At 33.1% G+C, this 72,089-nt stretch overlaps 6 protein-coding genes across 15 annotated transcripts; 3 read left to right on the top strand and 3 right to left on the bottom strand.

Annotated features, from left to right (window-relative positions):
- Window positions 1-1,730: 1,730 nt before the first annotated feature.
- Window positions 1,731-20,022, top strand: LOC116341429 (guanine nucleotide exchange factor subunit Rich). Its single transcript, XM_031768524.1, has 21 exons — window positions 1,731-2,534; window positions 2,621-2,728; window positions 2,787-2,939; window positions 3,013-3,193; window positions 3,283-3,416; window positions 3,490-3,581; window positions 3,658-3,931; window positions 4,072-4,359; window positions 4,439-4,667; window positions 4,737-4,867; window positions 4,945-5,428; window positions 5,538-5,632; window positions 16,747-17,073; window positions 17,147-17,374; window positions 17,507-17,650; window positions 17,749-17,863; window positions 18,006-18,306; window positions 18,368-18,709; window positions 18,779-19,432; window positions 19,515-19,683; window positions 19,749-20,022. Exons 1-21 carry the CDS (start codon window positions 2,394-2,396, stop codon window positions 19,983-19,985), a joined length of 4,827 nt encoding a protein of 1,608 aa, XP_031624384.1. The 5' UTR covers window positions 1,731-2,393; the 3' UTR covers window positions 19,986-20,022.
- Window positions 11,587-13,076, bottom strand: LOC116341436 (larval cuticle protein A2B-like). The gene is made up of 3 exons (XM_031768537.1): window positions 12,930-13,076; window positions 12,509-12,652; window positions 11,587-12,279 (listed from the first exon to the last, which is right to left on the bottom strand). Exons 1-3 carry the CDS (start codon window positions 12,948-12,950, stop codon window positions 12,022-12,024), a joined length of 423 nt encoding a protein of 140 aa, XP_031624397.1. The 5' UTR covers window positions 12,951-13,076; the 3' UTR covers window positions 11,587-12,021.
- A 6,751-nt stretch (window positions 20,023-26,773) lies between the features above and the next one.
- Window positions 26,774-31,592, bottom strand: LOC116348117. Of its 4 annotated transcripts, none has more exons than XM_031778994.1 (6): window positions 31,537-31,592; window positions 27,776-27,913; window positions 27,672-27,705; window positions 27,463-27,593; window positions 27,033-27,369; window positions 26,774-26,931 (listed from the first exon to the last, which is right to left on the bottom strand). In XM_031778994.1, the coding sequence occupies exons 2-5, from the start codon at window positions 27,837-27,839 to the stop codon at window positions 27,155-27,157; spliced, it is 444 nt and encodes a 147-aa protein (XP_031634854.1). In that variant the 5' UTR covers window positions 27,840-27,913; window positions 31,537-31,592; the 3' UTR covers window positions 26,774-26,931; window positions 27,033-27,154. The 4 variants fall into 4 exon arrangements, with proteins under 4 accessions (XP_031634854.1, XP_031634867.1, XP_031634848.1 ...); XM_031779007.1 differs by having other exon boundaries at window positions 26,774-26,961; window positions 31,208-31,583; XM_031778988.1 differs by having other exon boundaries at window positions 31,208-31,583.
- Window positions 31,593-33,922: 2,330 nt separating this feature from the next.
- LOC116348096 lies at window positions 33,923-35,539 on the top strand. The gene is made up of 3 exons (XM_031778966.1): window positions 33,923-34,177; window positions 34,245-34,422; window positions 34,535-35,539. The coding sequence occupies exons 1-3, from the start codon at window positions 34,130-34,132 to the stop codon at window positions 35,374-35,376; spliced, it is 1,068 nt and encodes a 355-aa protein (XP_031634826.1). The 5' UTR covers window positions 33,923-34,129; the 3' UTR covers window positions 35,377-35,539.
- A 997-nt stretch (window positions 35,540-36,536) lies between these two features.
- LOC116348106 (fibrillin-1-like) lies at window positions 36,537-37,547 on the top strand. The gene is made up of 3 exons (XM_031778977.1): window positions 36,537-36,666; window positions 36,838-37,046; window positions 37,111-37,547. Exons 1-3 carry the CDS (start codon window positions 36,617-36,619, stop codon window positions 37,416-37,418), a joined length of 567 nt encoding a protein of 188 aa, XP_031634837.1. The 5' UTR covers window positions 36,537-36,616; the 3' UTR covers window positions 37,419-37,547.
- A 1,688-nt stretch (window positions 37,548-39,235) lies between these two features.
- LOC116346021 (transcription factor AP-2-epsilon) lies at window positions 39,236-70,713 on the bottom strand. 7 transcript variants are annotated; one of them, XM_031775923.1, is made up of 13 exons: window positions 68,874-70,712; window positions 58,880-59,049; window positions 47,051-47,216; window positions 46,665-46,813; window positions 46,480-46,575; window positions 44,417-44,618; window positions 42,910-42,960; window positions 42,265-42,454; window positions 42,079-42,197; window positions 41,862-42,007; window positions 41,605-41,772; window positions 41,455-41,512; window positions 39,236-41,375 (listed from the first exon to the last, which is right to left on the bottom strand). In XM_031775923.1, exons 2-13 carry the CDS (start codon window positions 58,922-58,924, stop codon window positions 41,281-41,283), a joined length of 1,485 nt encoding a protein of 494 aa, XP_031631783.1. In that variant the 5' UTR covers window positions 58,925-59,049; window positions 68,874-70,712; the 3' UTR covers window positions 39,236-41,280. The 7 variants fall into 7 exon arrangements, with proteins under 7 accessions (XP_031631783.1, XP_031631795.1, XP_031631801.1 ...); XM_031775935.1 differs by having other exon boundaries at window positions 42,919-42,960; XM_031775941.1 differs by having other exon boundaries at window positions 39,236-41,512; window positions 68,874-70,713.
- Window positions 70,714-72,089: the final 1,376 nt, after the last annotated feature.

Below are 72,089 nucleotides of genomic sequence, written 5' to 3'. Positions count from 1 at the left end.
GTTTTGTATTGTTTCGATCGATGTGAAAACGAAGATTTTCAACACGTCATTGAAAATTTACCGTTATCCGCACACACATATATAGATACACCAAATAAATTGCGATACAGTTGTAGGAGCACAACATTTATTGTGACTACAACGAGACGCAATTTAAAATTGTAACGCTGACACATGTAATCTGAGTAGACAGATAGTTGCTAATTCTGCACATATTTGCACTGGAATATGTCACCAAAATCAGAACAAAAAACAAACAAACAAACAATTAGAATTATTTGTTTATCCAAAACACCCGGAATCCATAGATAGACCGCGTCAAGAGTTGAATATATCCAAAGCTAACTTTTTTTTAAGAAAAAAAGAAGAAGAAAATCAAAATATCAGTAAAATCACGCGTTTGCCGAAGGCAATTTATTCAATAACTTTTAAGTAGAAATAAAATATTTGAAAATTGAAATGGACATTTCGCAATCCAGCCCACAATTTGAATAAATCGATGATGGATGCGTAATTGACTTGAAAATTAATTTAACTTAGATGTATTTATCGTATTCTAAATGAAATATGACTGGCTTTTGATGTATCAATTGAAGCCACTGCATATATATTTTCAAGGAAGAAACAAAAAAGAAGCTATCCCCGAAACGATACGAACAATGTTCGCTACTGAACAAGAGATACAGAATCAATTCAATTTCAATTTAATTTTTCAGTCGGGAACTGCGCAAATTCGTTGCACTTGTCATAAAACACGAAAACAAAATCGACAAAATGGTAGAAAATATTACAAAAAAAAATAAATAAATAAAAATTATTGCAGGTTTCTAGTTTTCTCTTCCATAGCGATTTTGTGTTTCTTTTGTGATAAGTGATAACCCATTAAACATTGCAATCTTCTATTTCTCTTGTAACAAATATATTTAATTTATATTTTTAAAAAATTTTGATGTTTTTGTACATAAAAAAATGAAAAAATTAAATAAATCGAAAAATGAAGTAAATTAATAAGAAAAATTAATGTTTAATAAAAAAAGAACAAAACAATTAGAAAAAAAACTCTGTTAATTAATTGATTTATTATTTCATTACATTTAATTGATCAAAAGATATATATATGATGATGGATTGTAAAATTTATCGATAATATCTAAGTAAATCATAAAGATTCTAATAAAATCAACCAGTGAAAAATATACAAAAATGCATGTAGTCTATTTTATTTCGAGAAAAAAAATGAGTTGAAAATTCATTCTTTAGACAATAGACATTTTTTTCCTTATCTGTACACGTCGAAAGTTATGATGCTTTACAACTTTTGTTTTGTGCTACTTTCTATGTTTCTAAAGTGTGGCTAATGTGATAAATTAGAAAAAAAGAGAATTCAACTTTATGCGATGAATTGAAAGGAAAACCTTATACATTGAAGCGAAAACCTTACAACATAACGCCCTAACAACAATTCAATCTACTACGTTTTTCCGTGTTCGAATCACAAGCTATAAATGGTGCATTTTACGTTTTAAATATGAATTTAAACATAATTGTATCCTATAAATTTGATGAAAAAACAATAAAACGTAGAAAAAATCACGTCAATTTGTCATTTTCATTGAACATCCCAATCCGCTATTGCTGCTACATTAGAATGTGAATTGAATGAATTGCTGTGTTGAACTACGTTTGCGAGACTGACATTTGAAACGTCACCAAAAAGAAATACAATTTTTTTTAGAAAAACATACACAAGACACAGTGGCTTCGATGGCAAAGCATTGATTCACCAAATAAATAATATAATGTAATTAGAGGATTTGTCGTCGTTGGAATTTCTCTCTGGCGTGTATCATTCTAACACAAAAATACATATACACACACGCTTTCCTGACATTTTAGTTTCTTTTCGCTTCTTTTTAATTTAATATTATTGTTTGTGTTTTCGTGTTAAATATTTAAATTGTGTTTTGGTTCTATTTGAATCCCACACTCGTGTCGTACAAAACTTTTTTTTTATAGAGAACACTACTCCGAAAGAGTAACAAAAAGAGATTCTGCATGTGTACAAATGTGATCATCATGTGTTATTGTATCTATATATGACCAAGTGAGAAAGAAAGAAAAGCATCCCGTTAATTGGAGTCAACGAAACGACGACGACAAATAACAAAACCAACAACAACAACATAATAGAGAATAAAACAAGGAAATTGCGTTCAGATAAGATTTATAGTTGATGCCACGAATCGTTTGAGTACAAAAGCAAATCGGTGTACATTGTTTATTAAATGAACACATTACGCGCACTAGACACCATTTCAAAGTATTTGGAGTGTGATTGTAGTTACAACGGCGACGTAAACAGTATTCACTGAAAACGACGTCCGAAATTCAACATGTATTATCCAATTGGATGGCCTATACAAGTCGATCTAATTGGATTGCATCAGCAAACAATTCGACGAATATGCTGTGATCGCGTCAAAATTTTATTTGCCATCCTAACCGATGACTCCTTAGCAATATACTACACAAACGTAAGTGCTGGCCACTCATTTCGAATGACATGGAATTGAAAGCACATTGACATTACTCTCTATATATATCATTCTCATCAAATTAGCCTTGTGTGCCGATTGTGATATCAAAACGAACACCCGAATCAATAGCCAAACATGGAACAAATTGTATCGTTGAATGGAAACCCGATTCAAATATGCTGGTGGTGGCTGTAAGTTAAATTCATTACGTTTGTTTGATTGTTTTTGAATTGAATGTTTCTTTTCTAGACCACCGATGGAACTCTTTTATTGTATGTTTTATCAGTGGTTGACACACCAAGGGGCATATATAATCAGATCGATCCTCCGTCCAAAAATTTATGCCGTGATAGCGCTGAATTATTCCTTAAAGAGACTATCCCTTCACTTACACTGACATTGGTATGTGACAATGTGACAAAACATAAGCGTCAACTTAATTCAAATTGAATTTTTAATTTTTCATCATCAATAGCATTGTGAATACCCTTTACACGTTCCAATAACATGCATCTGCTGTGTAAATATAAATCAAATCATGGTAGCAACGAAAAGTGAACGAATTTTGCGTATCCGATGGGATGGCGTTGAAGAACGAGATTTTTCATTAGATTTAAAACGTATTCCATTTAGTATAAATCAACAAGTTAGCTACGGTAAATACAAGCACACACAATTTTGTGTATGACCCACAAAATTCACACACCACCTTAAATACACCAAATTGCATATATTGTTTTTTCAGCTGTTCCGATTTTGGAGAGCAACACATATGTATCGTCAATGGAGTATTCGCCATTGATCGGTGGCTTTGCAATTACGCTAAACGATGGACGAGCGGCTTATTTAACGGCGAATTCATTGAAATTTGATCCGAATGTAAGGAAATCACTTTTTTTATTTAAATGCATTCGTTTAAATTCACACATATATTTATTTTCAAAATTTACAGCAAGTTCAAGGTATTTGGGCTCAAGGTTTGGACGATGCAACGTGCGCCAGTATCAATCATAAATATCGGCTTATTGCATTCGGTAGAAAAAAGTACGTTTCATATGACTATGACGAAACATAGAACATTTAAAAAAAATATAAATATTTTTCTTTATTGAACATTTAGTTCACAAGCGGCTGTGTACATAATTGATGATGTGACCGGTGGTTTGGAGTTGTCACACACCATTGAATTGAGTGCCAAAGATTTTCCAGGTTCACCTGGTTCGGTGCGCGAAATGAGATGGACCCCCGATGGCTGTGCAGTTATGTTGTCATGGAGTAAAGGTGGCATTTCATTGTGGAGTACATTTGGTGCGTTGCTCATGTGCTCACTCGGCTGGGATTATGGTTTAAATGTTGATTTGGCACTCAAAAATCCATTGGACATCACAGGCATGGTAAATAAATGTGACCAAAAAAAATGGATATTCAAATATGGGAGCTACCTTGAAATTTCGTTCAAACTCGATCTGCAATAAATTTGGGTAGCTCCAATGTTTGCGATATATAGGATTAATTTTTCTTTTGTGTATAAAAGGATTGGTCAACGGAAGGCTACCAACTGTTTATGCTAAGACAGCAAAAAACCTATGACGAAGATACACCAAATGCAGACATAAACAGTTCGAATGTATCGGATGACACAAGTTTTGTCGATGGAAAATCGGTGTCGTCATCTTCAGTACCTAATAAACCAACACTTATGCATACATATTCGAATTTATCGGATAAAAGTTTTGTTGCTACCGAACCACCGTACACATTGATAACAACACTAGTTCAATTGAATTTTGTAAAAAGTAGCTTTACTGTGAATCCGGTAATGGTAAGTTCACAAGTTCACATGAAATATTACAAAATAATTGCATTTCGTTTCAAATTTAATTTGTTAATCGCTGTTTCAGAGTACGCACGCGCATTTATTTTTGCAAGGCGATGACAGACTGTATATAAATCAAGGTGAAAGTTTACAAAAAGTTTATCACAATGGCAAATCATTGCCATTGGATCCGAATTTGATCGATCCAAATCAGCATTCATCGTCGAGCAAGCAAAGCAATTTATTTTCACATTCGTATAACATTTGTATGGATAGTTATATGAGTGGCGAATTCATTTCGGTGCCGAACGAAGGTAAAACATACGATCTATGTCTTTGAAATTGAACGAAAATAAATAGATGTTTCCATTATTGACATTCAGACTTATCGACAACTTTGGATGACTATGAGGTCGGAAAATCATTACAAGTGACAAGTATTCTATCGGAAAGTAAGCACTGGATTGTGGTTCAATTACCAGTCGCTTACATGGCTACGAATTGGCCGATTCGTGTAAGTCAATCAATTTGTGACATATTTACAACGGTGAAATAATTTTTTCGACATTTGTCTTTTCATCCAATTTACAGTTCAGTGCAATAAGCAATAATGGCGCTAATATAGCTGTGGCTGGTCGTACCGGCGTCGCCATGTATTCAATGATAACACGAAAATGGAAATTGTTTGGCAATGAGACGCAGGAAAAGGATTTCATTGTAACCGGTGGACTGCTTTGGTGGGACGAATTCATAATAATGGGTTGCTACAGTTTGGTGCAAAAAAGCGACGAAATTCGCATCTATCCAAAAGATTCAAAATTGGATAATCGTTTTGCGAAAATAATACCGATGGCGGCGCCGGTAATGCTAATCAACCTATTCAAAGATCAATTGGTAACATTCACTGCCGATGGTTTTGTTACAGTATTTGCAATTACGAAATATGATGCACAAAACATAGATCTATTGCGCATTGATACATACGACATTCGCGGTGTATGCATTCATCCGGCTTGTATCATTTCAGTGACAATGACCAATCTGAAAAATGACAGCGCAAGTCGTGCCAATCAAGGTAATCAAATCAAACGCAACAATTGCACAACCAACTCAAGCCACACACACACTCGATTTGTTGCTAATTTTATGCTCTTATTTTCTATCTTAACACATCGATTTTCTAGGAAATTTAACGCAAAATGAAACGTTAGTGCTGAATGTGTCTGGCCGCATACTCATGGTGAATAAGGAAAATAACGGAAATGCATCGGAAAATTTGGTGAGTAAATTTTCTGGCTCAACATTCCAAATAATGGTGAAAAATTTAGAGAGAAGATGCAAGAGAAACAGAGAAAAACATTTAAAATGTTTATATAAGTGTCGATGCGGTGAAATTGAGTTCAGCTTATTGTTGCATTTAAAATAAATGGTAACTGCTACTGATTATTACTTCCTCTCCTTCACATTGATAGTTTTCATTTTTCAACACATGAACGCGCGCGCGCACAAACACACAGTGACCATTTTTGGTTTGAGTGACTTGCGCCCGCATCACTCTTCTTGCATTGATTTTGATTTGAAGTAAATACACGCCTGAATCGGCAAAACTGAGTCGATGCATCAGAAACTCAGTATCATTTTCTTCTTCTTCGTTTTTTTCGTTTCGTTTGGTTGTTATTATATGGCCATCTACGGCACTAAACTAGGTCGATGTGTATGTGCAGTTGTGCACAATATGTTTTAGTTGTATTCGATTTGAAGAAAATATGAGATGTCTTTGTGGCACGGAAGAAATCAAGATTATTTTGCACTTACTCTTGTTTCGGTTGTTGCACATCGTATCGCGCATCCAACCATCTCATTTGCGACGATGACCGTTTATCATTGATCTTGTTTCAAATAAATTAGTTCGTTGTATTTGATCGGTTACCGTGATGATGTGCGATTATATAAAACGTATATGACTGCACTTAATCCAATTGCTAGATACATACGGACAACAAACGAGCTCTATTTGCATATACACACACACAAATATATATATATATATTATAATCGCAATCATCCAATTATCTAATTAATGTTACAAACCAGAAAGTACAAGTAAAAAAAAAATAAATACCAAGCGCGCGTTTACACACAAATGCAAGCAAATGTGCGTTGATTCGATTTTAAATGCTCTACATTAGCACTTGCGTCTATGATTTAATAAAATAAATGCACAAAACGAGAAAAAATCGAAACTGAATCTCAAGTTAAATTGAAGTTTGAATGAGATAGGCTGAAGGAAGAAGACAGCACGATGTAAAACAATCGAACATTAAGCATCTATTGTGAATTGAGTATTTCTAACAAGATAATGAGAAGTAATGAAAAAACCATCAACGATTATCAAACATTAAGCGCCTGATAATACAATTGATCGATATGATCGCAACCATCATTCAGTGCAGAATGTGTTTCGTTGCAATTTAGTGAATAGAATCGATAACATAAAAATCTCATTAGGAAAAAAAGTACAATATATAAAAGCAAAAAAAAAAAACTCGTTTGTATGCGCACGGGTGTGCTACAGTTTTGTTTTCTCTCTTTCAACATTCATCTGCTTCTTTTCTTTTTTGCTGATGCAGCAGCTTTTTTTCGTTGATGATCACATTTACCCATCATATCAAATCAGAAGGTGTGTGTGTTTTATACATGCAAGCGCTGCACATGACAGCACTTTGAGATTTTATACCAGAAGTTGTTGGAAATGGAAAAACGAGGAAAAGTTGTTTGAAGAGACGGCAAAAAAAGGTTCAATGAAAAACATCAAACATACTCTTACCAAATAGTATGCAAAATGCATTCGATCGGGATACGAGCACAAGAAAATGATAAGAAAAACAAAAAGTAATTTGGATTAAAATAAGGCAATAATACCATAATAAATGATGTATGCAATGAACGTAGATTAATATATTTATAAAAAAAAAAAGAGCAGCGCACCAAACCAATTGTAAATTAAAGTAGGTGAACCAAGTAAAAAGGTCTAACTATTGAAACGGCACATACTTAACGCGAGCAGACATAGTGTCAGCAAAAGCGGTCATTTTAAATATTTTTATGTATGATTTTTGATCATATACGTCGATTGCGTGCATTCATTCATTATTGTTTACACACATATTTAACAAACGATAAATGACCATGTATTTATGCAATCAAACAATATACACATGCACACATATTATGCTGTGGATGTTTTAAAAGAATGTTTGTTTTGGCGCCAAAAACGAATGAGCGGCACTGTAACGTTATTCCATTCGGAACGGCACGCACATCGTTGCACACATTCCGTGACCGTTCTATTCCAAATTCAATTTCGCATATTATTAATAACAAAATGTTGTGTCTATGATTCGCCAGAATTTTGAATCGAAATTCGGTCGCTTTTAAAATGTACTACGTTGCCTCTTTTCCATCAGGAAGACTTTTTGCATTCGTAATGTTTTGTTTTTCTCTCAGTTATACGATTCAATTATTTATTTTGTTTTTAAATTAATAGTTTTACGGATTACGCTTTTATGTAATCATTGTTTCAATTTGATTTTATTTGGTGTTGCACTGTTGCCGTGGATGCAGATGGAGAGAAACGACGATACCGACGACATGCATTAGAATCGAATCAAACGATGTGAATGAAACCATTTTTTTTTCACCGAGAATTTACGATCAAATCGCATCGCAAACGATTTACATAACTAACGATATACAATTACCATCGATAAATCATATTTTAAGTAGGCTATATGAAATGCACAACAGGAATGGAAACAAATTTTATATTATAATCAAAGTGAATGTGTTGTTTTGTGCGAATGCGCGCGCGCGACCGCATACCTGCATCCATATAAAATGTATAAGCATAAAGAGATTTACACATTATTCTGCACAGAAAGAAATTGAAAGCGTAATTACAAACTTTCCGATGAGAAATTTTCCGCTGCCGCAAACAGTGCCAAACCCTTCTCGCTTGCATGTTATCAATGGATTACAAGACTCTTTCGTTAATTTATTTTGCTTGGTAACTGTGATTTTCTTTTGTTTTCTTTAAAGTTGGTTTGCTTGCACTTGACAAAGTGAACGAGAAAAAAAAATCCCAGTCAAGTTATACAAACCGAAAAAAGAGGCCGCACATACTGTGATTAACACACCACAGAGAAAATATAATCGCACCAAATTCAAAGAATGATGAAGAAGAAGAATGAAATACAAAAGTTCATAATGAAAATGAAACAAATACACACGAAGAAAGAGAGAGAGAGAGAGAGAGAGAGAGAGAGAATTTTGAAGAAATAATTCATTTCCTACTTTTCATCATCAGTGCGCGTCACTTCAAATCGCGAATCCCGCGCGCATAACTATATTTTTTTTCTTTTCACTAATCAGCTTCATTCCATAATTCAGTCTCATTTGCTGAATTTAAGATTTTTGATGCTCTTAACACGATAACTGTTGATTTTAGCGCGTGCACGAAATCGCATTGCGCTGAAAACAAAGCAAAACAGAGAGAGAGAGAGAGAGAGAGAGAGAGAGAGAGAGAGAGAGAGAGGGAGAGAGAGAGAAAACGCGCAATTCTTCTATTTATGCACGCATTCCGTAAATTTTTTAATTAAATTTTTGCGAATCAAAAAATGACATTGTAAAAACGACATATGAATAAAAGTGAAAATGGCATTTAACATTTGTATCAGATAATAAAAGCGAAAAACAACATTTCCATTTGATTGCAATTCGATTCTTTCATTCGCTTCTCTAGCCTGCGAATAAGAAAGATAAATTGCATCGACGAAAATTACATGAACATATTTCCGTTGATTTATTTTCCGAAGTTATTCTGGGGTGCTGTTATAATATAATATAACAATAAGTTGCTGGTTTTTTGTTTTCGTTGAATAAAATACCATCGGCCAATTTGGTCGAAAAGTCGAAAGCACAAGTGATTTGCAAATTGAAGACCCATTGTACGTGTCGAGACGTGTCCAAAAATGGATCGGTCGAGGAAAACTCATTTTCACATGCGCTCTTTTTATCGCCAACGATCAACTGAAAATTGATACAACGATAAATTACAATGTAGAAAAAAAGAGAGCAGTAAACAAAAATTCCACTTTAATGATATGGTTCAGTTTTGGCGTCGTATGTTTTTTTTGGCTCTTTGTATGGCTTCGGTGGTATTTTGGACGTATTCGATCTAAGCGCTCAACAATCTATCTCAAAATGGGTAAAACAACGAAAATCAACGCACACTCGCGCCATCGGTTCGTTGCCGCTTCAATTTGCATTTTAAAAAATCAACACTAATTCATTGTGTTTCGGCTACTACCGTTATATACACACACTAGATAACAAAACTTTTGACACATGCTTGATGTGAAAATGCTAATTTTTTTTTGCACTGCACTATTTCAATTTTGTTTTGTGGGGCCCTTCTATATTTTCTCTTATCTTGTTCTGTCTGTATGCGATGTGTTGCTCGTTTTTTTGTGTGCGGAGAAAAAGTCGAATTGTAAATTACTCTCGTACACATGTGTGCATCCTTCATATATTTCATTGATATTTGGCGCCTTTGAAAGCATGGAAAAAGCAACCGAAAATCTCTTATTTAGATTATCCAATCGAATTTGATTATGTTTCGTGTGAATTCGACACGCTGCAATCTCAATGCGCTCAGTCGAAAAGTACAAGTGTATATTTTTCGTAAGTGTGTTTCATTCGCACATATTTTTCGTTTGTTTCTTCTACTTATTTTTTGTTGTTGTTCACATTTTTTGTAGCTTTTCTTGGTTTGCATCGTAATACCTTGCTTATGTGATGGGTCTGTATTTTTTTTTTGATCAATTCATTCTGCACATCGGAGAATATCGATGGAGAAAAAAAAGCGCTTCTACATTCGAATGCGTCTATGTTATGTTAATTGTGCATTGATTATGTGTTGGCGATGTTTGAGCTCGCATAAATTGTCATAATCGAACACTCATCATACATCGTGTTTGTTGGTAATAATTTAAAATGGGACAATGTAAACGATAAACGCGTCGCGATTTGTTTGCAAAATGATAGGAACAAAACACCAAAAAAAAAAAAAAAAAAAAAAAATAATTCGAAAAAGAAAACTATCCGGTATGCACGGATCTAACAATTCACCACAGTGAATTGCCATAAATTTGCCCGATTACATTGTACGATACATATGCATATATTTGTTGGTCGACGACTTCTTTTTACCATTTGCAAATCACACATATGCGTATTTTTACCCATGTGATACGCCTTATTGTTAATTTTTCTCTTTGGCAACAACAACAACATCGTTTACGTTTTAAATGAATGTTATTTTCTCCATCAATTGCTTTATAAATATATTTCGAGTGTTTAACTGTTTTGCATTTGATGCCTATTTGTTTTGATTTTTAATTCATTTGTATCGCTTTTGTTTCTTTCTTTCACTTGAATTCGGATCTACAGTAGCATTTGTGGGAAAAAGCAACGCAAACACAAAGTAATAACACAGAGATACAGAAAAACTAGACGTATTAATGTAAATATGGGCAATAAAATAAAAAATGCGGTATCAACCGTTTTAAATCGAATGCAATCAATCGACACGATGCCATGTGCTTGCACACACACACACACATACACACATGTAGACAAAGTTGTCGGCACAACCGCGGGGGAAACTGGAAACAAAATTATCTTGTTTTAAAATGATGCGCTTTCAATGATCGGATGTTATGCTTTCAATGAGATGCAATGTTATGTATATGAGACATACGTGAGAGAAAGAGAGAGACTCTTTCTCAAATGCATTGATCTGTTTATGTAATCCATGGTTTGTTATTGGCCTCGAGAGTTGTTGCAATGGCTTTTGTTTTAAAAAAAATACACCAAAACATATTAAGGAAGTGCTTGCCGATGTGCATGTAGTTGCTTTTCTCTAGGTGTATTTACGCGCTCATTTTTTCTGACTCTCTCACACTTCATTTGAAATGAGCGCGCGCGCACGCTTATTTCCGCCTTTGAATTTTATGGTATTGGCATGGACATGTTTTCTTTTCTTATGTCTATTTTCTTTATTGGACCATGGACAAGACTATCATTAACACTTTGTTTGTTTTCTGTTTTTGGTTTCGTTGTGGCTGAAACAAGAAAAAAAAATCACACTGGAATCGAAAAGTAAAGTCAGAATATTTTTATCTTTCCATTTCACTGGAAACATTTATTTCACTCAAATTTTCGTTTTTTTCGATTAAAATTAACATTATCCTTTGATCGTCTGACAATTTATCTTTCAAAACAGAATTACAGTGATTTAATTGAATTTCGATAAATATTAGAGTTGTGAAATTATAAATATGTAAGTAAATTTCATTTTAATCGATGAAAAAAAACATTCGATTTTGAAATCTATACAAGAACTTGATACAAGAATTTGAATCAGTGTTTGTCACGAACGATGTAGATATGTTCCCCTATCGTCACTTTGCACCAAAGTGTACACAAATACAAAAGTACAATTAGAAAATGGTAATAATTTAAGATACACGTGAGAGAAAAAAATACTATTAACAGCGAATCGAAATCAATTCCGATTGCCAAAACTCGATGAACATATATGAATGTTTAATAGTAACCAAAACCACCGGCCAATGGACCATGGTGTTCAACGATTGGATGATGAGCATGGCCGATTTTTTTAACAACAGCATTGAAACCGTGAATTTTGTCCGATGTATAATCAACAATACGTTTTGTACCATCAGGTTCAACTAATGAATATGATCCTTTCACTTGATCGCCATGACGTGATTCCCATGCTTGTTTATCGTCACCAGTATGCAAATCTTTGACAGCATATCCGAATTTATAATTGGCTGGAGCCTATTTGGGAAACGAAATAAATTTTTTAAAGGGGTGAATATGGGTCTTCGCAACAATGGAAGTAATTTACATTTATAAAATCCAAATACGGATGTAATTTAATTTTCGAATGAATCTTCATCTCCGAATCGATCAATGTATCCAATGCTCATTCTCATTTGATGAGAAAAGACGAGTTCAGAGCTCTGAATTTTTTTTTAGGTGTAAAGAATGGATGGTCAATACTTACATGGTAATCATGGTCATCATAGTGATCATAGCCGCCATCATAGCTTCCTAAACCATGTGACAAATGATCAATGTGCACGTAACTGCTTGAATGGCCGTAACTGGCAAATGCACCACATGCCATGACAATCATACATAATGCAATCTATTCGAAAATCAACACAAAAATTATTTTACGATTTGGTTATTATCGTTTCATTAGATTTTATCTCAAAATAGTATTTCAAATCTGGAATTTCACTCTTTGAACTTGAAATTTATTGATAATGAGACACTTTTTCTGCGTCTTTTTCTTTTGCACACTTAGAACTTAAATCATCAAAATCAAGTAAACAATTTTATTTCGCTTGGAAAATCAATTTTCTTTTTCGCTCAAAGTAAAACACTAATCACTTGTGGTTCGATTCGTTTCTCATACATACCTGAATGGCTTTGAATTCCATTGTCGCTTGTTTTTTTTTTAATTAGGAAGAACGATATCTTGAATGAAAAAAAAATATTTCTATGTTTTAAATATATGTGTTTGGTGACGAGCTCAACGAAGGAGTTGAATCCAATTTGATTGAATATCAATGGAAAACTGACGAATTACTATGAATTGTTGATCATTTTTATACGAAAAATTATTTATCGGTGCATTTGCAATCAACGACCTACCACATTGCGACGGATTTCCCACCCGAAAACAAAAACCTGCGATTTGTTTACCGCTATACATTTTGTGTTTTCGTTTGATTCGTAGTATCTTCATCCGATAGTCGGTGCAATTGCTGTATGGCGCGTGCGCGTACACATTTCGTTACCATTTGTATTTCTCACATACATACGAATTTTGTAGCGGTCGTAAGTGTTTTTGCTTTTTATTTTTCGAGCCGCCTTTTTTCGATTGTCTTTTGTATGCCACATTTTTTTTTCGTCGGCTCTCTAGTGTATCCATAAATAGCTGACGATTTATTTCGATGCATTTTGGGTATATATGGTACACAGTCAATGGTTGTTTGGCCATTGTTTTTGTGTTAAACGATCATGTGGAAAAGCGGTCATTTTGATTGAAATGTTTTTCAAAATTGGTGAAATAAATTTTTGATAGATATTACTTTTTATGTTTTAAAAGTTGACATTAAAATCGGATTTTAAGCAATACAATGTTTACACCATGACGATATTGCTTTGTTGCAATACATTGATCTCGTTTTTTTAAACTGTAATTATGCAGTTGGGATTTATTTTTGTTTTGACAAGATCGCTGTCTTGGCTTTCGAATTATTTCAAGGTTGTTGCTGGTCATAAGATTTGTTTCAATTTTGTAATTGAACATTGCCCTTTTTTCGCTGGTCCCAAATTATGTGGTGCAAGCGACGTCAAGCAATTTACGGTGTTGTATTTGAGAAAGAAAATGTTAGAAACAACAATCTTTTTTGCTTTCGTTCAAACAACGGAAAATGTCGATCGATCGATTTAGATTCTTCAACAAATGAGAAAAAAAACAAACAACATTTGCTCTTGGCTCTCTTGATAGAAAATCCCATTGAAACGTGAAATAATATAATGTCGAAATTGGTACGCGTAACACTAACATTGTAATATGGAAAGCGCTCGCACATTTGTCCCATGATGAAAATAATAATAAGCCATGTCATGACGATGATACAGACAAAAATCAAGTGTACGGCTTCCTCCATTTGGATACTCTTATCTCTGTCAACACATGAATGTCCAAATGTCGATTGCGTATTTGGGCATAGATACTTTTCAATCATAATTGCGGTAGTATCTGCAGAAAAAGTAATAGATAATAGAAAAAGTAGTAATTCAAAGCGGATTAGATGAAATTTCATAACTTTATCTCTGTTATCGATGCTGCATGCTGCGACTGCCGTTGTCTATTGATACCAATGAAAATGAAAACATTGTTCACTTTCGACTGTATCATCAACTGTCGATGATATAAACTCGATTAAGCGTACAGAAGAAAATGAAGAATAAGAAGAAGAAGAAGAAGAAGAAGAAAAGCATACAAAACATAATAAGACTCTTTGATCTTTCAATTAATTGAGCGCCGCGAAGAGAATGGACGGCGAACGCAATAGAATCTAAAATACACTCTTTTTTATAAAAACATATAATCTATCGCACGCCCATCGTACTGTGTGCACATTTTGCAATTTGTTTATTGCAATAAATTATTATAATATTTATCGAAGAAAAATCAAAACAAAATCGTTGGCATGCAGAAGGATTTGGGCCAGATCTTTTTGTTGCCTTTACACTGGCTTATGTAATATCACACAAAAGTCTTAATATGGTATGCGCCTGAAATTGATAGGCGTGATCTACATATATATATTCATTGATGTTGCGAAAATAAAATGTTTGTGATGTTCATTTTCTTTTTGATTATTATTTCAAATAGCATCAGATGTGAATGAAAGCCATCAAATACAGTTGTTCATTTCATTTGTCTGCCGCATTTTGACATATCTTCCTTAATCTTTTCATGTGTGTCTGTTCATGTACAATTTCATTATATGCCAAATTCAGTGGTAAATGCGTGTTCGCAATTACTGCACATGAGCATGTAAATTAATCCAATCGATTGCAAGCCGCGTCTCAAATGATTATTGTAATTTGCACGGATGGCCAACGTTAGATGGTTTTCTTGCCATAAAATTTATATGGAAACCAGCTTGCATCACATTGAACATTGTATGTTGATCTTGTTCACTTTTGCTACCGCTCGATTAGTTCGACAAATGGGTGGCACAGTGAAATTCATGACACGATCACGACAAGCGCGTTTGAATCGCATTCGATTGATGCTCAGCCAAATCATGCTTCTTGTCTGTCTCATGATTGCTTCTTAATCACATTTTCACATACGATCATCTTGTCTCTACACAATTTGCCACTATTTTGTTCGAATTAAATAAATATATTATCATGTGTGTGTTCGTACGCTACACAATCTATGCAGTCATCGAAAAATTAATTTTTCCTAGCAAAATTCAAATTGACTTTAGCTTTGCACATTGCATTTTGAAAAGCAAATGCAAACCATAACAAATATTATTCACGCAATTCAACGATGTTGTGAACAAAATTGGAGTTGAATTTCAATCACAATTTTCAAGAGATGCACACACATTTTATGGATTTTATGTTTGCAATTCGTATCGAAACTGCACGGGAAGCGCATTTTCATTTCAACTTTGCAACATATTGAATTCGTTTTAATTGTCATCTTATTCATTTAATACCATTATTTTACACTGAAAATTTGATTTTCTAATTAATTGAAAATTATTTCCTTGACATTTAAAAAAGTAGATCGACAAAGACACTGTCTAAGATTACCTTAAAAATTGCATAATCATTGGATCAGAGTTTGATTCGGCCCTGATTACTACTAATTTAATGCTATTTCTTCGTTTCAACCGAAGAGCTTGTGTTAAATGTCGAGAATTATTGTGAACAGTAGCAATACTTATTTTGTAAAAGTTTTGAGAGTTTTAATATTACATGCAGATTTCACGGTAATTTGGTAAAATCAATAAAACGGCAATTATAAACAGCTGAAATTTCCAATAAATCGAGGTTTTTTTTGCAATGAATACACCTTTCAGCCATAAATTTACACCGCATGCATTCTTTAATTTTGTATTCTACTTAAATGGTAAATTTGGCCTGTCTATATTATATATTGCTTGATTTCAATTAGTCGCCATTCTAAAATTATAAAAATTTACACAAAAAAATGTGAAAAACAAAATGATTGGCAGAGAGAGAAAAAATGATGCAAATATTCATGCTCCACATTTTCCGGTCATTAAGTTCAGCAGCCGTAGTGGCGGCGACGGTCATTCGTCCATGGTGTGCATGTGAGAAACACGGATGACCATCGACGCTACGTAAAAGTAATACATAAAAACCGTTTGTTGCTACAGACACTTTCGCATTTTTGTCTGTTTTGATTAAATGGTCTGAGAATCAATGCGGCGATGGACTCAATGCTATCTTTCTGTGAATTACAACGGAGACCGAATTTCACGATATAATTATTATTGTACATTTCATTAAAAACGTTCGTCTATTGGACGATACAGTGAATGATTTCATTACTGTAACTCTTGCAAACTCTTGATTTCTAGGCTCGACATACTTTCACAATATTTGCAATCTTTCAATATATCGTTTGGATTGAATGGCATTTCGTAAAATTATGAATTTCATATATTTCAGACATCAACGTGTTTGGCATCGTGCGTGGAATGCTTGTGGGTGTCAAATTCACAGAAAACTCATCTCAAGGAATCGTTGTGGCTGTATTGTGGTGGTTATGGAATGAGAGTCTGGTTACCAGTGTTTCCTCGCGATGCGGACAGTGGCTACGGTAGCCGGCACACTTTTATGTCAAAACGTATTATGCTGTCGTTTGCATTGAAAGTATATCCATTGGCAATTCTCTTTGAGGACGCCATCATTTTGGGCGTTGAAAATGATACGGTTATGTATACAAGCGATTCTAGTTCACATTTTTCGCTACCATTTTGCATTCTTGAACGAACAGTAAGTTGATTGCAATACGATATATTTCATTCTGATTGATTTTTAAATCGCAAAACATTTGTGTCATTCACAGAGTCAAGTTTATCTTCATCAAATATTGCGTCAATTAATCCGAAGGAATCTTGGATATAATGCATGGGAAATTGCACGCAGTTGTTCAAATCTACCATATTTTCCACATTCATTGGAACTTCTTCTGCATGAAGTTCTTGAAGAAGAAGCAACCAGCAAAGAACCGATTGCCGATGCGCTACTTCCCAGTGTGCTTGAATTTATACAAGAATTTCCAGTTTATTTGCAGGTTTGTTGGTTGAAAATTTATTCCATAAATTACCAAAGAACGATTAATCATTTCACCAAGCACTCGTATTTACTGTTACATTTGTTTTTTTTTTTTTTGTTCTTCTTTTATCTGCATTTTGATTGTGTGTAGACTGTTGTGCAATGTGCAAGAAAAACGGAAATAGCTTTATGGCCCTATTTATTTGCAACGGCTGGCAAACCAAAAGATCTATTTCAACAATGTTTAACGCAACATCAACTAGAAACGGCTGGCAGTTATTTGATTATATTACAGGTGAGCGTTTGACAGTGTTTATATACATCGTGATTAAATTCGATTCTATTTCGTTTATTAAATTTTATTTTTCTTTTAAATCATTGTTACAAATACAGAATCTGGAGCCATCGTCAGTGAGTAGGCAATTCGCAACGATTTTATTGGAAACGTCATTAGAAGAGGAAAAATGGGATTTGGCCAAAGAGCTCGTTCGATTTTTACGTGCAATCGGTAATATTTAATTTTAGAAAATAACCAATGACGAATATTCTTCCGAAAATATTTTGTCCAGATTGAATGTTTTTCGACATTCAAAATAAAAACACACAACATGAAACATTATTTTATTTGAAAAAAAAAAAAAATGTTTTAGATCCGAATGACGTTGAATCACCACGAAACTCATTTGTAATGGGAAATAAATTGCATCTGAGTCAACAGCCGGCACCGGTAAGTCCGAATGCTGAAGACTTAAGTTTGATTCTTGGTTCAATGGCACGGGGGAGAAGTTTTTCAACAACAGTCAATCCAAAAATGAACGAAATTGTTAGTCCGCCTTCAAATCAAACGCAATCGAGCTCAAATACGACGGGAAAAGCAGCGTCGGTGGGTAGCATAGATGCATCATCAGTTGTACGCCGCAAAAAAAGTGCACCACACACAGCAAGAGAAAAGTACATACAATTTTACCATATGGCCAACCAACAAATTAACATTTAAATTTCATCATTTCAGAGATTCAACGACAGCCGAAGAATTCTTCATTGAAATAATAATTCAACGGCATGCTCGACGTCTTTTGCAAGATAAAAAACTAGAAGCCTTAGGTTACTTGAGTGCCGCTTTGGATTTTCATTTGGTCGGTTGGTTGGCACGAGAAAAGGATCGGGCAGCTCGTATTGAAGATTTTGTTGCAACGTTAAAGCAACTTCATGAGGATTTCGATTGGCCTAAACCCAGTTTGGATATTAAATTGAGTCGAAAATCTTCGGAGAAAGCGCAGCAACAACAAGAATCACCGAGTTATTCATTGCAATCGTTGCGTGTCGACACACATATGGGCACCGGTGATTCAGGGTAAGGATTTTGATTCTCTTTGAAAAAGAGTTTAAAAAAATATTTAAAAAAAAAAATTTCGCTTTTTAGATACACAAGTTTGCCTACAAATTTGGATTTTATGCATGCCGATCCGAGTGCATTTATGAACAGTGCTATGTCATCAATGGATTCAAATATTGATCCGTTATACATGTACAATGCTGAAATTTCTAATTTGGCTCTGCAACAATTATCTGGCCGTTTCAATGAACTTGGCCGAATTAATGAAGAAGATGTTGATGGTCGTTCGAATCAACCATCAAATAGCGGAAAATTAACAGCACCGAGATTTGATGCGTTCAGACGTGAACCAAGCAATTCCGTGCTCGGCGAAACCGAGGCTAAACTCATGCCGGTCGATACAATGAGCTGTGTGTCGGAGCAAGTATCGGTTTGGGGTGACGACAATACGTGTACATTTAATGCGGAACTTGATGGACATTTTGATCGGAATATGGAATCATTGGTAATGCAAAACAGTCGACAAGTTTGCCATAAGCTTGAAGTTAAAACTCGTTATTTACTGCAAATATTTACGGAAGCATGTTGTTTTGATTTTGCATTGCTTTTGTCAATTATCTTGATGGATGCAGCATCAATCAGTCGCATCACAAGTTCGGCCATTCGATCTGGCTCTTTGGCTATTTGCCGTCAACTACGAAATGGACTTAAAGACATAACACGATGGAGTTTCCAAGAGTGGTAAGTTCACTTCCATATTTCGATTTATTATTTTATTTTTTTCTTATAAATTCAAAATTCAAAACTTTCATTTTTACTTTAGTTTGGGATACCGACCATTCATGATGATGCTTCAGCCGCAAGTAAATCTTTTGGATCGATTTGTAATTCAACAAGAATCGATACCAAATTTTATGCCACCGCTTGGTGCGAGACAACCACAGATGCAATTCAATCGCGGTGCTGATGGGATGGCCAATTTAGTAAAAAATGTTCGTAACTAGAAACGAATGTGTTTTGGAATTTCGAAAGTTCAACTTTTCTCTTTAAATTTCAGACTCAAAACATGTCACTCACGAAAACATCGATTGAACCACAGACAACAATTGAACATATGAGCAGTGGAAATCGTCAGCGATTGAATAAATCCATGTCCGAACCGCATATCGACACCAGCCGAATAAGGCAGAAGTATTCACGACAAGCCAGCATTTTGGAGCATTCCACGAACAATGAGACGATTGAACAAATTGAACACGATGAAGAAGCTAAAAATGGTTGTTCGATAATGTAATTTAATAAAAAAAATGTGAAGATGAACAACAAACAAACTCATTTCTATAGCAATTAATTAATTTGTGTAAATAACAATGAGAATGAACAAAATGGAAAATGCAGCCAGAGCTCACTCAATTAAAACACAATTTCGCTATTTGATGCGAAATTATTCAGATAAAATAAAGAACGGTAAAATAGTGTTCACGCTCAATACTCAATGATGATTGTGACAGTAATGAATTTGACACGATCAATTTACTCGTTCTTTCTATTTTGTTACATATTTGCTTCGATCCATGCGCTTAATTCATTCACATTAAATAATATGATTCGAATTTTAAATAAACTCTTAGAGAAGAATCGTTTTAATTTAAAAAAAACTCATATTTGACCTCTATTGTCGATATGGAAATGAGATTTCTCAAACGAACCCATAAAAGCAAATGGTGCACACGTATTCAAATGAGAAAAGTAGCATAGAACACGAATTGGTTTCTTAGTTTATCCGTATTCCGTATGGCGTTTATATATAGATATATATAATTTATTTGTTTTCTATTTTGTTTATTATGAATAAATAAAATTAGAAAGAGATTTTTTTTCTTCTATCAAACGTTAAATAAGATCCTCTTATTATGCACCGAAAAAACTTTGTCAATTTTTGCAATTCGAGATACAAAATACTTTATTCACTTTACAATATTTATGAAAAGAAAAAAATATTTTTATTGTTTTTTAATTTAAAAAAAATGTCCTAATCGAAATGTAGAAATTATTTAATATTGCTGAAAATATCGGCATTACATTGTATAGTGATAGAAAGTTTGAAAAAAAAAATGAAAAGTAAAACTAATGGAATGGAACACTTGAAATATGAATAGATTTTGTTAGATAACGAAAATGACTCTTGAAGAAAGTGCCAAAATCAATTCAAACAAAAATTCTTTACTCTTTTTCCTACTTTGCTAACCGGTGATCAAACTTATGTTTTCATCAAACGATTAATTTAACAAAGCATTTAATTTCAAGCAATTTTTACATCACGATTTCTTTTTGTTTCCGATAGTTAAAACGAATGAATTTTCTTGTGGAATTTTAACCAATTACACACAGAAAAATATACAATGGAAACAAGTTGACATGGTATCAAAAATTCGAAATTGGCTAGTAATCTCTTTAAAATTGTATTTGTCCACATAATTATCATCACAGCTCTGCTTCTCAGTACTCCTACAGTACCTCAAGCGCTTGTCCGCTTTAATTTATTGCTCTGAGAAACAGTATCTGGTGGATCTTCTTCAAAACATAAACGAAGAAGAACCATTCAAAAGAAAAAAACACAAAAACGATATTTTCTATGAAAATTATACACAAAAAATTCAATTTCAAGCAAATTACCAACGAATTCTGAATTTTAGATGATATGTCGTCTATTCCATCGGATGTTTTTCGTGATATTTTGCGACCTGAAAAAATTTCGATCAAGTCGCAGAATTCAGACGAACGTAAGACAATTCGTAAGATTTGCATCCTTTGTTTTTATCAAATTGTGACAACTTATTTCGAATTGTTGCGACTTTTTTATTGAAGTAGCTGATTATTTTACAAATTAAAAAAACTTTGTCCTTTCGCAAATAGACTATTTCCCCTAGCCCTCTTTTTCTTCGTCATGAATTAATATCTTCGAATAACTTTTACAACGTGACTAGATGTGTTTGCACATGAATGCAATATTTTATAATGAAAAACAGTCTTTAGATATGAAAATGATATATTTCTGTTTTAAATTATTAACACTAACGATATGCAAATTCCAATTTCATTTCAATTTTTAACGTAAATAAACGTATACTTAAGTATTTGAACGATATGTAATTTATAGTTGGGACGATTCCAAAAATACCGAGCCAAAAAAAAAACACACTGCTCGAATGTAACTAAATTGATTTTAAATAAACAAAATGAATTCCGATTATATTTAAAACCAAAATGGTGAAGGATGTGTTGTTTTAATTTTCTCGAAAGTTTCATATTTTAATTTGAAGAAATGATATTTGGTAAGGTCACCGATTTGATTGAATGTCCGAGACTTCTACTCGCAACATATTGAATTGAAACGTCACCACACGAGTGATGAAACAGTAAGTTGAGAAGAATGCATACTTTCGAAGAAAAATATTTACATTCAAGCTCCATTAAATTGAGGATCTACAGTCCAGAAGGCTATCAAATAATTGAGTATCTATCTCGTCGTATGTTCATCTGGTTGAATCATCCTATTACGAAACTGAAGGTACCATAATCAATAAAGAAACAAGTAATAAAAAAGTTATAAGATTTGAGTGGGATATTACATGGAGTGGAAAGGATCGCTTTACACAATCTTTTTCAAAAAGAGATTTCAAAGTTGCTTGCTCTTTGTGTTCTTCATTTTCACGAATCATGAATGTGAATTAACTAGATTCACGAAGAAAACGCACTAACATACAAAACGCATACTAGATGAGTTAGCTTTTTTGTAACTTATGCACTTCAATTTAAATATATACTAAAGTTAAAATTCACTCAAAATTATATTACCCATAACCTGAAATTAATGTACTCATCATGATTTTGAAATTTTCTTTTTCTTTTCTTTCCATGCATAGGTGATGACGAGGGTTCCTAGGGTTGGGATTACCCCCTCTAAAATATTTTTGGGAACCCTCAACAATTTTGGAAATGAGGACCTTTTTTTTGCTCTTCACTTTTTTTGGCCGAGAAAATTCTTTCGATTTGCTAGGGATTTTCGCCAAAAATGTGAAGAGCAAAAAAAAACGATTTTATCCTCATGTCCTACAAATTGTTGACATCGTCATGGATTTTTCCAGGGACCCCCTGGAATTTCCTACATCATCTATGAATAGAATAATAAAACAAAAATTGTTGAGAGTAATATCGAGAAAAACAGTTTGTGCAATTATAGAGAGATATCAATTTAATTCTTGCATTTTTTCTGAACTTGTGAATATCAATGGCAATATCCGCTATGTAAAGACACCGCAATATGAAATTTATGTGAATAATAATTGAAACAAATGAATGTAAAATCAAGAATATATTTTATTTCTCATTCGCTCTCCATCACAATCATTTCCAATGCATAACTAATTTATGTTTTTTTGGTAACAGTTTTTCTTTTAAAAATATCGTTATTTATCTATATATGATTTAGTAAATTTTTATGTTTTGGAGCGTTTTCTTGGTTTGGTGAAACTACGAAATACAATAATTTAAATAAATTTATCTAATTTGTTTAATTTATCGTACTTTCTTGCCATTATTCAAAAGGAACGAAGGAACAATCGAATATAAATCTTTAAATAATTTCAATGCCAAAATGTTTGAATTGAATAAAATTTAAAAGCGCTTCCGCCTCCGAATCCGAATAAAAATAACATCGAATAGCTTGTTGCGATTAAGGATTAAAAACAAATCATATATTCAAATAATCTTATATTAATGGTAAATCGACGGACGATTCAATGCATTCCATTAATTATCCACAATTCAGCATATGCCGTTTTATTCACGCTTACACATCACGGATTCAAATGTTTCTCTCTTAATACTCATTACAAGGCACATAAAATGAAATCAAAATCAGCATTCCCGTCCGAACAAAAAAATGGTGTAAAAATTCCACATTTTGTGAATTTTCGTTGTACACATTTTTTGGCTTTCAAATGAACAAAAAAAAATACATTTCGGTCGATTTAATTTGGAGTGCGGGTGGATGTACTCATTTATTTGTATTTATAATCTATAAATGTTTTTTTTTAAGATTCGTGCCATTTTTCATAAACAAAATTCCATCGTACTATTTATAAGGCGCATTTAATAAAAACGTATAATTCGATGTATAGTCTGCTATGAAAAATTGATCGAAGCTGCAATAAAATCAAACCAAAATTCGGAACATTCGGTGTATTTATATTGGGGCTGAATGAATTTTGATTTGCTCGATATTTCCTTTGGGGTGTTTCTTTGTTTGTGTTCATGTTTTTTTTATATTTTCTTCGATGGTGCACAATTTTTAGCACTTTTTAACATCACACCATTTCAAAACTAATATTATGGCTAGTTATATTTTAAGAATTACATTTATCACTACAACTAGTTAATGTTCAATGCTTAAATTTTCTTTTCATTTTGCACAGCTCAATGGTGAAAAATAAACCTATTCGTAAGCTGATAATATAAAATGTCCATGGTTTATTCAAAAGCTGTATTCGATTACATCATATGTGAGTGGTTAGTCGGTATTAGTTTGTGGAATAAAAAGAAATGCAGGAAGAATAAGGGTGCAATTCCAATTGAAAAAAAAATAACTTCGTTTGACATAACTGTTGCGATTTTAATTCACGGCGATTAAACTTTAAAAAAAAGTGATGCATAAGACAGTTAGTTCGTGTTTGTGTGGACGAGTTCTGATTCTGGTTGCTGTTGCAAGTCGTATATCTATGCTTTACACGATGGATGTACGATACCATGCCTAATTTGTACTACAATTAAAAGCTTATTTTATTTGCCGGTGCATTGAAATAAATTCGCTTTATATGAACTATATTCGTTTAATTTTTTTTAAATTTTGTGTAAGATTTGCAGATGAGAAAGTAAAGCGATACAATATGCGGTGTGCTATTATTGATAACGTATTATTTTATAACCAAAAATAGCTATGAGTGACACAGTTTTGAATTGAAAAACAATCGTTTTGTCCTGAAAGTTGATAAATGACAGAAACGCAACGAAGGAAATCCCGTACGGTACGTTCGCTCATACTTTGGATTTTTTTTAACTTCTCGTAATTTTTGGTTCAGTAATTGTCATACTAAGCAAAAAAGGGAACCAATTATGTTAAATTGCGCCTTTTATGGTTATAAATTCGCAATTAAAACAAACATATACGAAATAAGATGTGTGAGTAAGCATCATATTGTTGTTACTAATCATTAAATGATCTCAAATGGAGTCAGATTGGGTTATTTGATTTGACGATATTTTTCATTTTTAATTATTCTAATAATAAAATGTGTAATGCAATGCCATTGACATATGTCTAGTTTGTCTTCATTGACTGACTTATTTCATTTAAATTTAATTTAAATTAATTTAAATGTACTTAACAAAATATTGGGCCGGTTGTTGTTGTTGTTGTTGTTTTTTTTAAATACTATCTACCTATGCATAATTTTTGTTTCGAAATAATTCTCATGAAATCAATTATCTGGCAAAGTTCATTTCAATGAACATATTAAAACTTTGTTATTGTTTGCTGCAGCATATTTTGACTTGACTCAAACATTGTGGATAAGTCTTACATAACCCCTTGTGTGTGTGTTATTTTATTTACTTTCATTTTCTAATCTATTCAATATTTATTCGTTGAATTATCTGTTTCTGTGTGTTGTTGCCGTTGTTGCTCGATGTTTAAAATATCTACGTTACGTAGGTTGCTCCATAATTTTTTTTAAAATGGTACTTATAGTGTTGCCCGATGTAAACCATTGTCATATTCGTAAAGTTTGATGTTTTGGTATGTATTCGTGCCCTGAACCTTTTGTCGTACGAACGCTATTTGTATTGTTTACAGTGACTGGTAAACTGCGACTCAACAAAAAAATGAATTTTACACGTGAAGATTTTCGTAAAATGATTTACTACGATTTTCGAAGTAAATTATCTCAACAACAGTGTTTCGATCGACTTCATTTGGCCTTTGGCAATGAAGCACCAACCCTTCAGACAATTTATAACTGGTACCGAGAATTCCGTTGCGGTCGTAGTTCGCTCAAAGACGAGTTTCATACAGGTCGTCCAAAATCGGCTGTTGTGCCACAAAACATCGATGCTGTCAGAAAACTGATTATGGAAGATCGTCATGTGACCTACCGTGAGATTGAGGCATCTTTGGGCATTTCATCCCACAGCATACATACAATTTTGCATGAACATTTAGCCGTAAAAAAGATTTGCTCTCGTTGGATCCCACATAAATTGACCGACGAACAAAAAATGGCTCGTGTGAGTTGGTGTAAAGAAATGCTCAAGAAATTCAATCGTGGTGCTTCAAAAGACGTTAATAAAATCGTCACTGGTGACGAATCGTGGATATATGCCTATGAGCCCGAAACGAAACAGCAGTCGACTGTATGGGTCTTCCAAAATGAAGATAACCCAACGAAAGTTGTTCGAGCAAGAAGCACTTCGAAGCGAATGGTCGCCTGTTTTTTCGGGAGAAGTGGTCATGTGGCAACCGTTCCACTAGAGGATCGTAAGACCGTCAATTCTGATTGGTATACCACCATTTGTTTGCCCGAAGTGTTTGGTGAAATAAGAAAAAACAACCACCGTCGCAAAATAATTCTTCATCACGATAATGCGAGCTCTCACACATCTTTTCAAACTACTCGATTTTTGACCGGTCAAAACATCGAACTGATGGGTCATCCACCGTACAGTCCTGACCTGGCACCCAATGACTTTTTTTTGTTCCCAAGCGTGAAGAAAAAACTACGTGGTCAACGATTTTCGACACCAGAAGAAGCAGTTGAAGCGTTCAAAACACACGTTTTGGAGATATCAGTTTCGGAGTGGCACGAATGCTATGACAAATGGTTTCATCGAATGCAAAAGTGTATCGATCATCTCGGGGAATATTTTGAAAAACAATAAAACCATTTTCGACAAAAAACAACTGTGTTATATATGTTTTTAAAAAAAATTATGGAGCAACCCTCGTATATCCATGCTTTTCGCTTCTTTTCTTTTTCATTCAGAAAAAAATAAAACTATTTGATTAAAGCTATGTGATACCTATGTTTATTTGTTTGGTTTGTTGATTTTCATGATTAAGATTAATCGTCCAAATTGAAGCGTCCACTCGTGCGTCCCTTGTGATTTTGATGGTTGCGATTGACCTAAAAGTACAAAAGTAAATGTGTTTTGCACTTAAAGGTGTTTGCAACGTTTTTATATAGTTTTCTATATAAAAAAATAAACAAATCCATCAAATACATACATGGATAACTCATGTATTGAGTTGGCACTTCTGAGTTGGATGGTTAAGCGAAGAAATTATACTTGTAGAAAATGTATTCTCAACGAATTTACGGCGATCAATTATAGCTGAAAAAAGAGAATCTAATGCAATCGGAATATTGCAGTTACTAACACTGCCGAAAGCGCAAACAAGGAAAATTGTTGAGTTTTTATTGAAGCCGTGTTACATAAGTCGTTCGTGCAAGAGCAAAAATAGTTTTGAACTTCAAACGTGCCCGACTTTTTTAAGCATCCCTTATTATCATTGTCCGAAACCAAATATCCACAATCCCGTACTACGCGTATTTTTCCGAAAACTATTAAATACAGGAGAAAGAAAAATGATAGCCAACACATAAAACTCGCTGGTCTTTTTTTTATCAATTTGATTTTGGATCGGTTAAATTTACTTTTTTGAGTAGTCTTTCTGCAAAGAACTGGTTCTACATTTGGCAGATGTTCCAGGCGAGTTTTTAAGCTACAATTTACTTTTCCCAATGAATACGGATCAAAGGGATCACCACATCTTGGATCAAATTCACTTGAATTATAAAGAAAATAGTATTGAATACCAAATGATGATGAAAACAAGCTTATAAGCTTGGAAATGATAACAAACCTGTTACATTGATAACATTCGATTGCAGTTGTGGCTGTAATTTGAAAATATTTCCAAATTAAGCATTTTTTCTGTATAATATAAATTGTGAATAAAAGAAATACCTCCAAATAAACACACTAATGAAATAAGGAAAAAACATATTTTCATCGCTTCCAGAGATCGCATTTTTATAACTCGAAATTTCGATAAATTTTTAGAATTTGTTACAATATCCGTTTGTAAAGCAGTCAATATTTAATCTGAAAAAAGATAAAAAAAACAATTATAATGAAATCAACTTCACGTTGGCTTCGATATATGTCTCTGATGTCAGAAGTTAACTAAAATTTAAAGCAATTGACCAATCTCACCACAAATGATAAAAATTCAATGTTAAAACGAAATTGTGAAGCAGAGAAATTAAATCTAAGTGTTTATTTATTTAGTTGGTGACATCAGCACCCAAGGAAACTCTGAGCTCGACAAATATTCGAATCATCATCAAAAGTATTAAAAAATTCTGAAATATTTGATGAGTTGAAAATAAATCGAAACGACAAAAAAAATTGGACAAACATTTCTTGATTGTTTGACCATATAAAACAGTTCATATTGTTTCATTCAACTCAGTGCCATTGCACTCATAACTACTTCAATACTATTAAGTTGTAGAAAGCGATAAAGTGGCTGAGACTTTGGAGATGGGAACTGAAGAAGACCTATTATTTTTTTCATCAAGCTATTGACACAAATCAGTAATATCTAGGATATTATTTATAAATTTTTTATATTTACATCAAAGCTCATCGGCAAATGTTAAGTTTGAAAAAAATATTACCCATCGTAATATTTCGTATTAATTTAACTATTAATTAATTTTTAATAGTAATTTTAACTTTTGGCCATGGGGGGCGTAGTGACCGCTGCGAATTCGGCGACCCCATTCGGTCTATTTACCTTTACCGTGCAGCCTGGGATGGTGACTGAGTGTCATTCGGTCTACTGACCTGGTGGACCGTGTGGGTGACCGTTAGAATATCGTATGTGGTCGTAAGATTATTATTAAAAAGATGTGGTTTTTAACGGTTATCAGATGTTTACCATAGTATATCACTGATTCATACCTTTTTCCCACCAACAAATGTAGAAAAAATTGTATAAACTCAAAAGATTCAGCCAGTTTTGGCGCTGAATAAAGATTATTATTATTATTATTATTATTAATGAACAATTTTTATCAAAAGAAGGTGCGACATACATTTTAACACCAAGTTGCTAGGGGACATTCGTAGCAATTCTAGTAAGCTAGTTTTATTTACGTATTCGCTAATCGCTTACTAGTATTACTAGTGAGTACACTAGTGCTGCTAGTAGCTGCTAGTTTTTCTAGTGTTTTGAAATTACCTAGACGTATCGTATGATACATAAAAGAAACAACAGTAATGCTTAAGTCGCTTGTAAACGAACCAAGTGAATAGCGGAGACGCACGATAACGAAGTGAGTGTATTGCGGCAATGGATAATAACGTTCGTTGTCGCTATTCACTCACTTCGTTTTCGTGCGTCTCCGCTATTCACTTGGTTCGTTTGCAAGCGACTTACGCATGCTACAATATATTTTACATGCCTCAATTCATTTGCTTTGGACTATAATACGCTAGTGCTTGCTAGTCGCTGCTAGTTGCTGCTAGTTTCACTAGTTTTTCTAGTATGAATGTCCCCTAGCCAAGTTGCATGGAAGAATGGGAATATGAAATTAGAATTGATGAATATAAGGACGACCGTTGATTAATATGACATGAATAGTTGACGTCTCAATTAGACTTGTATGTACAATTGTACATGGCATGCGTATTGATTATTAAGCTTCTTGAAATTTTTGGTTATTTTACTTCCAATTGTAAATTAGCTTTATACAATACAAATATCTCAACACATAGATAAAAAATAGTTAGGCATGTGTTTGCATGAAAAAGAAGAAGAAAGAATTTTGATGTTAGATTGGTTGTTTGGTTATTGTTGTGTTGTTGAATAGCGAATGTGTATGACAGTAGCGCGGAAAAGCGTGCCGAGTGTGGTAAAATGAAGACATCGAGTGCATTTCAAATCGATTCAACCAAATGCATGCCACTTACCACAACAATGCCATTGTATATGTGTTCGTGTTTGATTGCAAAAATGTCGATGAAAATGGGTCACACATAAACAAAATAGCTGGCGAATCGTTGGAAACGACGAAAAAAAAGAACATGGAAAATCAAAAATATGCACGTCAAACAGTTTTTTTTTCTTTTGTGTATTGCAACCACCACGTGTTACATAAAGAAATCGATATATATGATCGATAAGCCCACTTTATGTTACATGTATTATGTCAATGAACAAAGATTATCTTACATTGACAAACATTGTTGGAAGTTTTTAAATAGAAAATGTATATGTCTAAATAGAATATGCAGCAATGTGTAAATTTGGTGGAGAAGTAAAACGCTCGGCCTTTTACTGTCTTCAATATAAGGAGAACAGTTTTTTTTTGTACAAAACCAAGGAATTTTCGAGTTACATGTTGATGATATTTGTATGACGTCAAAACATTACTGAAAATAAAAACTTTCCTCATGATGAAACAATGTTATGAACTGATTTTTTTTAGCAAGAGAAAGTGATACCATAGTGTCGTTTTTCTTGTTAGAAACCCTACTGTTCTCGACACCGAAAATATACTAATGGCAAAAAATCACGTGTGAATGAGAACGGCACATTCACAAAGCAAAGCTTCTTAATTTAATTTTCTAAATGGAACTTATGTTCAGTAAACAAAGGTGGCTTTCTATGCAATAATAAATGTATCGATGTCAATTGAATTAACCAAATTGTCTTCACATAGACGTCCCTACTATTTTAAATGCATTTTCCTCTATATCGGGGAAACTAATGTAACCGAAATGTTATACCTCAATGTCCTAATTTTCATTTTATGCAACGCTTGCAAAGATGTATTCAATTATGCTGCATATTTGGCCACGAAACAGGAAATTCAAACATGAAAGAATCTATATACCGCAGTGAAAAACGTTTACCTGCGACAGTGAAACAAAAACAAACGAACCTTTTCCACCTGAACACATTTGAAAGTAAATGTTGATTTAATTTCGTGAAAGTAACTAATTTCGTGGTTAGTAAAACATATGTTTGCAATGAACAGTTTCGACCATTGTTCAACAAACTGTCGAAAATGTGCACACTTCTCACGAAACGAGGATTACTTAATCGTAATTATTCAGTTTGTGTCCTGATAACACAAATTAATATATGCATGTACACCAAAAACAAAAAAACTATTTCAACAACGAAAATGTTCAATTAAATGTTTAGTTTCAAAATGTTTTTACTTAAATAATCAGGTAAAGTTATGCAACGAATGAAAATATCTGTGATATGAATTTAAAAAGCTTAAACAGGAAAGTTATTTCAATATTTCAACACTGGTGCAAGATCAATGACATCACTTTTTATTTTTCAAATAAATGCCAAAAAAACAACAATGCACTTACGAAAGAATTCAAAAAATGTGTATTTCATATGGTTCTTATTAGTAATGTCACTATTGAATATTCGAACGTATATGCAAGAGCATTACATAATAATTTAAAATAGACTATTCACTTAGCTATCTTCGTACTTCGTTCTCAATTCGCCGAGAGCGGAGTTTTCAGTTTAAACGTGTCTATTTCCGTTTCTTTTACCAATTCGGTATGATTAAATATCAAGCGATTCGTATTATTCGGATGTGCGTGTGTGTTTAGCATTGATTTATTTTAGAATTTAAAAAAATGGAAAACGATATGCGTGCAGCAAATTTTATTAAATTTAAAAAAGTAACCCTTAATTTTCTGTCCACCGTATGTATCTAAAAGCGAACTTACACATCAAAGGAGGAAAACAGAACTAATTTGAAGTAAAAAAGTGACTTGCATAGTTGGAATGCATGTACAATGTACATGCAGACATGGATAATATGAATGAAGGACAATTTTTCGTGTGTAACAATGTGCGCGTGTGGGTGTGTATGTGTGAGGGGGAGAATAAAAACAATTCGAAACATTACAAGTGAAAATGCGAGTGTATGTCAAAGTCGATATGCAAGTGGATAGAAAAGTGCTCTCACTGTATATTCAATACAAATGTAAAGGTACTTGCAAAAGCACGAGCTAATAATACAACAGGATTGATGCAGTTCGAAAGCGCCAAATGCGCTTCTCTGTATTTACTATCAAAATATATGTTGGATTGTGTGATTCACATACAAATGCAATGCAAATTGCGATTGTAGTTTTCATTTCATTGGTGCTTTAAATACATTCCCCTTCATTTTCAATCCCGACTATTTTAACGTTGCATTTTAGCGTTTAGCCTTTGCTATCACCATATCAGTGATATTTATCAATTCCATTGTTTTTTGCTGGCAATGAATGAATGAAACGACGAAAAATGCCAATTATCTTAAGTGATGTTGACAAGCAATCTATTTTACTACTGTGTCATGAAATTCCACATGCCCTAATTTTAAATCCAATTTCAGTGGGGTTTCGTTTTAGTAAACCATATTGATTGACTCTTCTGGGATTCGATGGTTATTCAACCTTGAGTCACGTGCATTCCATACTATCGCGCGCGATACATTGTTGCAATGCAGTAGTTTAAGTTTTAAGCACGTGTGTCTCGCGGGAAGCTTAATAGTTAGAAAAAGTTCTTGGTAAAAGCAATTTACTGTGCTTTATGGTCACTCGTTATCTAATATTCCTTATTTCTTAATGCGAAATGCTCGTTTCTTCGTACAACGTGAATACGATAATGTACAATAGCGGTGTGCCACACAGTCAAATAGAGTTACCTTTTGCTTACGTTTCACTTTTATAATCTATGACCGTATGAAATCAAGCACATTTCAAAATATACAGTATAAAATGTTCCAGTTTTTAGCTTTTGCTTTTTTTTCTTGAATTCATGGACACAATAATAGTAAGAGAGTATGATATTGTGGCACCAAAAAATGTCGGAAAAAAAACATTTTTTTTTTTCAAGATACAATTATATAAAATACTTTATTTTTTCTCTACTCATTGTGATAACGAGAAAAAAAATCAGTAAAATCTTCATTTTGGTGCAAAACATACTGAAAGCACCACGGAAATCCATTCGAACTTCAAAGATGCCAGACATTTTAAGTCAGTAATGTGCGAGCTACATTTTACAGGGGGGGGTGATTTTTCAAAAACTAAAAATTCTCTCATCTGAACAAAAATTTTTTTTTTTTTTTTTTTTTTTCTCTTCACTTTTTTTGCGGGAAAAAACCTCAGGAAATTGCGATTGTTTTGCGATGTTTTGGAAGTCACTTTTTGAGGCGAAAATCCCTAGCAAATCGGAAGAATTTTCTCACCCAAACAAAGTGAAGAGCTAAAAAAAAAAAAAAAAGGTCTTCACTTTTTTCGTGAAAAACCCTAGCAAATTCGAATAATTTTCGCGAAAAAATTTTTCTCATCCAAATCACAGGGGGGGGTAAACCCCCCCCTTCGCACATTACTGTTTTAAGTCATTTGGTCACTTGGAAACATATTCCGTCTCATATTATCTTACCTTTTTATGAAATAAAAGTTAATAATTTTTTAAATAAAAATTCATATGACATCAATCCAAGAATAAAGGATAAATGTTTGTCATTTGAATATCATTATAATGTGAAAATCTAGGGGGTAAACACATCTTCAAAATGTAGAATCCACTTAGTTTTGAAGAATATACTTCATTTCTTGAATACATTTTAATTCGGTGAATCTTCAAGCCAAAACCACGATTTCCGTGATAACGTGAATCCAAGATGGCGGCATACAAACGTATTGAACTACACAAAGTCGAAGAAATTCCGCACAAAAGAGAATAATAAATCTATACAAAGCGTGGCCTGCTAGTCGATTTTTGGCATAATATTTAAAAATTAGTGCTGTGTGCACTTGTGCACAGCGCACATGTATACATGTTATTTTGGATGTACATTGCGTATGTATTTTTGAAAATAGTAAAACGAAGAATATTTCAATATCGGCGATTCCATCACTATTCGGATATTATGAATACATGTGTCTACCCCCTAGGTGAAAATAGAATGCACATAAGACTGTTCTAAAATTCAAATGAATAAGAAAACATCTGCCATATTTGCATAAAAAGCGCGTGATAACCATCTTTTCTCGGAAATTTCATTGAATATCGTCATAAATTTCTGCCAAAATGATTTTTAAGATAAAGTGATAATATAACGTAATATAAATAGTGTAAAATGAGTAGAGCTGTTAATATATAAAATAACTGTAAACATCGATCGATCAGTGATTTTTATTGGGATAAATTTTTACAATTCGAAACAAAATAATAAGAGGGAACTGTTTCAATAAAAAAAAAGTAGAAATTAGTGAATAATGCTACGTATGTTTCTTGGAGCAATCTTCCTAACCGCAACTTTCGGGGTGAATAGATCGTCAAATTTTATCGTTACAAAAATATAAACAACAATTAACAGTTATCTCTTGCTAGATCAATCAATGTGTCATCAACAATGTAGGTCTAACTAAGGAAAGATTTCCTTCAGTTGTATATTCAAACAATATAGTAGGTGGTCCACTCGGTCATCACCTATGGAGATTCTGGTCAGACCAGGCCAATGCAATTGAAGGAGTCTTGACTAAAACTTTTAACTGCACGAAAATCAATGGTATTATCACATTAGTTGTATTATATGCAGCTTATGTGCATTTTCCAGTAAATTTGCGTTAAAAAAAGATTTTTTTTTATAAAATCTATTCTTATCTATATATTTGATCTAGTTGACGATCGCTTTCTCAAAACGGAGCCCCCCAAGTGTGGAAAAGCTGAATGGTTGCAAGATTTGTGGGCAATTGTAAGAAGCAACGATCTTATTGCAATGGATTTAGACATGATAAGAACCGTCAAATACATGGATGAACAAATTAATTATATGGTCAAACCAGAGAGGAACGTAAACGATAAAACAATCAAAAATATGGTCAAATCAAATAAGAATTTGGGCGATAAGGCATTGAATTGTTTGGTGAAATTAAATCAGAACTTGAATGATGAAACAGTCAAAAATTTACGTCAAATTTTATCTTACGGCACACAATTCAATTTACCTTTGGCGAAATCAGTTTTTAACGTGTATGGGTCACAAACTGTTTATCCAAGAGTTGGATCGGATCGTGAATTGAGCTATTATGGTTTATTGCATAAATATGAGAATCATCTTAAAATTCTGGACAGCGAACAACTTAAGAAACTCAACAACCTCGTGAAAACTGTTAAACCGAAAATGGTCGAAATTTATGAAAAAGTTCACACCATTTCTATAAATTCAAATGAAAATCTGAAGAAATTTCACACGGCAACTTTTGACATTTTTTTGGCCATGCGACGAATCGATGAAGGTAAAGATATCGCTGAAAGTTTGAACATAATAAGTGAATCCATTGAAGTTTGCAAAAAATTTATGAAAGTTCCATACTTGAAGACAATCAACAGTAACATCGATAAATTGAAGACACTCATCGATGAACTAGTTGCCGCACAACAAAATCTATTCCGTGATATTGAAGAAATTTTGAAAGTAGAGCCCAAAAAGTCAAAACTCAGCTTCTTCAAATTAAGATAATTGAAAGAATAAAGATCTTCCAAAGAAAAAAATGCTTCTGGATAATTTTGAAACAACAACAACCAAAAGTAATCTTTTTAAATGAAAAATATACACAAGAACTCAAAGTTGTATGGTTCAATTACTCTTTTACACAAGAATAAATGGTGCATTGTGAAGAAAATTCTTTCTTTCAGTTTTATCCAATGGATTTTTGGAAATATCTCTTATATTCGAGTGATGTTCAAAAGATTCTTCATTTTGGGAATTACCTGCCCTCAGAAATCTAGCTCTGATATATTCCAAACCTATCTCCCATATAAAATACTGGTTGCAGCGGTTTAGTATTTTTCAGATAGATTATACATAATTTACACACATACGCTTCCACTTCATTTTGCTTACGATTCTTACTTTTGGCGAAATTAACGCACACAATTTAATCATACGAAAGCAAACAATTGAGCTTGCACATTACCTAATTAAAGTTATATTAAAACTGTTGGGTGTCACGAATTATATCACAATTTCTAAAAAATATTGTGAATAAGACAACAAAATGACGCAATAGTATATTTAGTCACGTATTTAATTAGTAACACATGTTCTTGAGAATAAAATGGTCATACCGTCGTCCGGATTCTTATTTGTGTGTACTTTGAGTGTTTCGTCAGAGTCATTTCTCATACCATACACATTTTCCACCATTTTTCATTGCAACAGATAATTTGAATTCCATATAAAAGAGTAAACCGTTCTTCTATGTTTCACCGCGTAGGCCGTACGCAGTAGAAAAAAAGAATGAATCCCAAATATAGGGTCATATGTGATTTCATTAGATTTTTTTATATCATGGTTTGAATTGCACGTCTATTCAAAACAAAATAATAATAATAAGAGAGTTTGTTCCTTATTACTTTGCACATTATTTTCGTAACTTTGTTTATTTTTTTGCATGTGCTATTTTTTCGTATTTTAATGACAGCTGTGCAATCATTTGATCATTTAAAAGTTATCTAAAATTTCACCTAATAAATATTTGCAAATCCAATGACGACATTATACAAGGTTGTTTATTTTGATTTGCGTTATCAGTTATAAAAAGGCGATTTATCTTACGATTTAGTACTATATAAGGAGCTGATTTTGAGTGACAATCATCAGTTCATTTGACCGCTTCAGTGAATAAGGAAACATCAGGGAATAATTCTTTTTCCATTTTTTGAAAGACTATTATTTTTGGCATTCAGCTGACATAAGCATGTGGACATTTTTAATCACTTTAACTTTATGTGCTGGCTTGGGACAAGCGTAAGTGTTAATTTTTAATACTTTTTGGGAATTGAATTTAATGTTTAAAAAATCTATAAAATAGATTCCTTTTAAGTCACAATGCCAATGATTCAAGTGCCACAACTGAAACTATTGATTTGAGAAAATTAAATTTAATAAACTTTTTGGTCTTCTGAACCACTTAAAAAGTGCCCCTTCTTCTCAACCAGACGAATGTAAAACTCTACTAAGGGTACCAAATGCAGATTCCAGATCTAAAAATGGTGTTCAGAAAATCACCTTCACATGCAGAGAAGATTATGAACTTGAAAATGGACAAAAAACTCTTCAAGCACATTGTTCTGATGAACGTAAATGGGTTTGGGACTCAGATTCGTCTATTAAGAAATTTTGCAAACGTAAGCAGATATAACATTGTTTATTAAGTACCTAAATCAATTTTACAATTTGTTATATTTACAGCAATTTGCAGTCTACCTTGTGAAAACGGTGGCACATGTATTTCACCCAATAAATGTGCATGCGAAGTTGGATATACTGGAGAACAATGCGAAAACAGCATCATCAATTGTGATTTTCCAGTTTTAGAAAACACAAAGTTCTCAGCAGTTAACGATGGATTAGGAGTAAACGCGACGGTTGAATGTGACAAAGGATATACATTCGAAGATAAGAGTACTGAAAAGAACATTTTTTGCACGAGCGATCAATGGTTTTCATCTGAAACTGGCGAACCTGTTGATGATATCATTGAGAATGGTTGCAACTAATTCATGGCTTCTTACGGATGTTTGTGATGAATCTATATCGAACTTTTGATGAAAATGGTTTTGACCGAAATCCGATTAAGTTATCACTTTCAAACTACGAATTATATATTCAAGTGAGATAGAATTTTCTCATATATAGGTTGTTATTGAAATTATTGAGTTTAATTTTTCAATATTGAACTTAAAGCAATAATTTCGTTTCAAATAAATGCCATTAGCTCTTGCTTGTAACAAACAACTTTTTCACAAGCTTATTTTATTTTATATTTACCGCAAAAAAAATTACTGAAAATTATGCCAATCCAAACCCGTGTGGAAATAAAGTGACTGACTGACTGGTTAGCTGGAATCGACTGAAATTGAATTTTGTAAACGGAAGTCGTCTACCCAGTCGTCTATGTAGGTCATTTTAAACAGATGACTAATTTGGGACGTTTTTGTCTATAGCCAACTGCGATTGAAGTTGAATTAAGTTATATTTTTCTCTACTAGGATTGACTGAAAAATCAGAGAAATCAACTTAAAAAACCTTCAATCTCAGTTGGCTTAAGCCAAAAACGTCCCAAATTAGTTAACTGACTAGTCAGTCAGTAATTTTCCCACAAGGGAAGAGGATTGAAAAATAGCTTGAGCTACTTTTTGTATTTGAAGTGCATCAAAACTAAATACAATCGGCAAAATAAACAATTTAAAATTCACTTAAATATTCTAAGTTAACCCCATAGTCTTCATACGCTGTTTTGACATCTCCAAATACCCACCTGATGGTTGTATTGTGAACCACATTACTTCATATGTAAACAGTTTTCGCTTGGACTTGCACCTCAATATCGTACAATGCAATGTGGGCATAGTTCACTCGACAACTGTCAGAGGCAGCACTATGCCAGATTTGCGACGTCAAAATGTTAAAGTATGAGATGTATGGTTACCCCCATAAATTTAGCCCCGGCAGCCGGCAACCGACAAATCCTTTGATTCGCTAGTGATCGACGGTTCATCATTTTTTAAAACGTTTAAACGGAAATTTTTCCGATTTGCTAGGGATTTGTGCCTGATATATTGACCCAATCAATTAAAAAGCATCAATTTAAAATTGTCCGTCCGTTTAAAAGTCCAAAATATTCATTTCTTTAGTGATGTTTTATTCTGTGATGTCTGCAGCGATTGACAAAATGGTGGCTCTTCTGTTCTAAACAAAATAGATAATAAAAAAATATTTTATACGGTTTCTTTCAATAACAGCTGTGCAATCATTAAAAGTTCCCTATAATTTTAACTAGTAAACATTTGCAAAACCAATGACGACATTAAACGTATTGCTTGATGTATCACTTAATATATCATTAAGCTTTTGGCAAATTCGTATAGGAAACAGGTTTTTTTTCTGGAAATTACGTTTTTTCCCTTGTATGGGAATCTGAAAACAACTTGATTTTTACGTTGTAGTTTACTTTGATTAAAAAATTTCAGTTTGTGGCTCGTAAGATGTTCTTTGGCGATTCTGTTACTTCTACTATGAAGTATGGTTGCCACTAACTCATGGCATCTCGCGGATGTTTCTGATGAATTCAAATCAGACTTTTGATGAAAACGCTTTTCGACAAATTTGAAATAAAGCCGGATAAAATGACATTTTCGCAGTGAGTAAAAAAAATTCTCCAATAAACAAAAAAAACTGCAAATATTTTCACTGCCATAACGATCCTGGTAAATCATGAAAGTTAAAATAAAAAATGAAAGCAACATTTTGTTCTGTACTTAATTGCTTTTAATTGATATAATACCTACATTTGTATATCATAGAATTACAATGGATGTGAATGTGTGTGTGTGTGTGAGTGTATCGAATCTTAATATACAGAGTTGTTTTGTTTGTCGATTTTAAATGTAAATCTATACATAAATGCTATTTAAAGAACATAACTTGATTTGAAGTACATAATTTTGAAATCTTGTCATCGTCTTGTAATTGCCTATACGCTTGCGCTTCATTTTTTATTTGTTCTTGTTTTTAGAGAATTTATAATTTTATTTAAGGCGCAAATGTGTCCACGTTGATTACACACAATCGCACACAATTTTATCCTAATAAACTTATATCTTAATAATTTTTATTTTCATTATGTTTGTCCATACGAATGTGATTGATTGAATCGCTTTCGTGCAATATCATTAAATTTAATTATTTTATGCTAAAAAATGTTTTTTTTTGTTTATTTTGAAATTGTTGTTGCGGTTTTTGCTTCATGCAAATGCAGATGTATTGAAATTACCTGAAAACACGCGGCGATTGAATATTTTTGTTTTTTTTTTTTTTTATATTATTAGATCAAAACTATAATCTATTTGTATTAATGTCTCTATAGTTTTCTTTATATATTGTTGTTGCCATATAAAATAAGTTTTGTAACGATAGCCTCACAATCAGTCAAAATGGATTTAAACCAAAAACGGAATGTTTTTCACCCTCGCCCGTTGACAACTCTTTACTATACAAAATACAGCAAATGTTTGCATCACACGTTAGCAATGTTTTGAACCAAAATAACAATGGTTTTTTTGTCAATTCAATGATTTTTTTTCTCGGATATTTAAACTGAAATGTGTTTTATTGTTTTTTAATTTCCATATTCCGATTGTTGGAATTGTAAAACACATTGGATGTTTATGATAAGTTTAAAATTGACCGTGTGCCCATACTTGTTTTGAGTTTCAATGTTACCTCTTCAATAAATTATAAATAAATATCATTAAATTATCACAAAGTGTTGTTTACGTTTCTTCCTCGATATCGGCCGTTTCAAATGTAAATTTTGTACTTGTAATGTACCCAATTCATGCATTACAACGATGTTCTTCACTCAAATGAATCGCTCACGTATCACACAACTTTTGATTACGTTCGAAATTCTTTAAGTTGGAATGTCGAAAGAATTTTATTTATTTTTTTGCATTGTTTTTATGTGGTGGGGAAAGAATTTTAAATTAATCTCAACTATTGAAATGTCAACTTATTGATATCACAAGCGTCGCTCAAGATATTGCTGAACATTGAGAGTCAAAACTTCGATCGATTCAACAGTGTTCAGGTTTGATGTTCCAGACCAATTTAACAATGTCCTACTTCAGTTCCAATTCGTAAATGGTCTTTTGGGCGTTGAATCAACTACGAAGATAATAATCGTCCCCAAATTGAAATGCCTAAAAATAAAAACAAAGGAAAATGTCGTTCGCAAAATCAGCGGTAACAAATTTATCGTAATGAACAAATGCAGTTTCCATTGCACTTGAATTCTTCTTGTTTCAGCGATGAAATTACGTAATAGCTGACATTCAGCGACCATTCATTTTTGGATATCCTAACATTCAGGGCACCAATGAATCTTCTATATTGTGGCAGCAAATGTTAAGACAAAAGTTAAGTATGTCTGGCATTGTAGAAGCACGTCGCTGTAGTCGAAATACTAAGATATCCAAATAGGAATGTTTGAAAATTAGTAAAACACTTAAATTAGTAAAACTATTTCTTATTTGCTTATCTATTTTGTCGCAATTGGGAATGCGATAATAATTTTTTTTTGTTCTCTTATTTCTACTATTTGGACACATTTGTCCCATTGACAGATATATTGTTACAGCAAATGAATTTGAATTCGAAGATGCTTGAATAATGAAAGCACTTTTTCTTCGTCATGTATATCGTCAAATGGCATTGAAAATGAATTGCATGTGGGAAGTGGGAGAGCACAGGAAGGAGGGGGGTTCAAGATCATGTTAAGATGGCTGCTGTTTGTTGCTGCTGTTGCATCTCTCTGTATGTGTGTGTGTCTGTGTGTCACATTCGAGGATATGTCCACAATTAAAACTCTTTATGAAATGGCTTTCGATGATTCTCAATGTTCTTCTCACGTATGTTCGGTATGCTGTCGCACGCTTTCTGTTCGCAACGCTTTTCTTAAAAACAAATTTGCAAAATATCATCACTTTTTGTCGTTGTCCATTTTGTTTTTATCGATTGAAGATGAAACCATACCTCCGCCATTTGTAGCGTACATTTTGTCCACAATTTTCAGCGACTCATTCAAGAAATTCTAATTGAAATAAGAAAAAAGTAAATATTTATATTTTCGAACGTGACTCTTCTTCATGAATATGAACAAAAAAAAATGCTAATATTAGTTACCTGGATCGCTGTCAGGGCAGCCACAATGGCTGGTGAACCAAAACCATGTGATATTAACGAAAAATGGGTGAGATGCCGTTGTATCGATGGATCCAAGATGTGCTGTGGACGCGTATTGCAAAGTGGTGATCGATCTTGATTCAATAAATCCATCAGTTCTTTTGTAACCTGAATTAAATCAAATCAAAAAACAACAATCCAATTATAATACATATAGATTCGTTTCAAAATAAAATCGAAAAAAAGGTGTCACCTACTTGTTTTGTATTCAAAAGTAATTCTTTTCGTCGATATGTCTCTTGGGGTTCGGTGTGTTGGCGAAGTAAATATTCAGCAACTTGCCTTGATGGAAATTCCGTTTCGCACACATAACCAAAGTCTCGTGCCAAATGAATGGCTTCGCCTAAATCATGACAGACACTCAATTTAATAAAATTCAATTGCAATTCAAATTGTTTTTTAATTGATATTTACCTTCAACCAATGATGTGAGTAATGTCACATTTGCCGCTTTACGACGTCCGGCGGGTAAATTTAGGCCAATTTTTTCTAATTTTTCACGTAACAAACGACCGCCATTTTTACTTTTGGCACTGTAATCGACCAAACGAATGTTAATGCTTGATTTGAACAAATAAAGAAAAATGTCTCAATACATACCGTCGCAGTACGCCACCTAATAATGATGCATTCAAACATTCCGGTGGTGAAAGCCTTCTCTGAACTTCAGCTATTGTTACTTTGTATTTTGATGTGCTTGACAGTAGGCTCAGTCGACCCGGTACCGAACAAAATACATCGCTCGGTGATCCCACACTTAGATTATTTGGTTCTTTTCCACTTTTCATTGCTGTTTCAAAAGTTGATCAGATATTATTAGTTAATTGGTTTGAGTTCTTATCGCTTTGTTTTTGTTTTTTGTTGTTATAGTTATAATATCAATTTTGATGATCATATAAAAACGGTCAAACAACGTGACAATAGAAAATGTGATTTTCGAACGTGCACAATCGAATTGAATTGATGTGATTGCAAAAAATGCATAAATTAATTTTAGCAACATAAATTGTACTACATGCCGCGATTATCTACAGTATATAAATATATTTGATTTCATCGCATGAATCTATGTAAATGAATGATTTGTCCCTGTTGCGTGAATGATAAAATAAGCAATGGAGATATATTCGCAATGAACAAAAGGCAAAAGAAAAAAAAAACACTACTATATTCAATATTTTGTTGATATAATTAATAAGTTAAATGAGAGAGAAAAAATGAAACAGAAAGTTTTGGGATATTTACAATTCGTACAGATGTTTGAATGATACGCCCGATTTGCATCCGTAAAAACATCTACGTGGAAACATTGAAGAGGAAATAACAGACAGAAAAAAAATAGTAATATCAAGATGAATAAATATTTTACATTTTTTATCATGTGTGTGTGTTTTTTATAAATCACTAAAGTCATAATAAAAAAAATAGATTTTTTGTTGCTCAAAATGTGTCCTGATCGTTTTTTTTGTGTATTTTTGTCGGATTACTTATTCTTTCTCTTCGGGAAATTTCTTTGGCAAAATTAATCCAAAAACATGTTGGAAATTGGAAGAGAGTACTACGTAGAATATCTAATTACAGGATCTTTATTCAGTGGATTGGTCTATTTCAATTTCGAAAAAAAGGTGCAAAGACGAACAAAGACAAGGACAGAAAATTATATTCCCAAATTGAATATATATATATAGGTAATATACGGTAATATACATGTCATCGGGTGTTAGAGAAATGAATTCATTCAGTTTCATTTGAGAGAATAAAACTTATAGTGCCTATAAATATACTTATGTTCTCCAATTTCACTGATTTGGTAGAAGGCATATTGTGTTTGTATTTTTTTTCTGTGATTTCAACATATGAAACGAGGTCCCGAGAAATAATAAAATATGGTTATTCGTGTGTATTTGAAGTTTTAACGCAACGTATCACGTCGAGTTCATTCATGGTGGCACTGTTTTAAGGGTGTTAATCATACACAATTTTACTACTTATTTTATGTTATTGTGTTGATGGTTTGTTTGCCGCCTCTACAACATTTTCAACGCTTTCTCAAACATCATACTTTTGTTTGTCGTTGTTTTTCTTCTTCAATTCAACAATACAATCACAATCGTTTCTAAGTACTTCTATGCACACCTCTTCATCTTTCGGTTCAATTCTTTACGCTAAAAATCGAAGAATTCAGATTTTTTTTTCGTGAATTAGTTTAATTTCGGATTGAACATAACTTCTGAATTCGATAAAATAATTGATTTTTTTTTTTCGTATTTTGATAATTTTGATTAGAAAGCGAAATATGAATGAATTTACTGATAGTATGAAGGAAACGGGACAATATTGCATTGAAAGCGCTACATGTTTGCAGTGCTATTGTGTAAATACTCTTATCTCTTATGTTAAACCCTTTAACCATTATGGGCTTCAACACAATTTTGGAGTCTATGTTGTACGGTTCGTATCTATAGGATAAACATTCCATTCATAGCATCGTGCATTTTTGTTGTTTGCTATTCCACATTTTTGAATTACCGAATCTCTTTCAATTTTCGACGGCGCGTCAAGAAACAACAAATGCCATTATACCCTTTAGCACAACGCCGGCAAAAGAATTTACCGAAGTAAACATAGATTTTTACACGAGTTGCACGATTTTCGTATGTCAACCATAAATTCGTTTGCAGCGATAAACATCGAATATGAAATGACTTCAAAAAACACAAATATTCAAATGTTGGACACATGATTTACTCACTTTTCAAAAGAGGTAGGTCTGACATAAAACCGGAATTTTCATCCATACCGGTATTTTGGCCATCATCAACAGCACTTTGTAACGCTTGATGCAGCGCTAATGGATCATGTTCATGCAAACGATTTGCAGGATTTCCAACACCAATTGTACTGCTATAATCACCACGACGATCTGTGTACGGGAATCCATGTGAAAGTTGCGTCTGTCAAAAATAAAAATCGAAAAACATTAATCTCTTAATTATATAAGATGTACGGAAAGAGTTTACAATTAAAAAAAAAACAAAGAGCAAACAATTCACAACAATGAATTGATGAAAATGGTGACAATATTTTTTGGTTGCCACCGACATTTTTTTAAAACCTTATTTTTCTTCTACCAAAAATGTATCTTGGTATGCTTGAATAAATATGCAAAAGGTTGACATTTTTTGAGTTCCAAACTTCAAGATAAAACCCTTTTTGATCCTTTTTGAACATAATGATGAAATATGTGATACGTTCAAATTTACGGTTAAAAAAAATCAATATCATGAGTCACTTTAAAAAAAAACTAATATAACATGTACATTTATCATCAGAAATGAAGTAAAAATTGTCTTGAATGTGAAATCTCGAGACTTTCAAACATCTCATATTGATTTCATAGATTTTGTCAGTGAAGACTTCTCTTTAGAGTGGCGTATCGACAGGCCGCTGATATCATCTTATTTACAGCAGCGATTGTATACTAAATTTCGATACATTCCAATCGCTCTTCTAAATTCTGTCATAATTTTCATAACATAAAAGAATTTCAATTGTTCGTTGATTTTCAGCTATAATGTAGAGCATGTTTTAGCAAAAACAGAAAAAAAATCGCAAGAACCCAAGTTACGACGGAATTTTTTCTCCTTCCAATGGACCAGTTAATCAAATTCTAACGCAACAAATATTGAACATCGTTTTAATTTACTTCCATTGACTTGAAGAATTTAAAGAACAATTTGAATTATTGGATTTCTTTAACATCGAATATGGAATATATGTATTTAGTTTTACAAATCTATTTTCGTATGAATTTCGTAGAGGAAAAAGAAGAAGAAAGAAAATTAATAACGAACAAGATATTATTCAATTTGAGACATAATTTTCGATAGCGGAAAAAAATCGCAATCAATCGAAAGAATGCAGGCAATATATAAATGTGGATGCGATGTGTGAGCAGATTCAATGAAGTTAAAGAGCGAAAAACATTTTGAAAAATGATTAAAATAACAAACAGCACATGGCAAAGAAGCGTAACGCTTAAACATTACAATTAAGTGGGCATTGAAAATGTGACGCATCTTCTGGAATCAGCGAGATATGTGATGCGAATTGGTTTTTGTGCACGACAAATATTCCATTGGCCAATGAATGCAAATCGTTACGAAGATACGAGAAACCGGCACATTTCCCATAACACATTCATAATAATAAAATTTTATTCGAATTTAAAGCACTGAAATAAAAATGGCCATAACAATTGCGCACAGCTACAGACACACCATCAACAGGATATATGATGACGGATTTGTGAGTGCACAAAAACGAATGAAGTGCAATTATTTTAAAACCTTGTTCTCTTCGATACATGTGGTTGGCCGGCAATCGTTCCATTAAAAAAACTTTTTACTTAAGAATCGTGTGCTCAGTTCATTTGGTTTCGTTTCCAATTTCATCATGAATGTATACACCGATCACAACATTTTATTTGTATTGTTACCACCATGATGTGTATGTAGTGATGATTATTTTAAATTTACGATGCAATTTATTACGTTTAATTAGCAAATAAATGATTGAACATAGGTCGCTGATTTATGCTCACTGCCAATCGTTGCCATTACAATTCACTCTAAGTTTTTCCTCACTCTCCGATGCGAACATCGACGTTCTAGGATTTTACTAATAATTCGTTTCCACAAAATGTTATTGACGTCAATTTATTTCAAAACATTGGAAATAGTCGAATGACCGAACGCCAATGATGTGGACATTGTGATATCTAATCGAATAAAAATTAAAATAGATATAACTTACCACATGACCCTGAAGCTCAGCTTCACGATGGGTTCGATGGATTCCTAACTGTTCTTGTGTCGGCCGCAATCCAGTTAATTGATTATAATGTTGATACTTGATGATTAAATGAGAGAAAATGTCAGCATCACCAAAAACGAAATGTAAAACAATTTTCTAACAATTCAATGAATTTTTGTACTTACCACATGACCGTATGGATCGGCAGCGCCTAAATATTCTATACCATGTGTTGAATGATTTTGTTGTTGTGGAGGACTTTGCGTTGTATGATGAAATGGTGGCGGAAAGTATGGTGGCTGAAAATCTGATTGCAATGCAGGATGATGCATGTCTGAAATGACATATTAATTTCATTGTTTGACACAAAACGGTATTACAACTAATTAACACGTTATTTACAACTAATTAAAAATCACAATTTTTCAAAAAGTAAATATAATCTCTTCACTCTTGTATCGAAGCATCAAATATCATTTACTGAATTTCATTGGCAATATGACTTTGACAAAGGGTGGAGAATAATCGAATTGTTTTCAATCACAAAAAAAAAACATCTCATTCGACTTACCAATCGATGGAGATGGTCCATGTGTATTTGCATGTGCGCCGCTACTTCCATTTCCGCCACTATGACTTGTTGCAACTGTTCGACCACTATTTCCGTGGCCTGTATGAGTGTTATAAACGGGACTGGCACTTGACAAACCGATTCCACTATGACTCGTCAAACGCTCCTAATTTTTCAACGAAACACAATACCATTAATTCGTTGCAAAAAAACATTTATATATGATGGTTCAAAAACTACTTAAAACACATAAAAGATTCACACGAACAACAAACACGGATCAAATTTGTAAACTGAACTCTTGATATTTGTTGATGGTTTTTTTTTTCGACAAAAAACTTGAAACTCTTCAGGTATACAAAAATGTCGTTGAAAAAATGTTTGTTATCAAAAGCGTCGATAGTGTGGTGCCCAACATTTATTTTACCTGTGCCTCAATAACTGAAGACATATCCACATAAGCCAATGCCATGATTAGAGAGATTTGAATGATTTTTGAAAGATGAACAAAAACTATGATTGCATTTGACAAAAATATATCGCACTCATTACTTAAACCAAGAACACACAACAGTTTGAAAAATGATCAAAGTCTCAATGGAAGTTTGGTGTTTCCCTGTTTCAACACACAATATCACAATTTTTTATATTCAACGATTTCTGAATTATTATTTTTTTGCAATCCAAATCTTCAAATATAATGCACAAAATCATTCACTTTCAAACTATAATAATTGTTAAATTGGTGTGATTTAAAAATGCCATATTTTATTTCGAGTTAAAATTGAATTCGTTCTTTCAAAACAATAAACACACAGACACAAATAATAGATTCAAAATTGAAACTGATCGATTTCCAAAAGCAAAAAATGTTTGTTTTGTTTCTTTTTGGTAAAACACAAATAAAAAATCAAATAAAATTTAAATCAAAATTGAACGAATTGTATTATCGGCACAAGATGCGCACGTAAATCGGACGCACATCTATAAGATGTTAAACATTCTCGTTTCGTTTTTTTTTTTCATTACGCGTCAAATGTTGAACATAAACTAAACGCTTTGTATCGTTTGGGTACACAGTAGCCGGGCTCTCTTGTGTTGTGTGCTGAAAGAATGGCAGGAGAGAGAAACTCAGTGTGGTTGAAATAATGCGAGAAGAAGTAACATACGCATAAGCGTAGTCTGGATTACACATACATGACTATATGCCGCCAACTTCCACTCGATAATTTGACGAGTTTAAAGTGAAGCCCGTGCAGCGGCGGCATCAGCAGCAGCAGAAGAAAAGCATTTGAAAAAAGTTTCAGCATCAATAGCAACAGCACCAACAACAACAACAACAACATTGATGAACATGTCTACGATCCGTTTGTTATTTCTTAGCCGAAAAATATGCTGTCAATATTTATTATGAAATTCCAACCAGTTCGAATGACTTTTTCTTTTAATTTCCAGGGGACAACGCGAACGAAACGCTTTTTCTCTATTCCTTTATTTCCTGACATTATTTTGAGATTGAATTTTACTGCAAGTATTTTTTTAGATAGAACCAGTTTAATTTTTCGTGAAATTCCAGCACAATTTTCCAATCAATGGAATTGTTGAACCATTTTGACTTTGCGATGACTAAACAACTGGTTCATGGTATTTAAATTGAAACGTTATGTTAGTGAGTAAGAAACAACGTTTTTTATAAGTCACAACGTGATTATGAAGTAGTGTCAGACGAAACAAATATTGATTTGTAATTACTATCCGATAACGGTAATAGTTATAATTACAAAATATGAATAAGCGCATTAGTATATTTGAACTATGCAAAAGAAATTAACTCATCACAAAAAAAAGAATATTAAGTTTCGGAAGTAATCATTTGTCCCGTAACATCCCTTTTTGTTCGGAGAGTCAACTGAAAATCATTCTTCAACTGAATGAAAACAAATGCGATGTATAGAATTTGGCAAGAAAATAAATAACATCAACAAACTTTGAATGTAAACAGCGCATAACAGTCATATGCGTATGCAGTGTGTATTTAATTTATCAATTGCATAAATATTTGAAACAATTATGTATAATTATTTGTATTAGTGTTACGGTTAATTTTTTTTTTCTCATTGACATGATCTACCGTGATTGATGAATCTCTTTGGTTAACACACTTTGCCTTTGCCAACGAGTGTCAGTTGCTCAATTCAAGTAATGAATGAAATTATTCAATTTCCTGAATACATTCATTGAAACGAAAACGCACATATATCATTTATTGATTTGAAAATGAAGACAATTCCATTGAAGGACTTATTTCTGCATATACCATTTTTTTACATAATAATGAGTATAATGTCACAGAATGAGGACACAATCACGGTGTGTGTGCCTTCAATCTGTTTTTGAATGCTATTGCGATATGGACAAATCACAAAACTATACGTATCAATATTGATCGACAGTAGTTTCTCTCGATATACTTTCCTTTGACATATCTCTGTGTGATAACACGAAAACGTCGTAATAAAACTGAATCATACAGGTAGAAATTGGCCAATTTCGAGATGGCTATGTCATCAATTTGTTTCTGATTGTTTTAATGGGATGAAAAGAAAGCGTGTGAGAAATTCATGTCGCAAGGTACTCACACACGCACACAATTATTTCAAATCATCTATATCTATCGAAACGATTTTGTTTCTCTCTCTCTCTCTCTCTCTCTTTCTCTCATCTTACAGCACAGATTTGATCTTTAATTAATAGCAAATTATTACGAGCAAATTTTTTGGCACCCAAATCGATGCCTATACAAAGCAAAACGTCAATGGGCTGGATGAGATTATTTCTTTCATTTGATCTAAATGCCGATCTGTCTATAGAGTCTTGCTGATATGATTGTATGGATTTGTTTTCTTCATATCTTCTCTCTCTCACTCTCTCTCTCTCTCTTCATTTTTATACGGCAAATGCTTCTGCTGTTGGATGTGATCGAAATTTAATCGGTAAATTTGACACCATACATTGAAAATGGAGTACTTAATATCTTTTATTTGAATCGTTGCGGCGAAAGAGTAGCTCTTATTTTTCTCCAAATAATACTGCAACATAAATTTTTTTATGAATAGTTTATTTGTTGTATTACAACAAATAAACCGTGTGAAAAAAACTTCATGTTGCAGTATTATTTGGAGAAAAATAAGAGCTACTCTTTCGCCGCAACGATTCATTTGTTTGTCTGTTGTTGTTTGTGAATTGTGAAAGAAGCAAATGAGTCAGTTTGCATTTGTAGAGTAGAAAAAAACATGTACCCGCAAACGAATTGATTTTACACATATATCTTTTTTTTTTCTTTGCTCATATTGACAATCGACGATTAATTTTGGCTTTTTAATGCTTCAAATAGTTTACATTGTTCTTGCTTAATAGTTTTCCGAATGAGAAAAATTTCGGTCAAAATAGATTACTGGCGAAAGATAAAAGGGAAAAATCATCATCGGCCCATCATTTCTGTATGCATTCGATGAATTTTTATTTGAATAACAAATAAGATATTAGAAGAAAAGGCATTTTTATTATACGATCGAAGCGAAAAAAAAAACTCATTAAATCATACCGTTGGTAATACCCAAGTATATATGTACATAGTGTATGTTGAACATGAGTTTTCGTTTGTACGCCTCGCGCACCTATTTCGTCTGATCTCACTCGCGCAATGTGATTACCATCGACATATCGAAAGAAATCGATCCATTTCTTCTTCTTACGTCGTCGTTCAAATGGATGTTCGTTCGTTCGTTCGTTCGTAGTAAAAATCTTTAAATCACTTCGGTAATCGTGACGCAAAAATAACGATAAATGAGCAAATGTTTGACGCGACACAACGATCATAAAAAAAGACACATACACTCACACACACAGAGAGAAAAATTCAGTCCATTGCATGCGTAAACACATTTTGATGGCTGTTGAATGATTTTAAAAATACAGATCGAACTCATTTCACTGCGATGATCATAAATCGTGTGAGTACGGTGTATCTGTTGCTGATGAATTAAATGCTATTTGAAACAATTTCGTTAATATTCTTATTGATGAGATGTTCTAGCCATTCTTAGCCGAGCAACCCAATCACTTACTATACCATGCGGACTCTTTTTCTTCACTCATCAACACATTTTGCTTGTCGTATGCTTTTATTAGTTTTTTATTATTCATCATCGTCATTTACTTTTGCAAAACTGTCCAATGACAATATATATAAATATGGATATGGACACGAGTTTCAACAACGATTACATACATTTGATACGGCAATAAATTCGGTTTATCGCATATATTTCATTGGGTTATACATCATTTGCACATTAAAATCGAAAGTCATATTTTATTTCAACCACGAGTTTTTTTCTCGTGCTGAATTTAGACTATTTGTTCTTTTGTCAGTGCACAAGTTACGAGTTTTTTTTTGTTCTTCATTGGATTTGGTATGCATTTTCGTTTTCAACAAATGGTAAGAATATTACGTTTTCATTCGGTTCTACTGTGCCCAAGTGTAGTTGAGAATAGTGTTTTTTTCTAGCAATCAGTCTTCAATGTGTCTAAGATTTGACGGCACACCAACAATAAACAATCAATTTCATTATTGACTTATATCCTATTGTGAGCTGACATGTATCATGGGGTTTCAACTGTTAACCTCATATCGATGTCAATTAAATAATTTTATCAACTTTACAATTCAACATGGGTAATTAATAGCGGTTTTCTTTGTAACATGAAGAGATAAATGTACATCCCGTGCTTCCGACATCTTTTCTTTTTCGTCGAAAAAAAAAAAAACAGAATTAAACAAAAATCGGTTGCTAGAGAATGAGAGAAAGAGAGTGAGATTTTTATCATCATATTTGGAAATGCGTCGAAAGAAAAGAAATGAAAAGAACTATGTGAAGTGCACAATGGTTTCATTTTCATTTGTTTTGTAATTTTTGTTTATATCGAGCGCAAACAAAGGCAAAATAACTAAGCCACCTGCAGATTTGATTTGCGGGAACTTAAAAAATGACAGAAGTGATAAATGTTGTTGTATTCTTTATTGGCGATTTCTTCACCATCATCAACCATCTATGCGTGGCCTCTTTTATCTATGGTTTTCTATCTCCAATAGAATGCTTTTTATTATTATTATTTTTTAATAAATCGCTTGTGAATGTGTAATACAGCGGTTTTGTGAGTGTGATGTGTTCCATTTGTTGTGTTGATATGCAAGAGATATGCGTGTGTACTCCGGACAAAAGATGAAAAATAAACGAAATTGTCGAATGATGCAAAGTCGACGAACTAAAATCATTTCATGAAAGTAGCAAGTTGAAAAAAAAAAACGCAAAAAAACGATATACAGTATAAATAAGCTGATGACTTTGGTAAATTGTTTCGATGGAGTTTGAAGTCGAGATGTGTGTCTGAGTAAATGAATACTCTTGCTATGTGCGCGCGACCATACTTGCGACAGACACACATTTCAAGTTCAACATCAAGTAATGAGTATTTGGTATAGTTTTCACGAGTGTGGAACGAATTGTTGTTTATATAAACGCACTAAACGCTTTTCCATACAAATTTTTGTCCATTCCTTTTTTTTGCTTCTTATATCTATTGCCCATTTGATCCGCTCCACGATGAATTGATAATTAGCTGCTAATAGTAATAAATAAGACATGAAATTTGATCTTTTCATTTTTACTGTTGTTTAATATTATTTTGTGGCATAGATGAATTTGTTCGTGGCGTTTTCTTTTGTTTATATGTTTCCATTTCGTTCGATTGTACGATGTATAACGGTGATTTCAAAAGACACGCTGCCCAATGGGTGAGCGAATTTTTTCTTTTAAACACACTACCGCACACACGATTGTTTGATATAAATAGACAAAAGTTTGTGTGTTTGATTCATGCGATTTGCTGTCGCACCGCTTCGATAATGTTATTTTTTTAATGCAAATTATAGAAATAAAGGGTAACATTCAGCGAGTTGATTTTAATGCTAAACCCTTTTGTGCAGCATTTACACAACGAACGCATCCTAATTGATGTCGCAAGGAAAAGGTGTTTTAAAATGAGAGGGGATGGGCTGTACCGAAATACAAGTTTGTAGTCATGAATTTATGATTAATTTTTTTTTCTTCAATAGTTTTATTTTTTTAATACCGCCTCTTAGAATAGTGCGATGCTAGTTTGGAGTGCATCATATAAATTTCGCAACGCCTTGCTTCTTGTGTAGAGTTTTTTTTTCTTCTTTCTATTCTAAACACATCATGCTCGAAATACATATTTATGTGCACACAATGAGTTCAATGTTATTTTCAACAGCATGTAGAGAAAAGAAAAATGTGTCAAACGTGTTTCGTTTATCTCAAATAGCCTGCGACTTCCTTTGTCACATTCATTGATTCGCATTGATGTGTATGTGATGCAGTTTACAGACAACATACGAAACGACTGGCAGGAAAAAATGAGTTTGTATAAGGAAGCAAGTCTGCTCCAAACATCCATGAATGAAGAAATGAAACGATAAAAATTAGCTTGAGCATGATATCAATAGGCCACCATATGTCATGAATGAATGGAGTAAAGATTTCGGTGAGTTATTCAACATGGTTTTTTTTCCTCTGGTTTAGCATAACAATGATGATACACACGAAGACCATGACATACCACAAATATTCGGTGTATTAAGGGTCGTTGGCTTCACCTTAACTGCACATATATAAGTATTTTGATCCACATTCTTAATATTGTTTGGTTGGCGCTAGTTTTTCCATTTCAAATATCAGGGACGTAATAGTTTCATATGTGAGGGCGCAGTACACCGAGAGAGAGAGAGAGCATTCCATACTCTATCTCAATTTTAAGACATAGTTATTTCAAAAGAAAAAATTAGATCAAAAGTTGTCAATTGATTTTGAGAAAAAAAATTACTAAAAGCATAACTGGTAGAAAAGAAACTTTCTTATTGAAAATGACAAAAATATGGTCGATATAGTGAACAAACCGTCCTTAATACGGCCACTTTTCAAAACATACGCATTTACTACTCTATATTATAAGCGATCCATAAGCGGATGCTGTTTTGTTATCGCTTATTGCGTGGTTTTGTGTCTCATTCAGGGATGATAATGGTAACAATATGATGAATGGGCCCCCACTTCAAAAAATAGTTAGATTTGCTATGATACATTGGCGGCATTGACGGAATTCCGTGAATATTATGTGATATAACAACAAAGTCGAGGGTGTCTATGCTTCGTCGTATATTTTGCATGCTGAATTCCATTGACTGTCTCTTTTTCTTCTCAGTTGAATCAAGAATTTTGTGCATTTTTAAAGCCATTCACGAATTTTATCTAGAAAATTGGCGATTAAGACGGCTCCATCGTCAAGAAGTGGCAGAGTATACATCCAATATTCAATTGAAATTGTGAAATGAGCAAAGAAATTTGTTATTGAAATGACGCATTGCTAAGCGTCTATATCGATGTCTATCATAGGTCATGGAGCGAGAGAATTTACCATCTATGAATTTTTCGGCAAAATTTATTTTTAACGGCCAAATCAGATATGAAAATGGTGAGCAATTTCATGCGCCAGTACGGGGCAAATCGTAGTAAATGAAAAACATATGCTTTGGGAGTTAATTAAATTTAATTGACTACTAACAGTCAGTAAGTGCAATCAAGTATTCAATCTATGTATATAAATTAGTTCAGCCACTCGTAACCGTCCATATCAACCAATCACACATTCATTTTTCCCCATTCTTTTCCATTTAACAACATCAAAAAGCAGAAGAAGAAAAAAAAAGAATGAAAATTGTCCAAATGCATGCCTAAAATCGTACGGTATAACTGTTGTTGTTAACGGTGTGTCTACCTCGTTCAACTGCGATGTTAATATTTCTGACTTGTTTTTTTTTTATTTTGGAATGAAAGCGAGAAAGAGAGAGAAAAACAACAATAAAAGCGTAGAGTAAGATTCCCTTCAAACATTCCCATTCTGTTTAATTCCATCGATATATTCATTGCCGTCGCCTCGTCATCACGTTGTTGTCGTCATCGTCACAATGAATGTGTGCACAAGAAACTAACCGAAAATTTGCACACTAAACCAATCGCTAGCTGTGCCGCTTTCAACCTATTTCCTAATTTTATTTCTAGTTGATTTCAGCCAATACGCCGACGGCGATTTGTACCCGTTTTGTGTACGAGCTTGTAAGTGTATGTGTACGTCGTGTGCGTATATATATTTAAACATAGACATTTTCCAGTCGTACTGTATTTCTCGATTAATGTACCAAAAAAAGAAAGAAATCCATATGTTTTCGCACTCACATGATTTATTTCAATGAATTTAAGTGAAATCAAAGGGTATTATTCGATCAACAGACTCGCTGGAACAAACTAATATTTAAAATAAATAACAGCAAAACTCACACTGAGACAAATAAAATGAACGAAAGAGTGTGAGAGAGAAGGATATCCATAGATTTGAAATCTGTTTTGTTGTTGTAGTGATTCATAAAATGTGTACAGTATACATTGTTGTTTAGCGAATCAACAATGTTCAAATGAATAAACAAAATGAAAAAAAAGAAGCTGTTTACACATTAGAATTGTAACTGCCTAATATTTGCTTCGACGGCATCGAATGCAAAAGGCAAGACTTTGAAAATGCAAATCGCTACAGTGTTTAACAGTTGCTCCTCTTTGCTTTGCATATGATTTCAAAATGCATTGTGATTGAATCAAAAGCTATTCGCACCAAAATTTCTCCAATTAAATTCAAAGAATGTGTGCGTCTTTGTCGAAAAAGACAATCAAAATGGTAATATATTCGATTTAATTATATCAATAAAAATTGGAGATACATATCAATAGTTTCGCCTACGGACAATATTTGTCATGGAAAGGAATCAAATGCCATATCAAATTGTTTTGATTTTAATTGAAATCGCTTTTTAAAAATTGCGATAGTTTGGCGGAAAACTTTTACCTTGTAGCCGACTTTCGTTCGCTTAAATAACTGTATTGTATCGTAATTAATAAGAAAAATGCGACTCATATTGAAAGTGATTGAAGGTAGTATAGAAAATCATTTTTAACACTTGTTTTATGTTCCATTTTCCACGTCTAACCGCATTGTTTGCGATTCAAATCGGTCCGATTGTGTGGTGCGAGCATGTTTTTCAGCGTCAAAATCTCAAACTGAATTGAATAATCGATACGTTGACAACTCACTTAATAGTCTCAATTTTTACTTTCTACACACCGAGACGGCGAGTTAGACGGCAATATGTGTTGTCTTTGATATTTTTTGATTTCCTTTTGATGCCAAAGTAATTAATGTTCATCTCTATTGACATTTCAAAGTTCAATGGAGTTTTTAGTTGCGGCGCTTTCATTATTCACTGATCTCCGTGGGGATTTGGTATATGTGTTTGTGCATGGATTTTCAATGCGATACAGATTCCAGTTAATATTCATTATTTCGAATATGTCAGCTTTCAAAGCTCATGAGAACAGTCAATCAGACATCACATTCATACGCACTTCTTGTTCAATTCGAATAAACGATAGTTTTTCATTCGTAAAAGAAACCGCGATATTATTAATATTCGATTCTTCATTCGTGTACTATTCACATTTATAGTGTGATTTCTATCGTACACAGTTCACCTGTAAATAACATATTCATTTGTGCGGTTTCGTGCATGCACGTGTCCACTCGTTTCGTCGTTTTCATTTCGATATGAAATTTTACATACATATTGATGATTTTAACAGCGAAAGAACCGCGTGTTAGCCAAACACGCCTAACTGAACTGCAATGACGAATCAATAATTGTTAAATAATATTTGTTGGTATTGTGAAGATAGAAGACAGTATATTATACAAAAAAAAAATGATCACGATCATTTGTTGAAAGAGAAAAAAACGTGCAATTAAATGAATTTACAACTAACACAACAAGAATACACGTTCAAATTAAAAAAAAAATCATCGTGAACATATATATGGCTATTTAGAACCAAAAACTATGGCATGTAACATTCAAATTTGAATATTATTTGAAAAGAAAATTCTGATTCCGGTCGATGTTCAACAATTCGAAAGTCCATTCACTTTTTTATTCGATTTTTACAAATGCGAAACTCATATTTGCTACTATTCACTTTTGATGACTGAAATGTGATGCTCTCTTCCGTGGGAATGTATCCAACTGAACGTTATATATTTAGCATTTTTAAAGAATTATTGGAAAATAAAACATTGCATTATCATTGTCGCTTATTAAACCAAACACAAATACATAGTAATTACTGACTGACTAGTCAGTTAACTAATTTGGAACGTTTGTGACTTAAGCCAACTGAGATTAAAGTTATTTAAAGTTGATTTGCTCGATTTTTCAGTCGATTCCAGTAGAGAAAAATATAACTCAAATCAACTTTAATCACAGTTGGCTTTAGTCAAAAACGTTCCAAAATAGTCGTCTTGTTTAAAATCAGAAAAATAGACGGTTGAAGTTTGGATAGACTGGATATACGGTCTTAGTAAACAAATTTTCAGATTTTATTTCAGCTGTTCAGTCAGTCACTTTTTTCAAATGATGGAACAATGAGTAATGATGTTCAAAAGTTTTGCGAAACGAAATTCCAAGAAAATTTTATGAACTTTTTAATTTAAAAAAAAATGTGCGAACTTATTTCAGTTATTTATCAATTTACTTATTTCAGTATTTCGCCATATTTCGCAAAAGAAAAAAAGTAAGAGATATTTAAGAAAAAATCTTCGATATAATCAAATGGACCTTTGTCGATTCTTCAAATACTCATTTGTATGTCACATATGTTTTTTTCATAAATCTTGATTCATGTATATTATCGTTTCAAATAATTAAGCCAAACAATTGTTGGCATCAACGAATCGATGCATTGAGTCGGAAATTGGGTTGACAAATGTATATATTAATAATGAAATTAACCTCTGTCGAAAATAATTGATATGCAATAGGTTGATTTAAGAAATAAGAGTTGAATGAATTGACTGATTGCCCGTAAAATTGAAGTCACACTACATTGTATCTAACTGTTGTTTCTTTCTAAACATTCAAAACCCAAAGGGACTGTTAAAATCTATTCGAGTTGCAAATTAATCGACACATTGGAATTGATTTAAAATTTTATAAAACTGGTATGGTCAAATTACATGAATACTGTCGACATTTTTTTTTCTATCATCTAATCTTTAATTTCTCGTTTTGATCGATCAAAGACATTTGGATATGATTGACGTTTTTATTGATGTTCAATCACATGGTTGATAAAATCTATGTTGCGAATGTAATGTAATTGCTTTCTGACTTTTAGTAGTTATTTTCACTTTTTTTGCATCACAAATTGTTTTTTCGGTCATTTGTCATTTAAAGTTTTGTTCATTATATTTCCGAAAGAAGTTAATTATAAGCTCATGCGTGGATTTGGTAATTTTTTTTATTGGAACTTCAAGAACCATACATTTCATACATAATTATTTCCATAAAAAAAATGCTTGCTTGAGAAATCTTTCATGTGTCTTGAGGTTTTGGCTTTATTCAACTTTTCCCACAAATCAAACATATCGTTGAGTAATCGTATGGCAGCTCCACTGATTACGAATTCGATAATGTAATTTACATGAGTGCCGCATTGTGGCGCTAACTTAAGCTAATAATATTTTCCGGTTACCCAGCTGTAAAAGCTCAAGTAAGCCAACACATGTAATTCAACTACTCGATACACTTACCCATTGAGCGCTGGCGTCGTATGAAGGAACACAACGGAAAGACATTGCTGTTGTTATTTCGTTGTCCAATGAATGTCTATGTACGGTGCTTTTCAATGATTTTCTATTGGTCTAGCAAATGTTCAGTTCTCGTATGTGTTATGTAGAACATTCAAAGCACTTGTTAAAATCTGAAATTAGAAAAATACCAACAACATAACTATTAGTTAAATTAATCTACTGAGGTGAGCCTTGAATCATAATAAAATTGATATCGAATGTGATTATATAAAATATATGGTATATGATGTGTTGACTAATTTTGACCAGTGTCTATAGTACAATGGATTATAATACAACGATAAATTATAATTTTTCTCTCGAGTCTTTTTGCCCGGCGAGTTCTGTGTTGTCGAGCATTTCTTTATGCACGCACATTTTCTGATCACCACACATGGTTAACCGTGGCACGCTTGATCCGATTCCAACGAAAAGGTGAATAAAAAGAACAACAACCATGCGTGTACGTGTAACATTCCAAAAATATTTTCATGACATCGAAATTGATATTTCGTTTGGTTCGATTTTTCGTTAAAGTATCATCAATATTGAGATCAATTTGACATGAGTTCACTCAGCCGCATGTGTGTACTTTGAAGGCCATTGCATTTATGACGAAATGAATCATCATCATTTCATTAGTTTTGCGAGTGAATGGATGCATGCTTTATCATAGTTCAATTAATTTACAATCTCTCTTCAATCAATTCGGCTTTTTTTGGCAATATTTTCTGCTTCAGCCATATCATTACTGACAATCATACGAATGGTTTTATTGACAAAGTGATTGGAGTTTACATATGCTGAAGGGCCCGAATTATCTTTGATTAAGTTAAGTCATTGATTTTCCGATTCGAATTTATGGATTTGAAAGAGCACAACTTTCCCTTATGATGTGGATTTATTGATGCACTTTACCGCTTCCTCATTTGTCACAGAGATAATAATGCTACTGCCAGCGAAATCGAAAGAAAAGGAAAAATGAAGATAGAGAGCCAACAATCAGCAAAAAGTAAAAAGTCTTGACTGCGAATGTGTCTGCTTAATCACGATATGGCAATGCTGTGGCCACGATAAATTATCTGTGGAATGTGGCTACAATTTTACTGTGTCGTATTTTTATGTGTGCCGGTTATTTAGCTGGTTCAAAGTGTTGCTGTATGGTTGCGTTTTACGTCGTGAACAAATTAAACAGTATAGAGCAAAATGCAAGACACAATACATGAACAGAACGAAAACGTGGACGCAACATTTTTGGTGTACAAAACCAATCGGTGCACAAATATCGAATAGACGGATTTGTAACAGAACATCCTTCGGTATTCGGACGGACTAACTGGCGAACGAGTAAGCGGGCAAGAACTGGGCGAGTGAGTGAGTAAGAGAGAGAGAGAGAGAGAAAGAAAAATAAGAGAAAACCAATTATCGTCAACATTTTTATTATACAGAAAATGACCGGTATGTGTTATCCACATTCTTTTTAGTATTAAATTCAGACCCAACATTTTGCACAAATCTTGTACGTGTGTGTACAACGGTAGCTTAATAACACACTTAACAAAAATCAAATGTTCATAAGTAAAAATGAAAATTATAAGTTATATTCGATTGGAATATACAGACGCATACTTACAGCGTCCGAGCCAGAGAGCGCGATAGTGATACAGAACAGAAGACAGCAAAATTAGTACGCGCTGAACATTGGTTAACTCAATGAAATGCGAATTATGTGCGAGTGTGTTCATTTTATTGCAACTGAAAAATGCCTATTGCCATTCTACTGAACCGAAGTCCGACACACACACAATTGACCGTACAGATTCAAGGTGGCAAAACAAGTGTGGTGGTGATATGTGTGCGCATGAATCATCCATGATATTCAAAACATTCAATAGAATCCAAATGAAGTGTATCAACATGCATTTTAAAAAATGAGGAGACTACCGCTTCAATTTAATTTGTAAAAGTATCCGTAAAATTTCTCGGTTTAAATAAGTTATATGCGCTTTTTAAGGACACAAATTATGCTAAATAGGTGAAAATTCTTTGTAAACAACAGCAAAAATTCAAAATTCATTATTATCAGACATCATTAGCGAAATACTATGCCTTTGCGACGTTTCCACAACTCTTTTCTTCTCAATTCGAAAATCCCAAAAGACAAATAAAATTGCGAAGTGAATCGCATTTGAAATAAAATACCATTAGCGTGGCACAAGTTGAAAAAGAAGGAAAATTCGATTTTATGTTGATAGTTTCTAAAGAGTTTACGATCTTCCTGTCTATCTATTCTGTTTCATTTGGGATGAATCTATTTTCGTACATTAGATATGCGAAATGGTTATATTGCCATTTTGATTGATTTTCATTCCTCTGGTTATGTGGTTTTCTGCATAATTTCTCTCTCTCTCTCTCTCTCTGTCTGTCGCTGTGCCTCTCTCTATTCAGTCATTTAAATCATACGTGTGCCATTGCAACGTAACTGGATTTATTCGAAATTCACTGCACACAGTAAAATGTTTAGTATGTGTCCATGTCCATTGCATTCTTGGATCGGTTTTTGTGTAAATTTTATGGCTGTTTTTTTTTTTGTTTAAGAATAGTTCTTGCAATAAATGAAATGCTAAAAACCGATCTGCACAGTCTTCGTTACACATATACTTCGAGCTGTGTATATTTGCATCTTTGCAGATTTACTAAATGCGGCAATTGATAATGCACATGTAAAATGCTTTGCGGAAATGTACAACGTTCAATTAAGAATTCATTACATTTCGGATGTTAACTGTGAATATTAACATGCATTGCATTCGTTTGCAAGTAGATAATAATTTGCGTGTGCAATTCTTCTTTTTTTTTTGTTTCGATTTTAAAGCGATGCTTCCTAAACAATTGATATGACTAGACTCGGGAAAATCGAATTAAAGTTCTCCAGAGGTGATTTATTTCAACATAAATGTATATTATAAATTCCGAACCGTTTATCGAAAAACAATAATTTTACATTTCAATGACTTTCTTTGCATCAATTGTTTTTTAATAAAAAAAAACCCCAGCCACATTTGGCAATTAAAGAAACATAATCAAAAATCAATTAACATGGCCTTTGAATTGAGTCCGAAAAAATCTGTGTGGACCAACAACGATGCAATTTATGTTTTTGTTCCGCATCAATTTAAACAAATGATTGCTTTTACATGGGATTTGTGACCTGTGCAGAACATCAAATCGAAGATAAATTTGAATATTGGTTATATCTTTGGTATAATAACAATATATAATTTATACGCTCAGAGAATATGGCTCGTAAAACAGTATGCAGATTAACAGCTCGACATAACTAAATATCCATTGCAAATTAAAATCAAATATTCATTGCACACTTTGCACCGCTTTGCACAGAATGGGCAATCATTCTAGCCACATGACAGATCAAATGGGCCACATGCGTTTCTCATTTACGGAACAATGTCGGAGAAGGTAAAAACAACATCAATAATAAGTATGCAAGCGCGTCAAATATTGGCACAGGTTCGTTGCGAGACGGTGAAAAAAAGACACCCATCAAGAGGAGATGGGTAGAAAAAAAATAAGAATTATTAGTTTGTACCATGTATGCAATACGTTGATGACCATACACCGGACATCGTTTTCTGTCTTCGATGTCATTGTAAATGCTACTCATATTTATATATAAAAAGAATGGACTACAGATTACAAATCTTCGGTTAAACTGCATTTCTGGATTTCCACACTTGAATAACCCGTGCTAAGCTATATTTATTTATTCTTCTTCTTTTTTATTTGAGTGACTACGTACTTTACAAGTCACGTTACAATAAACAGATGCATTTTGTTCGAGATTCTTTTGCTATAGCACACCGTCAAAATAACATCTTCTACGTCAAATGAAAAAGTTTTCATTTGCATTTTATACGTGCTATTTTCGCACAAATACCCGGCTATTGCTGGTTTTGATATTGCATATCGTCCAAAACCGATTATTGATTTATCTTAGGACTATTTTGAGAGAAAATCGATCAGAAATGGAATTTTTGTTAAAACCTGTCAATTCATTATGACCTTGTTTATTATTAGATCAATTAACAGCGAAGAAAATGTCACATTAAAATCCATTTGAAGTGCATTTGCTATGGCTTGAAATAGAAATATACATAGTTTTAATGAAATGTCAATGACGATATTGGCGTTATATTTAAGCAATATTTCCAGTCAGAGTGGTGCATCATCAAATTCATAGTAACGAAATACATTCTTATATAATCATAAACGTTTAAATAACGAAAAGGTACGAATGTGTATTTGGTGACCATATTGTATATCCGCAAAAGTATGCGCATGCACGATTGAACGCTTTCGATTTCAATGGTTCATGTTTCTTTCTCCATTCCATGCCTATGCTCGAAGCAATGGTGCAGCACAATTTTCACAGTGGTAAATGTAAATTGCAAATATGTAAATGTATTTAGCGCGCTGACTTGAACCATTTCGTATCTGCTTATGTTATATGAGGTCATAAATCATATATGGTTAATTGTGCAATTAAAAGACTGCTCATTCATTTTGTATTTGAATAAATTTTAATTAAGTAATTTATCGTTTGTTTTGGTTTTGCTGTGAACTATCAATGAAAATGCGGTGCATCATTCGATGATCGATCGATCCGAAACGAATGATTCGACTTTTTTTTCTCATTCAAATTCGATCGATATATCACCAAATTTCAATGCAATAAAAATATTTTAGACATAATTATTGGCATTAAGTTTATTACATGCTTACGTGCCCCGAAAATTGAATTGCGTGGTTAAATTAAGAATCTTTTCGTTGGGCGTTTGTACGTTTCATGCTGTTCACTTATATTTTCAATTAATGCATTTATTTGGACACACGCCAGAGATGCTCTCAACGCACGTAACACACGAAAAAAAAAACACACAAATGCAGACGAAACAAGCATTATGACCGATCGGAACCATTGTGCCGATCATACACTGAGACGCGCAAGTTTATGAAACGAGAGTGCCGAGCGCACTTCTTTTGATTAGCCTTTTTCGTTTCGGATATGTTGTTGTTATTGTTCATCATCGGTTGGTTTGTTCGAGTTTGGTTTTCAACATTGATTTCTTCATTTTTATGGCCCAATGTTCAGTTTCGGTTTCAATTTATTTGTTGTTTCTATTCAACGCTTCAGTTAAAGTGAAGTATGCGAAATCGTTTATAAATCATTTAAATTTTTTGGGTGCAAGCGTTAACGAAGACGGAAATTTCTGTGTGGCTCTTTCTCTTCAGTTGTGGTGTTGCTGTTTGCTGCAGCAGACGGTAATGATTATTGGATTATTCGCTTCGTGCATGAGATCGTGTTTTTTTTCTTCATTCTTTTAGCTGTTTTCAACTCGGTGCTAATACGCTATGATTAGCGTGGTTTCTTTCCTGCAATGCGTATGTCTTCCCGAGTATATAATCCAATTTGATTTAGTAAGTTAAAAGCAGCAAAAAAAATGTGTGATAGGAATTTCAACAAAAACTGCGCAGCACTCACAACAAACCACAAAAACGCACATTTCATTTCATAACCATCGACAAGTTTTGGAAATACCAACACAAGAATAAAGTACACACGGTAATGCCGGGTAATGTTCACCTACTAAAACATCAAAATAAAAACAAAAAAATTCGTTCAGAACAACAAGACACAGAGAAAACACACACACACACAGTAACTGCTTCGTCTGACTAAAGGTTTCTTCATTTGCGATCGTTTAAATAAGCACTTTTATTTTATCGTGCGCTAAAAATCCACAATACAGTGTAGTGTTTTTTTTTCTCGCATCAAATTAGAGATGAAACCGCGCATTATGCAACATAAAGAAACCAAAAGAAGTTTAAACGAGCCGGTTGAAGTAAAATAATTTACAAAGTTCGTGGCCTAAAAAACAACACCAGGCACGCGTACAGACCATTATTTATCGGATGCAATCGGCAATTAATCTTGAGGTCGGTAAATCAAGTGATTTCAATTCAATTAGAACATATTTTACATTAGCAATTCAATCTAAAACATTTTCACACATTTAACAGCTCATTTAAAAATTAGCAATGTGCTTAGAGAATGTATATACATGGTCACACATTTTCTTTGTGTAAAATAAAAGGTGAGCGAAAGGTGATGATTGTCTCGTTTCAATTTTTATTACCGATTCAATTGAAGTAAAACTGGTTACGGATGATTTGTTTTTCGCTCTCTTTATCGACACTATTTTTACTGTTGCCGTGCAAGTGTCTGCTTTTCAACTAATTTGGTAATCTATATTGAAAATAGACGAATACCAAAATTCACGGTGACAATGAAAATTCACTTTTTTTTGCACTTGTTTATTTACTTAACCGATGTGGATTAACAACGATCCATAACTACCTGCCACTCAATTATAATTCAAATTTAAACCCATTTGTCTATTTTAAATGTAATTCGTTCCTAATTTTTAAAGACTAGCTAGGTCATCATATACCAGTTGAACGATATTATTGCTGGAAAAAACCGAGAGAATTATTTCTCGTATTATTCTTCTTCTAATTTTAGTATATATATATATCAAACCATAATCGGGATCATCATAAAACATATGAGTTAAACAATAATATCATATCAACCACAATCACATGATGATATGGAATGGGTAATTTATTTCAATGGTTTCAATTCATTCTGATGTAATGAGCAGATGAAATCAAAGTTAATTTACCCAGAACTTTTTTTTAATGGCGCTAACATGTTCGGTTTGTGCCGTATCAATGGTTTGCCTCAAAACAAAATTCATATTTTGACACCGAAGCAACACGGTTTGGGCTGCATTCTTGACATCGACACATTGCCGGCATACCCTTGTCTAGTTAGACTTTTCAACATTTTTCTCGTTGAATGAATAAAAATGCGTATGCTCATTGATCGCCATCATATTTCTTCGATGAAGCAGCTCGATCAATCCGGACTACGTTAATTACGCTTCAACCATAGAACATTGAAGACGAACATTGTCGACAAATTGCTCATCATTTCCATGAGGTGCATGTGCATCAGCATCGAATCATTCGAAATGAAGCTCACAATATTTTGGTCGATTTACTTTTTCTCTTTCGAGTATCAATGTAAGAAATTTTGAATTAAAAAAAAAAGAGAAAAAGAGTATTTAATAAACGTTTCATATTTGATTGTGTTGGCTTGACGATTTGTCTGCGTTTTTTTTTGTTCTATCGGCTTATTTTTGTTAACATTGTTTTTTTTTCCTGATTTCTTTTCCCTTTTACAAAAACTCCACCACAAATCGACCGTCTCGCATGAATCACTATAATTAGGCGTTGTCTAAACATTTTTTTTTTTTTCATTTCGTTTTCAAACATTGAACGATTGTTCAAAGAAACACGAAATGCTGCTCGAAAATTGATGATATAAGCCGTTTATTTATTCATATGATCGAATAAATTACAGTTGACTAACAAATAGACGATTGATGACATCAACTGATCAGCTATTATTAGGATTTAGTTTAGTTTTTTTTTCATCGAATCAAATGTAAAATACACAAAATAATTCCGATTCTCGCATTGATTTCACATCAGCCGACTCATAAAAGAAGTATCGAAAATTGGCAAACAGATATTCACAATTAACTCGTTGAACTTTGGTTTTTCTAACACAGAGTAAACGTTATGAAGCTTTTTTCTTCTATATCAACTGAAATAAGGTCGGAATGGTTATGCATCGCAAGGATTAAACAACGAAAAAAGATGAAAAAGAAAATATGCGTCGGATTGTAACAAAAAAAAAAAGTGAGACTACAGTGTTGTACGTTAGCCAATATTCACATGGGTTTGGCAAATTATGGCATACCAAATATATATATCAAGTCTATAATTTTCAAATGCACGCAAATTTCTAAACGAAATTTTGAGCGAGAAAAAAAAGTTCACCGAAAATAAAACAAACTCGCATCTATAACACCGTTGAAGAAAAAAAGAAAAGAAAAGGTAACAATTGTGGGAATCGAAAGAACGGTCAAACACTTTGATATGAACGAGATGTGAGGGAATTTGGCAGATCAGCAATTAATTTATATACGTGTGTGTGTGTGTGTGTGTGTGTGTGTGTGTGTGCGCGCCTTGTTTTTTCGCTTTAGTTTTCGATTAACCATAATAAAATTAAAGCTTTCGTAGTAAATTTTCAAAGTAAAAGAAATTATTTTGCCGGCATAATTTAGCAGGAATTTGGCAGATACTGTTTTTATATTGTGATACTCTCTTTTACGACGTGAAGAGTTTGTACATACTTTTTTTTTTGGTATGAAGAAAAACCTATGCGTTTTGTTATGGATCACGATCGAACGTTATGAAGCTAGATGTAAATCACTGTTTTATTTTCAACATTTCAGGGTCAATGACGGCTGCATAGTGTCTCAGCCTCAACATTTCACTATTGCAACAAATCTTAAGGTGATCTTAAGACATCATTCGATTTTTTTTTTTCGATACATAAATTGTAATGCAACGAATACGCTTAGAAATGAAGAATGCTTTCGATTTCGGTTGGCTTAATTGATGATTTCAACAAATAACTGACCAATTAGTTCCACTTTGAAGAGAAATGCCATTCGATTTCATCAAATAAATGCGCATTTATGATAAAAACTGAATGTCAGTATTAGTAAAAAAAAAACATCTATTAAATAAATACAGGTGCTCGTTTGCATATCACATTACATTTTCTCATTAGAAGCGCTCCTCTTATACACAAAATCATCACACGATGCAGAAGAAAAAAAAAGTTGACGAAAAAGAGGACCAGAGACAGAGAAACAGAAAGAAAATGGACAATTCGGACCGTCCCGGCTATTCCCAGTTACTTTGAAATAACTTATTTCGGAATATGAACTGAGAATGCGTTCAAGAATGCCAGTATTTGTGCTTGTCGAAGAGAAAGAATGTATATCTCATTTTTTTTATTCGAAATAAATGAATTATTTCAGAGGTACATAATGCGCAAACGAGCAAAAAACGGGTTTATTATGCAAATTGGGTTTGCAGCTAACACATTTAGTATATATATAAGCTCTGAAATTCTCTTTGGGCTGACTCAACGCAGTTCGTTTAAAAACTTTTTGCTTTCTTTGTTTCTGCGCCAAACAAAAAACAAAGGTAATGAAAGCATTTTTTTCCCTTCTCATCTACAAAGTGTCGACCTCTTTTTTTTTTCGTTGCATACATAATTTCAATATTTTGCTTTTGTGTCCTTTTTAATGAGTTCGTCAGTAAAAATAGCTTGAAATAAAATAATTTGTTTTACTTTGAAGTTACATTGAATCGAGAAATTAAAATTGTGTTTTTTTTGGTCTGGCCAATTTCTTTTTTATTAAAATTTGCGAAATAACTATGCAAGTCAACTGTTAATTGTGTCACTGAATTATCGAAAAGAATCTTCTTACCAATGAATTATTGATAGAATATACATTAATTTCGCTTTATAAATTTCGGATCGAAACGAAATGAATGCAATCAATTTGAATGAACGTGGTAATTTTGTCGCTTATAATCGAATGTTGACGATCTCCCATCAAATGTTAATCATTACGTAACATAATAATTACTGATAACAATAATTATATGGACATTGATCAAGATATCAAAATATGTGAGATGTTCCCGTTTTTAGCCATTGACACATGTTGACATTATGCAAACAAATTCAAATGTATCAATTCAGTTGTTGTGGAAATGTTTTATGTTTTCCGTTTTGTTGGACATTTTTATATACGTGAGATCCTTGCACCATGTGGTTATGCCAATTTATTTTTTATTTTTAAATACTACTACATACGCATGAAAATGAATGAATAAAAAAAAACACTAAAAATTACGAAAGAAAATAAGAGCGACTTACTTATTTGATATGCACGTTATTAAAAGGTTGATTTGAAATGATAGACTCAAGTTGGGTGAATTTCAGCAATTGCGAATTTTTGTCGATTTCTCTCTCTCTCAATCGATGTACTATTCTTTCTTTTATCTAAATTGAGCTAAGGTGGAGGCACTTAATCAATGGTTTCAATTCTTCTATTTTCAATCTTTTGGATTGCTTTTGACTTCACCAAACTTTTTGCTTCTTCGAATCAATATTGAAAATAACAACACATTGAAATTGATAATTTATAAGCTAAACATAGAACAAAAGTATTGTTGATTTTTGCTAATTGTTTATTTGATGTAAAAACTGAGTGAATTCGTTCTTTTTTTGCATGTGTCTCTCTTATCGTTTTTAATAAATTTCCTTTATTTTTGGATTTGTCTTTAATTTGTGGGCGTTTTGAAAAATTAAGCAAATGATTTACATATTCTAACTAAGTTCACCATAATTGGTTCAATCACATATAATTTGAGGTCAATGAAACCAGAAGAGATCAACTTCGAGAGAAATTTCACCAGGAAACTTATTTGTGCGTTTGGAGATTTGAAGAAAAACAAAACCTAAACAAAAACACACTAAACATTGACACTTTTATTACAATAAATTCGTTTATGTGAAAATTTCCATGTTGAACGTTGTTTATTTTTTATTTTGAATAAGCTTTGTTCATCACTTATTTTCCAACCAGCACGTTGAGTATTCTTTGTGTGATTCGTTACGGGCTCTTTTATTAAAACATTTCGATGTTTTCGTTCGGTGATCACAATTTGATTAATTGGAGACTCCAAATATTGATCAATTGAAATTTATTATAAAGCACTTTTTTTTCGTTCAAAAATTGTTTGATTTCACTTTTCTCCTAAACGAACACACTTTGATTTAACTTTGACGGCATTTGCTTTGATTCATCTAATGAAAAGCTTAAGCATTGCTTCTGAAAACGAAACCTTTCACTATGTCCTTTTTTTAAAAAGTGGTCTATGTATATGAATTTTTGTTTTCTGCACACGAGCACTTTGTTGAAAGTTAATTAGCTGGCCAATTTACTGAAAACAATAGGTGATGTGCAATGTTCATGTTATTTTTCGGCAATGCCAATAGCAAAACTCAAGTCTATGGCATAAAGGACATTTATTAGAATGCGCCCAAAATGATTTTATCTCTACTTCGGTCACTCTTTATTTTGATCGGCAATCCGTTATGTGAGTCGATTGCACGATGTAAACCTTTTTCCAGATTTTGTGTTAAATGGTGTCCAAATTATGATTCGATCGTGTGTTATTGACCAAAATGTTTGCACTCTCTTTCTCTCTCAGCGATAGCGAAAAAAGCAACAATTGTGAATTTTTGTGAAAAAGTGGTTGACATCAAGCCGACAATTTCGGTGAGCGATCCAGTGTTTGGAGGTGATGAATTGATGGAACAATGCTGGAGGTGCAATGATGTGCTACTAATTTTTATTCCCGTCTCACTATTAACCCGATGATATGATGGTAAATGACTACTGAATATTTTTTTCGCACTAAATTCTCATCAATTCAGTCAATATGCGTACACACCGTAGAGACAACAGAAAGACATACAACACCGCTATAAATTTTTTTTTGTTTCGTAAAAAATAAACTCTTATCGAACACACAGTGAAAGATATTGATTACAAACAATGAACAAAAAAAATAGGTAGCAACAACAATGGCTAGGACGTTTTGGCGAAAAAGAATGTTTTTCCACGATGTACACAAGATATGTCGAGAAACTTAGATTGATTAGCGCGCATACGATACACACTGCGCTGTCGTTCGAATCGAACTAGCCTTGTGATGCACTCTCAGCTTGAGGGTATACGGCGCCTGAGTAAACAAACCGATCAAACAAAACAACCACATTCAAACAACGACCGAACGGCTAAATAATGAACACATACACACGGACACAGAAAGTAAGATACACTTACACGCGTGCACAAAATGTGAAAGAGAGCGACTACTATCGGTAGTCGAATCGCTCACAGGCTCACATGACAAGACCAAGTAATGAAGAAACGAAAAACGATCCAGAAAACAACGACATAAACAACAACAACAGCAACAACGACGGCAGCATCAACACCAGATTTGAATGTGCTTGTGTATGTGTGCGTATTTGTATGAGTGGTTTATTGTATGTACGAGATAAAAGAAGCGAATACACACAGTTCACATTTTGTGTGTAGAAATCGTATGAGCGAATGTGACGTACATAGATGTATGGTGTAGAAATAAAAGCATTACACACAGAAGAGAGATGAAAAAATGAACATTTACTGGTTCATTCGTACAGTACTGTGTTGTTTGTTACATTCAATGCCTGTGCTTCGAAACAAAGACACGCCTTCTGTTAACTCCCTCTGCGTCGTCTATTCTCTGTTCTGCTGCTGGTGCTGCTGTATAAGTGACTATCATCGACGTATGAAACCGAACGAATTGATATATGCAGATAGACTCAGCCCCACTACGTCAGCATTTTGCACAATATCCAACTTAGTAGAGTGCTAACGAAGCGATTTACCGTGAGGAAAAAACCACCGGCGTTTGTTTTTTTTTATATCTTCTCTGTATTCTGTTCATTTTAATGTTCATGTACACACAACGCTTTTTTGTTGCTGTTGTTGTTGTATAGTGCCCTCTCTGCAGAAGAGATATACCATTTACGGCAATAATTCATTTGTCAGTTTGTTGAGCAACGTGTATGAGTGTACACACAAAATGTTTAAACATTGCTCCAATACAATATCGAACAATGGATAATCATCAATTACTCTTCAATTGCACGCACACACACCTCCAACTATGATAGATGGTAATGTATTTAATTTCAGTCTATCTTTTTCTCAATATACAATTAATTCTTGCCAATCAATATGCGAGATATATCGATCGATTTTGAAGCGCAACAGCAATTGGCAGAAGCAAATCTAGCGCAATTAAATGAGAAGAAAAAGAAGAAGAAAAAGCAAAAAAAAAAATGGACTAGAGTTTTACATTAAATAAAAGACTTGGTCTTCTTCAATTTTATATGGAAACTGATGTGCACAAAACTTTTGGTATGAAAAGAACGACACACAAAAAAATGACTTGAAGCTTTTTTTCGTTCTGGTTATTATTGTTGTTGCCAAATGAAGCCATTCGCCTAGTAAAGTTTGTCGTTTGAAAT

Source organism: Contarinia nasturtii, unplaced genomic scaffold (assembly GCF_009176525.2).
Source record: "Contarinia nasturtii isolate CC-2019 unplaced genomic scaffold, AAFC_CNas_1.1 Cnas_scaffold_129, whole genome shotgun sequence".
NCBI lineage: Eukaryota > Metazoa > Arthropoda > Insecta > Diptera > Cecidomyiidae > Contarinia > Contarinia nasturtii.
Note: the sequence above shows the minus strand (reverse complement) of the source record. Positions and strands in the feature narration are given on the sequence as shown.

Coding starts and splice junctions, on each gene's coding strand:
- LOC116341436 (XM_031768537.1), bottom strand. CDS start 12,950: ATGGAATTCAAAGCCATTCAG. Junction 12,653..12,929: donor TGGAATTCAAAGCCATTCAG/GTATGTATGAGA, acceptor ATTTTCGAATAG/ATTGCATTATGTATGATTGT. Junction 12,280..12,508: donor ATGATGACCATGATTACCAT/GTAAGTATTGAC, acceptor TTTCCCAAATAG/GCTCCAGCCAATTATAAATT.
- LOC116341429 (XM_031768524.1), top strand. CDS start 2,394: ATGTATTATCCAATTGGATGGCCTATACAAGTCGATCTAATTGGATTG. Junction 3,932..4,071: donor CATTGGACATCACAGGCATG/GTAAATAAATGT, acceptor TGTGTATAAAAG/GATTGGTCAACGGAAGGCTA. Junction 5,429..5,537: donor CGCAAGTCGTGCCAATCAAG/GTAATCAAATCA, acceptor TCGATTTTCTAG/GAAATTTAACGCAAAATGAA.
- LOC116348117 (XM_031778994.1), bottom strand. CDS start 27,839: ATGCGATCTCTGGAAGCGATGAAAATATGTTTTTTCCTTATTTCATTA. Junction 27,706..27,775: donor ATTAGTGTGTTTATTTGGAG/GTATTTCTTTTA, acceptor TTCAAATTACAG/CCACAACTGCAATCGAATGT. Junction 27,370..27,462: donor CAGAAAGACTACTCAAAAAA/GTAAATTTAACC, acceptor TGTATTTAATAG/TTTTCGGAAAAATACGCGTA.
- LOC116346021 (XM_031775923.1), bottom strand. CDS start 58,924: ATGTCTTTCCGTTGTGTTCCTTCATACGACGCCAGCGCTCAATGG. Junction 46,814..47,050: donor TGGACCATCTCCATCGATTG/GTAAGTCGAATG, acceptor ATGTCATTTCAG/ACATGCATCATCCTGCATTG. Junction 44,619..46,479: donor CTGAGCTTCAGGGTCATGTG/GTAAGTTATATC, acceptor TATTTTTGACAG/ACGCAACTTTCACATGGATT.
- LOC116348096 (XM_031778966.1), top strand. CDS start 34,130: ATGCTACGTATGTTTCTTGGAGCAATCTTCCTAACCGCAACTTTCGGG. Junction 34,178..34,244: donor TCCTAACCGCAACTTTCGGG/GTGAATAGATCG, acceptor ATCTCTTGCTAG/ATCAATCAATGTGTCATCAA. Junction 34,423..34,534: donor TAACTGCACGAAAATCAATG/GTATTATCACAT, acceptor TATTTGATCTAG/TTGACGATCGCTTTCTCAAA.
- LOC116348106 (XM_031778977.1), top strand. CDS start 36,617: ATGTGGACATTTTTAATCACTTTAACTTTATGTGCTGGCTTGGGACAA. Junction 36,667..36,837: donor TGTGCTGGCTTGGGACAAGC/GTAAGTGTTAAT, acceptor CCACTTAAAAAG/TGCCCCTTCTTCTCAACCAG. Junction 37,047..37,110: donor TATTAAGAAATTTTGCAAAC/GTAAGCAGATAT, acceptor TTATATTTACAG/CAATTTGCAGTCTACCTTGT.